A 72,089-nucleotide genomic window follows, 5' to 3' on the forward strand; every position below is an offset into this window, starting at 1 on the left:
ATACACACACAAAAGCATATATAGACACATATATCAAAAGTAGAAGAACACAGCTAGCCGATGCCTGTTCGATCTTGTTAACCAAGCTTTTACAGGCACAAAGATTGAAGTAATAGTTCGTCCGACCAAGAAGTATCTAAATGATCCAGGTCTCCTATATCGCATTAGGTGTCTTGAAATTATATTCTTTATTCTTACTGGTATGTTTATGTCTGATAAGAAGGAAAGTAGTTTTCTAGCTTGTCCTTTAATGTAGATACTGTTATTTACCAAATCTTCAGTTGTAAAAGCTCTTTGATTCCCAATCATCAGAAAAGACAAAATGGTGAGAAGGGGAGCAGATAATCTGAATCCAAGTGGTTTATTCAAAGTCATGTCAGGGTATTGCCTGAGTTGAGAATAGAGTAGTAGCCCAACTGTTATATTTTATTAATTAATACTGTTCAAATTTTAGCCAAAAAGTAATTTGTATTTTGACAGAGAAGTAATTCTTAAATCTAAAGAAAAATGATGGGCCAAAATGTGCAGTTGTTTTTGAGGGGAAAGCTACAATGAAAAGAATTAGGCTTGAGTAAATACTCCTGTGTTTTAGAATTCAGTATTGCAGACTATTGAAGTCTTACAGATTACCTGCCCTGAACTGCAAGCTTTACCTGACTGAAGGTGTTCGATTGGGCTCTTGATATGTTATTTGGTTTTGTGGGTTCTTTTATGGGAATTACAGTTTGACTGTTTTGGTTAAAATGTTTTGAGCATCTGTGGTTCCCAATGGGTTCACTCCTAATGAAATGAGTGGGGCAGTTGCCATTTGTTTGTGTGTCCATCCTAGGGAGATCATGGGGACAGTTCTTGATCTGTCTGTACGTTTCCTCTCATATTATTGTGTCTTCCTCTGTTTCTTCCCTGCTCTTGTCTCCTCTGGTGTTGTGCTCTATTGGGTATCTTCCGCTTTGCTCATAGTTTCCTTGGCTTCCTTTTTCTTTTGGCATCATTCATGTTTTTTCCATCTGTTACCTTCTTTATAACATCTTCAGCTCCACTCCGATGGGTTCAATCATAACTTCTCTGATGGTAATTTCCAAGTATGTGTGTCTGTGCCTGCTTCTCACACATTTTTGTGTTCTCAGATCTTCAACCTTCAGGCATTTTTTCCTGGATGTCCTCGTGTCTCATTAGCACATCCCTGAATGTTTAGTAGTAGTAGTACATTATTTTGCCTCTCAGTAGTCACTCCTTACTGTGCATGTTTTGTGTAATTTCCCACTCCTCATTTTCTTTTCTGTACTTCTCTCCGTGTGGTCAGCACTTGTTTCAGTCCTCCTTTTCTCAGCTCTTTATGCCTTCATAAAAAGTCTTTGGTTTCTTCCCTGTTACATGCTATTTTTTCCTTAAAACCTCTTACTGCCATGGCAATTTCTTTATGAGTAATCTCTTCATCCTGTGTAGCGTTGTCTATGATTTCTTTTTGTTTTTATGACATTAACTATTGTGCTTAGTTGTATTGGTATGTACATAACTTTTACAAATAGTGTATATGTAATAATGAATTTTAAGAGTGCTATGAAGATAATAAACTACTTCAGCTTCCCCTAACAATGAGGACATGCCACAATGAAGCCACGACTTTTACGTAAACTGATTTGCAGCTCTGCTTCGTTGGATTTGAATTGTAGGAAATTGCTTGCAAAATTAGGTCATTACTTTAGCTGTTTTTAACATATACAGGCCTGTGATCTCATTTTAATGTCTCTAGGATGTCAATATGGTAGCATTTAAAGGCTCACTAGAAGTGCAGCTGGCATTTAAGTCAAATGCAGGTAAACTGGCTTTGTGGAACCTCCTCCAAACCCTTCCCTCCTGCACTCTGTATCACTTAACCCTGAGCTATGGCAGGTGGGGTGGTTTTTTTTGAGGAAAAATGAAATACTGCTTGCATATCGAATGTGTGGTGAAATGAGCCTTTGTAAAGTCTGTGTATGTTGGTTTGGTTTGGTTTGGGTTTTTTTTCTGTAGGCATTAACATTATTCTCTATCCTTTATCTAGTTTTCCTGCAGTGCTCTTGCTGTCACTACTATTAACAGTGTTTTATTCATTGAGGGTTAGTCAACGCTCAAATGCCTCTACGTAGGAAAAGATTGAACTCATCTTGTGATTGTTCATGTCAGTTATTCATGGGTACACTGTTCCTTCTTTAAATGTTAATTTTAGACAATTACCACGCCATCCTCAGCTTCTTCCAGCTGCCACTGCCACCTCCTCAGCCTGCTGGCACAGCTGTGCCATCCTCCTTTTCTCAGAAGCTGTGCTTGCTTTTGGTTTTCAAACTAATTTCTTCCCACTTGATGTGGTGGTAGAGATGATCTGTGGAGAGTACCCCATCGCTCCTTGGCTGCAGCCTTCTCTGTCATTACTGTATACTGCTGATGTTTAAGTCTGCAGTTACTGTAGTATATGTCAGAATCTGCCATTTCATTACATTTTCACCATTCGCTGCCCAGTCTCAAGTGTGGCGTGCCCCATCTAAACACTGGGCCAGGCCTCTTCCAATGTGCAACACCATTTGTGTCTTTGAGTCCTCTGACGATCTCCTGTATTCCAAGTATTTCTACAAATAATTGAGTCTATTTCTATCCCTTGAGTGAAAGGAATAGGGCTTAGCTTGGGATGTAGTCAGTGTTACTGCATATGGCTGGAATTCTCCAATACTCTGACATCCTCCTTGCTTCCTTAAAGGGTTTTACTCTGATGGCTTTCTTACAAGGAAGTTGTCTTAGGTGTGGCAGCTCTTTTGGCATCACATTTTGAGAGAGTGCTGAAGTAATTCGGTTCATGTCTATACAGGGCTATCTGTTCACTATGCAGTTAGCGGAGCATAATGCCCGCAACGCCTGGATTGCAAACTGGAATAAGGAGCCTCATCTGACAGAGATGTCTCAGTACTTCTCCCCATTATTTGTGTAGAAAGCACTACCTGGTGTTTCTGAACATTTAGTAAAACCTGTGTGTTAGCTTGGCTATATTTTCTCTGTACTGTTTTTGTAGTAGCTGCACCAACTGGACTTCTGTTAAACTTACTTGTGTGAATCCATTAGAAAAGGGCATCAGTGCCATTGGTTGTAATTAATGCCTAAAATGTCAACATATGTTTCTCAGTATGTAGGATTTTGTTTTGCCTGCCAGTGATAATTCCTTGTAATTACTCCTCAGTGTAAATAGTACTGTAGTCGAGTAATGTGGTTTTGCTGTTTAGTTACAGCTTGAACTGCCTTCAGTGCAATAAACTGCAAAGGCAACTATATCTTTTCATGGTGATTTTTTTATTAGATAAGATCACCACAGGAGCCTTATCAGAGAACTTACTTAGATGTCTGACTCAAAACCAAGAAGTTTAATTGAAATGGGACCCATATTAATAGTAACATCTGTAACTGGTGGGCGGGATTTGTGCTGATGACCTTACAGAGATCCAGCGCTCATAGCCCGTTACAAAATCTATGTCCTTGATTATTTGTCCTTAATGTAGTTATTATGAAAAGCCATTAAAAGTTTGTTTCTGACTTTGTTGAGATGTATCATCCACACATTTTTTTCTCCTTCAGAATTCTTTTGTTTTGTTCTAAACTCATGCTTGAGAACAACATCATGCACTTACAGTGTTTGCACTGTTTATGCCTCTGAACCTTTCTAATTAAAGAAAAATATGTGGGCTGGAATCTCAAGCTGATGTAAATCAGCAAAGCTCCATTAACTTTTGTAGAGCTACGCTTCTTAATTTCAGTATTAGCCTTTCAGCAGAAATATGGTTAAGAAATTAGAGTTAAGAGAACAGAAATTGAACTGAAATGAGTTTTACTCAAATTTGTTGTCTGCCAAGTGCAAATATGTTAAAATCCCCATGTTGACAAAAAAAAAAATCCATACGATTATTTTGCTCACTGAACCATTTAAGCTGTTGATTCATCTGAAGACACGTTTCAAAATCTCCCAACTGTTAAATTTAGGAAAAAAACCTGAACTGTAAAAACCAAGCTGTTACTTGATCAACTGCCCAGTCTTGTATTGTACCACAATATATGCTTTCACAGTCAGAATGGGAAGAGGTTTGTCTAGTGGATGAAACAACTGCTGGAAATCAAACTGGTATGGATCATTCCCAACTGTGACATTAACTACACCATGCAGTTGGGAAAATTATGTTCTCTTGTTCAGCCTGTGTCTTCCCTGCAAAATTAACATGAGCGATATATCTCGGATTAGCTTAACATAGAAGAGAGCAACTGCACTGGAAAACAACTTGAGAGCTCCATACAGTGATTGAATGGCTGCAGAGTGCTTATGTTAGTGGCTGAAGAGATGTGCCCATGTAAGCTGTAACTAGTGCTTTCTGACAGGCCAGCCAACTCGAATCGAAGCTCTGCCATGCTCAAGTTAATGATTTTAAAAGGTGTAATCCACTGTTAAGCAAGAAAGGTTTACAAGGCCTTACTGTTTCACAAACCAGGTACAACATTTTATGCCCAGTATTTGATGGATGCAAGGTAACAGAAGCAGCGTTTTCACAGAATAAATGATACTCATCTGGTAATGTCCCTTGGTACTTGTAGCAAATTCTTGGATTCAAGTAAATGGAAATACACAGGTCATTCAGCTTGCTGCATTCGTCAGCTACATTCAGCCAGGCTGCTGAAGGGAGGTACAAACAGTATGAGGCATTTTCATGCATTTAGTCTTCCCTCTGACTGTGAAAGAGATTGGTATTACATGTCACAGTGACACTAGAAGTTAATAGATTTAGTAATCCAAAAGGGTCATATAAATAACTTTTGAAATCTTGGGTCTGGCTCTCTGGGCAGGTAAGATATGATGGATCAGAGCAGCAGCTTAAAGCCATGACTCCTGCTCTGCTCTCCTTTTATCACCTGAAAGTAGATGAAGTTTGTGGTGAGGCTCTACTGTCTTTGAGTACTCACTGTCCTAGTCCACATTTCTTGTTTTTGTGACCACGCTGGTCCTTGGGCACCCCTCTGGTCCTGCAGCCATATTCTGTCAGATTTCTTACTGTGATGCTGGCTCTGTTTTCTGGTGTACAGCAGGAACACAAGCAACCAACTTATTCCTGCATGGCAGGTTTTTTTTAGCTAACAGTTTGAGGCAAACCTAAATAAATATATGTAGAGAGAATATAAAGAGAAAATATATATATATATATACTGTGTATTTCTAATATAAATTAGGAAGGTAGGTTCTCCGCTGCAATAATTGTTTATATGAATTAAAATGTTTTTCTTTTTACTTTCCCGCAGTGGACTCTCCAGCTGTAGGTCTCTTTTCCTGGATTAAGATCACTTTTATTCTGGAATAATTACTATGCATTTAGGGGAAAAAAAATCACTTTCTCTCCCTCAAATCTTAACTGCCACTTAAGATGCTGCTAAATATGTGAAAATCTCTAAACCTTTTAAGAAGCTGGTTTTTACTTATCAGATTTTATATCAACCGTGAAGCTGCTGAAGTACATAGTAGAGACCAGGACTGAGAAGAGGCCATGCCTGAAGTACTCCAGTAGCATTTACAGCTTCTTAATGAATTTCTAGGGTAAGAAGGAAGTGCCCCAAGGGATATTGTCTGGGGAAAACTGTGCAAAACTACCATTTGAAAAATTACTTATCTAGTAAATGAATCATGACATAGGAGCTGGAGAGCTGAACCTTGGTTGCCTTAGATGGGATTATTTGTATGGAAAAGATGAAGTAGGCTTTAGCCTATTGTATAAGAAACATATTGGCATCATTTTAGATCATTGGGTAGAAACCAGATGCTGGAATGTGCCTGTATTTGTGACTTTGAGCTAAAGCACATGAACTTGGGAGTAATTCTAGTAATCTTGTGTGCTCGGAAAGTGTAAACCTGGCCCTGCAAAATGGTGATGTTTGTTTAAAAGATAAACAACAAGTCTGGGTCTCATTTTATTTGTCTTCTAGGTTTCATAAGTCTCTTAGATTTTTGGGCTTGGGCCCTTTTCAAGAAATGCAAAGGCTAGAAGCAGAATTTTTGTTTTAAGTGAAAGCTAATGTTCTTACTTAATTGCATGATTCCAGGACCTTGGCTTCAAGAAAAGGAGAAAACAATTATCAAAGGGTTTACAATGAAGTAATGAGAATTGGCTACACCATATGAGCATGGCTCTCAGGGAGAAGCTGTTCTGCTTCTGCTCATATGAAAATGAGTTTTTCACTGCACCAAGGGATACGTGGAACAAGAAATTATCCTAAATGCTCGACTCCAAACCCTGACTTCATTATAAATCCAGTGTTTTTTAACACTAGGGGGTTTTTGAGAGCTTAATATGTGCAATTTGATACAATTTTTCAAAATTCAGCTTCCTTCCAAAATAAAAGGAAAATTCAAAGGATTAATCTCAGCTTGCGGCATCAACAGCCTTTTTATAAGGGCTGGACATGGTGTCCATGGTGAACTGTGTTCCTTGAAAATCTTGGCTTGCCTGTGCTGAACCCTCTTGGGAATTCAGGCCCCAGAAAGGTCACCTAATGAACAGCCTTGAGGGGCTTCCTCTGCCTTATTATTGTGTCTTTGTATTTCACCTGTTCCCTCTTGATTGATGGAGCTTTTTGGGCAAAGCACAAGAAAACTTAGTGTTGGAAACAATCCTGCATTGGCAGCGGATGGAATAAATGTTTGAGTAGGTCTTTTTACTGCTGCCTTCCAGCATTTTCCTTCTACATCCAGAAAGAAAAACTTCTAAGGAAAGTTCAAAAAATACCCATGCTTGACTTTATTTTATGCCTTTTTCTGTTTGGTTTCTGTAGGCAGTCTTAAAGTCTGCTCTTGCTCTCCTACCTCATGCCCCATTTTCTAGAAAACCAGTATATTTAACTTAATTTTAGCCTAGTAGAGGATATAATCTATAGTTTTTGTGCTGTTTCAGCTTGGAGAGTAACACTATTTTCCTGGGTGGTTAAAATCCCTGCTTGGATTGGCTATCAGAAAAACAGTAAAAATATATCTATTTTAAATACTGAATTTTATTTCCTTTTCCATGCATTTGGAGAAAAAGAATGATGTGTGCCAATTCAGCTGCTTTTAAATGAGCCATACTGCTGCTTTTGCTGAAGTAGAAGGGATTCAACAGCCTATTATTATGCATTAACTATGCTGAAGGCACAGCAGCACAATTTCATTTACAGTGCACTTCTAGTCTGAAAGATAGATGCTCTGGCAACTCCAGTGGCTGCTTGTTTCTTCCTTCTCTGTATTTTCTATGTGTAATCTATTCAGTTTTCAAGTAACGTGGTAGCTTTTCTAGCTCCCAGCAGTTCAGACTTAATCTGTGGTCTGACTTTGATCAAGTCTAATTTTGCCAGTCATTTTGCAGTGTGAATGTGGTTGTCACTTCCACTGAGGATGTACCAGGCAGGAAATAGCCTTGTATTCTGTGTTATTTGAGGTATGAGGTGGTACTAATACCCTATTTTATCCCCTGAAGAAGGCTAAGGAGAAAGAATTTGGCTGTATAGAAAGATACTTTTGTAGTTGGTTTGCAAGCAGAGATGTTCATTAAACAGTGTCAGTGATATGTTCTAAGAAAAAATGTTATTTCCTGCCACTCCATCTATATCCATTCATAAATGTGATTGTCTTTCATATTAGCTCTGTCACTGGTAGCAAGCTTTTACTTTTGTCTATGAAGGGCAGTTTTGATGTCATTGTTACCTGGCATCAATGGAATAATAGCGCATCCCAGTTTTCAAATGAGTGACATATGCCAAATGGGTCCTCAGGTGTTCAGAGAGGAAGGAGGCTTCAACCTTGGGCCAGCATCACTGAACTGATCCATCTTGCTTGCATATTCCAGCACTACAGAAAAGATACTCTTCCAGCTATGAAATGCCGTAGTGTAGCGACATCTGTCAAGGACAGCTTCATGGTGGTTGTTCCTTTTACACCTACTAAAAGAAGTGTAATAATTTCTTTTCTGAAACTTTTTCCCTATCAGCTAGTGATCTTGCCAGGGACATTGCTTCCTACCTGTATTTAAAAAGGATACAGCCAAGTTGAGTCCAAAACCCTGCATAGCCAGAGGGCTCCCTCCCTCAAATGAAACAAGAGGCTGTTGACCATAGAAACTTTCAGGAAGCAAAAAATGAGAGAAGGGAAGAGGGGAGGTCAAATGTATGAAGCTCAAAGTGAGAAACCAGAGAGATATTTCATGTAGAAGAGACCAGTTTTTACTGGTGACTGATGTTAATTCACAGACCAGTCACAAGGTAGTACAATTCAAACCTGTTCACATTATTCCACAGTGATATTCAGTTCTGAGTGGAAGATCACAGAATCACAAAATATTTTGGGTTGGAAGGGACCTTAAAGCTCATCCAGCCCAACCCCTGCCATGGGCAGGGACACCTCCACCAGCCCAGGTTGCCCAAAGCCCCGTCCAACCTGGCCTTGAACACTGCCAGGGAGGGGGCATCCACAGCTTCCCTGGGCAACCTGGGCCAGGGTCTCACCACCCTCACAGCAAAGAATTTCTTTCTAATATCTAGTCTAAATCTTCCAGTTTAAAACCATGGATGAACCATATTATTCCCCCAAGCTGGGAAATGACATGTCCGAATTAGACACACCAGTGCTAGACCCTGCTAGTGTCTGAACTGGTTTGGCAGCCTTGGCTCAGAGTAGTGGAAACACAGCTGGGCCAGAATGAGACTGCAAGTGAAAAAGGAGAGAAGGTGAAAAACATTTTAGTATGCTGGTTTAGGAATCTGAGGTGTAAAATAAAAGGGTTGGTGTCCTTGAGTGGGGTTTTGAAGAATACACATGCACTTTGTGGAGAACCTGTACTGTAATCGTGGAAAATACCAGCAGAGTTCAGAAATTCTGAGACTTGTCACTGAGACCAGGTGCCCAGGTGGCCAAGAAGGCCAATGGCATCCTGGCTTGTATCAGAAACAGTGTGACCAGCAGGAGTAGGGAAGTGATTGTGCCCTTGCACTCAGCACTGGTGAGGCCATACCTCGAATACTGCGTTCAGTTTTGGACCCCTCGCTACAAGAAGGACATTGAGGCACTGGAGCGTGTCCAGAGAGGGGCAATGAAGCTGGTGAGGGGCCTACGTAGCACAAGAATTATGAGGAGCAGCTGAGGGAGCTGGGATTGTTTAGTTTGGAGAAAAGGAGGCTGAGGGGAGACGTTATTGCTCTCTACAACTACCTGGAAGATGGTTGTAGAGAAGTGGGTGTTGGTCTCTTCTCTCATGTGACAGGACGAGAGGAAATGGCCTCAAGTTGCATCAGGGGAGGTTTAGATTGGATATTTGGAAAAATTTCTTTACTGAAAGAGTGGTCAAGCACTGGAAGGGGCTGCCCCAAGAAGTGGTAGAGTCCCCATCCCTGGAGGTGTTCAAGAAGCATGTGGATGTGGCACTTCAGGACATGGTTTAGTGGGCATGGTGGTGTGGGGTTGACGGCTGGACTTGATGATCTTAGAGATCTCTTCCAACCTTAATGATTCTGGGATTTTATGATTCTGTGTTTCTGTGAACTGCCACGTTGCGGCAATAAGTTTGAGATAGAGCATCAGTCAAAATCTATCCATATGAGTAAATAATGTGAAATAAATAACTGTTGCCAGAAAGAAAAGAAAACTCATCATGAGGTTCTTGATCTGTAGCTCTTTAAAGGCAGTTTCTAGAGAATGTATCAGCTGGAGGCCAGGGAAAAGAAAAAAATTAATTATCCCAAACCTTGGGGTCCTTTTAGAGTTGTCTTGAGGACATTTAAAACAATTCACACAAGGCCCAGTACACATGAAGTGCTGCCCTTCAACTTGTGTATCCATGTGTCATCAGTGTCTCCCTAGATCAGGAGATGAGATTTCATCATGCCTTTCATTTTTGTTTTCATTGGCAGATAATTGTTAATGTATTTTTATTTGATTGATTGACATTGCCTTAATAAATACAAGTAATTTTCTTTTTTATAAAAGAGAAAAGAAACTAAATGTAAGTCCAGGGTTTAATAAGGTATTCATGTTACTTTTTATTGTAGCTAATCCAGTCTTGTATAGATATTTTCATAAATTCATACCGATGGAATGAGAGTTTTGAGGGCTATGTCATTAGTGTACCATTCTTTACATATAGTAAATGGATTTAATACTTGAATCAGTTATTTGCTTTGTAGGCTGCCCCTCACCATTTCACAGCTAATCGCATTTGGCAGTCCTCTTTTGGTTGAGCAATGCAAATTGAGTTAATATACCACAGAGATAAAATTTGCTCCTAATTCTCCTGTTTTTGAGGTGAGGGCTATTGAGGAGGATGCTTACTGTGCCTCCCGCTATATGGTACTTCGCCTGGAAATAGAACACTTGATCTTTGGCATCTCATGGCGGAACACTGTTGCACAAATGTCTCTCAAAGAAGTTGGGTGGTATTTCAGATCATTTCATTGCTCTGTTGCTGTCCAGGTGGTGTAATCCATGAAACCAGTTTACTAAAGATTTGTCTCTAAAGGAATTTCCTTGCAGAATTTTTCAAGTAAAAGTATGTGTTTCTTTGAATTGCCCATTCCTGATTTGCTTTAACACTGATGCCTAGATTACTGCCCAGCAGAGGCTGAAGTGAGTATTTGAGGGAAAATCCATATGTCATCCTGCTACAGAGATCTGGAAACAGCTGTCTAATGGGAATGCTAATTCTTGGTAATTCTTATTTTTTCCGGATCTTTGGATTGACTTTGTTTCCACTGTTAACAATGGAATATAGAACTATATTTTATTACTGTCATTTCCCAAGACCACCTACACGCGTGTTTGGCTGTACTGAGCTACCACAGTCATTTCTGAGACTGTTACCACTTCAGCATCTGAGCTACTATTAGTAACATGACAGGGGACTGACCTGCTTGACATGAGCGGTAAAGAGAAGATGGGAGAAATTTTTGCCATTACCATAATGATGCTTTCAAATTGGCTAACCTTTCTGTAAAAATCTTACAACTGATTTTGGAGTACAATATGGGCCAAAGCCACACATGTTTTGAAAGTCAGGGTGATTTTAAGACGTACTTATCCCATTCCTTGCAACTCAGCTCATATTGGACCCCTGCATTCAGGGAGAGAGATGTGGTTGGTGGAAGTGATGATTTTCCGGCTTTGACTCAATTCTTCTTACAGATTATATTCGTACAGATTTATAAATTAGTGCAGATTGCAGTACTGTGAAGGCTGTTGCAAGTTCAGCTCTTGGTGTGCAAACTTGACATTTTACTGCTGACACCAGCTAACGATGCATACATTTGCTTGACAGGTATAAAGAAGCTCATTTCTGCACACAGTGAGGAGTTTGTTCACTGAGGCACAAATACATGTGCATGAATGCAACTCCAGGCCTTAGGAAGAGGAGGCTCTGCAATGTGAAAAGGGAATTGCACATGGGGAGAAATACATTATATGCAGAGGTGCCTAAAGCTGCTCGCAGTGCTTAAACAAATGACACAAATTTGAAATGTTCAAGCTGGCTTGTGAATGATTATAGAGGGTGTAAAAGTGGAAGTATGTAATTCTGTCTTCCATCTGTCCTTCTTCTCCTTATACCTTTGCCTTGGATGAGTCTGATGGTCAACAACCCCTGAATGCCGTGGTAAAGGTGTAGATATCGCAGTCTGTAGATGTAACACGTCCTGAAGAGAGGAACAACATGCAAGTGTTAAAAGGAAAAATGGGCTTCTGTGTACATTGTTTGTCTACCCCCTTCCTGCAACAGCAGAGTGGAGCCAATTGCATATGTCCTTTCCAACAGCTACAGCTCCCTCCTCCCTCTGAGGAGAAATTGAAGAGTTGTAACAGGCTTGAGCTCTTAACAGGTATTAAGACTTGGCATGTTTGTTGCCTCTGTGAGTAAATCACAGACCGCTGATAGGGTGAAGAAATCACATGTCGAGGCAGGTTATAAAACCACAGATCCACGTGGCTGTTGAGATGTTCAGTCAGGCTTAGGAGATTTTGAAATTTAACTTCATTGGCAGACTGCCTGTCATAGTATGGATAGGGCATGTGGGAACAATGCTCTGATGGTACCCAGAAGTAATCCAGTAACAGCCTAAATCCGGGAAGGTGTCACTGGCATGCCTGGGTTACCCCAGCTCCTACGCACCAGGTCTTCACTCCAGGGCCACGCAGATAGCTTAAGCTGCGCAGCTGCTACGATACTCTGCCCTTAGGCGTGCTGTTTGCATGCCTTGTGTACCTCTTCAGTCACACACAGCTCAGCCAGAGCTTTTTATCAAAGGTGAATCATCCTTTCTGTCATGGCATAATCAAGGATTTTTTGTTTCTGTCACTCACAGAAAAAGCTGGTGATGTCCCCTCCAAGTCGTGGCTGGATAAGCTGCTTTTGTTTCCCCACTCATTTCATGACTGGGGAGAGGGAATGAGCTGCAGAATGATGACAGTTTTAATATAGACTTGGCTTTCTTGGTGCCCTCCCTTTCCCCTCAGTAAATCCGTGCTTGATAAGATGAGCTGCAGGAGCCATGGGTTTGCAGCAGTACCAGCAGGATAAATATTTCTGTATTTCTAGCTGATTTTAAGATGATTGGTGTATGTTCCCCTCCTTTTTTAGCAAAGGTTAGCCACATTAGATGTAGTGCTCTTCATTTCATCTAATTTTCCCATCTGCTCTGTCTTTCTTTGGTAGAAACCAAGGAGATGTAGCTCCCACTCAGGCTGCCAGATAGCTCTGTCTCCCATACACGAGAAAAGATCTCTGCATGAAGTGGAGTGGTGCCCTGCTGCGCACACACATCAAGTTGTACCAGGAGGGCAAACCATACTCTCTCAAACTCCATGATAATGTCATATCCCCTCTGTCAGCTCATACAGATGAGGGCGTATCTCACTGTTCGCCTCAGTTAAGGGTTGTTGAGTCCCAGGCCTAAGCTAGAAGTCCAGCGAATCAAACAGCCTTTACCTCAGCATCCGGGTTATTACAGCAGTAGGTAAGAAAAACAAATCTTTGTTTAAAATATTAAAACTGTGATACAGTGAGTAAAGAAAGATGTAGATAAAGTAGACAGAATTTATAGATTATAATTAAATAAAACCTGATTATCTTGATAATAAAGCCATAAAGAGAGCAAATGCTCATAATTAAAAACTCCAGACTTCACCTTGGAACTCACTGGCAGTTGGCCATTTCATTAAGGAAGAAATCTTACTTGCCAACCTCCAGCACCTTGCTTCATTTCCCTGACTTTTAAAGAAGATTTTGTAGTGTCTGTATGTAAGAACAATTGCATGCCATGAATTCTGTGTAGAGAGGTGCGATATTTTTGAGAAAAGCTGTTTTCATGTTAATTCATTTAAAGTTACCTCTGCAAGGCAAGCAGGTATTTATTACAAGTAGTTTAGTTATTACAAAATACTACATCACCAGACTATATATGAAGCAAGATGGTTTGAAGTGAAGCTGGTTTGCTTTTGCTTGGTTATCAGATGCCTGGGCTCATTTCTATCTTCTGACTTTTACTTTTGACATCTTTTGGTCTTTCAATTTCCTATTTAGTGTTAGCTTTGAATGAATAAAGTCACATTAGAAAGATTAGAGAGTGACTTTTATTCAGGTTTCTTGAAACTTCAGTTTGTACTGGTTTAACCATTTTTAATGTTATACTGTGAAATATTTTACAATGAACTGGATGAGAATACCAGGTAGGTAATAGCTTCCCAGAAGAAACATCCATTTTACCACGTTATGGGACAGGGGCATGTTCACTTTGCTGTATGGTGCAGTAAGGGGGATGGTGCCCCTGTGATGGGAGCTGCAAACCTTTGCCTCAGGTTATGTGAAAGGATGTGCCCCATGTGCAGGGTCATGTTGTCATTGCTAGAGACTCAGGCCAGGGCTCTGGTCTCTGCTGTCCTACTGCACTGGTGGAATTCTCACAGCCACAGCTTGAATGGAGAAGTCGGAGGACAAATGGGGGATGCGATAAGAAAAATAATATTCATGTCCTGAATACATCCATGTGGGCATGGTATTGTAGCCAGTGATGCTAGAACACATGTATTGTGTAAGACGCCGGCATCTGTAGCTCTGGATATTTTCTCCCAAAGAAGTCTCCTTAATGCTCTTTTAGTTATTAGTCATATCAGTTAATCAGGCAGTGTTTATTTAAAACCACATGCTAGCGTAGCTGACAAGAAGTTCTTAATTTTGATGGTATTCCAACATTATTCCAGAAGGGTATTCCTCCCTGATTGCATGCAGGAAGAACTATGTTACTAGATTTTACTACATTGCATATTACTGTATTACTATATATAGCAGTATATTAGTACAGGGAACCTGCTTGGCTGTTTCATGCAGATAAGGTACTGTTGGCATCATAAAAGGTTTATAGATAAAAATATTGTAGATTGCTGTATCTTGCCCTGGATTATCCTGCACTGTCACAGAATATTAGGAGTTGGACCTCGAAAGATCATCCAGTCCAAACCCCCTGCCAGAGCAGATTCCTAGGCTGGGTCACACACTCTTTTACTGTCTTGCAGTAAAAGAGTAAGAATGTCAACTCTAAATACACAGTGCTTCAAAGCTACAATACAACCAGTTTTCTCTCAGTTTTTTTCTGTTTCTGCCATCCTTTACCTTGTTTGAGGGTAACAGTGATGAAAACCAAACAGAAAGATGTTTTATTCACATATTTTAATTTTAGAAGTACTTGAATTTATTTGGCTCAATAGGCTAATGTCTATTATGCACTGTGTGGTTTGCATTTGTATAGCAATGCTACTTCCTCAGACTGTTCCGTAAGATCATGATTTACAGCGCAAATAAGTCATGGCCCTTGAAGAATGTGGAGTTCTGTTGCAACCTGGACCCACTTTCTTGAAGCTTGTCCTGCTAAATACTGCTGTGCTGATGGCCTTTAGGCACTGAAGTGCTCTGCAAACCCTGAATTGTATTCCATAATGCCATAAGTGATTGGATATTATTGTGCCAATGCATTGTGTTTTTATATCCACCATTGCTTTCATTTTTCCTGGTGAAAGAGGACCAGGAATAGAACATTCACCCTGGAGTAGGAAATAACATTCAGGAGTTCCTAAGTAAAATTTAGTGCAGATTTATACAGTTTTTGTTGTCTGAGATTTAAAAGAAAAGATGTGCCTGTATCTTGGGAAAGCTCTATTCAACATATCAGGTGTGGATTATCAGTTCCAGTCGGAATACAACAGTAGGAACAGGTCTTATTGAAAAGGCTAATGAAAGTCAGTAAAGGAATTGCAGTCTGTCGTTGTTGATGAACTTTTATTTTATGTGAAATATTTTATAGACCTATAGTAGTTTTAAACAAAACTGTAGTGGCTTTCAAGTATTAGACTGGAGGATTTAAAGACATTTAATAAACCGGTAACTTTGACTTTTGGAAGGAAGGTATGATTTATGTATATGAAGTTTTGAACACTGCCTGCTGCCAGTGTATTGATTCAAAATGTAATACACTTATGGTAGTGGGCACTAAGGGAAAAACAGCTATGAGATCTTCAACTTTACATGGAGACACTGTTCAAGTCTTTGTCAGGCTAGACATATACAATGTATGTAGGTGTGTGTAGTACAGATGAGAAGAGACAATTTTTGTATTTATATAAAACTCAAAGACTAAGGGGATGAGAAGTCATTCAAGTCTTTGAAACTAGATTATCCTCTCACTGCAGCTAAGATTTTCAAGTGTGTTTGGTGATTACAGGTAACTCAAATTTAAGAAACTCTAAAAAGTGTAATCTTCACGGAGTTCCACGCAACATTTCCAAAAAGAATGCTGGTTAAGAGTGTTTGGAGTTTAGTAGCTAAAAACATCAACCACACCTCAAATTCTTGGTTTCCTTGTTCATGGTTATTGTTTGCAGAATTATATTGTGAAACTGAAAAAATATGCCATTGAAATTGAAAATGGAACAGCATAAGTATCATATATTGTACTCTTAAGCATTTCTTTAAGCTGGCAGACTTGAATACGGGGAAGATGATCATATATTTCCTCTGTTCCCTTCCCCAGGTTTCAGTATATTATGGTAAATTCATAAGAACCTTCTGGAGCTTATCTTGTTGTCAACCTACATTACAACTCCTTGCGGAAGGGAACATCTCTTCCTGAATAATAATGTAATGACTTCAGTGCATTTGGAATGCAGTGGCTGAAATAATTTTCACCCTTACACTTCCCAGACTCCTGTCTGTGGCACTGTAGATCTCCATCGCTCCCTGTCTTGTCGATCTGTTTTTTATATCATATATTTCTTCAGGCCTTTGATTTAGTTGCTGTCTTTCTCTCCACTATCGGGAATCTTTTTTTTCAGTCTGTTGCCTTTGTGAGGAACACAGATCCTTTAACTGAGCTTCACACAACTTCACTGGCATCCAAAAATAATCCCCAAACTCATGTCTTTGCACATTCCTATCGTCCACCTACCATTTCTGTTTCATTCCTTCCTTTGCCAGATTTCGATAGCAGACTTTCTGGAGAAAGTACTTGGAGTCACTTTAATCTTTGTGAAATTATTTGCAAGACTGTGGAGCCCAATAAAAGTTTGTAGTGAAGAACCTGATGGGTTACAACCATTGCATAATTTTTCCAGGCAGGGCACACTTAAAGCCAGGAATAGTATTTCAGCATTAATTTTGTGCCTGTGCCTATCACTTTGGAAGTGTATCTGGAGGAGACACAGAGGAGAAAATAATAAAAGTAAGGCATTAAGGATGTGTAACTCTTAGTATAGTGGAGGTTGCTTTAAGTCACTGAAATGGTGATAATTAATAACACCTAAGTATTAGTTCTCTGGTTTTTTTACAAAGCAGAAAAGAGGTTCTGAGGTGGCAAGGTATAATGTAGTAAGTTTGAAGATACACTCACTTTGGTCATATATTTCTACAGATGCATCCTTATTTTTCAATCTTCCATATATAGATGCTGTAAAATTTTTTAAAAAATATAATTCTCTTTCAGCCATTAATGAATTTCCTGAAGATATATTTACAAACAAAGAACGGCAGCAAGGAGGAGTTCTGCTTCATATCATTGCCGTAAGTCTTCCTCTGATGTGCTTCGTTTTTGTTTTCCTTTCATTTATCTTGTAAGAAGATTACTTGGTCCAATAATTAATTGAAAATATAGATGTTGACTACATAAGCCATCAAGGCTTTGTAAGGCTTGAACATTACTTTATATGAAGTCCGTTGTGGCACCCTTTTATATTATTGACATATATTTATATGTCAAACCTTTCATATTCTAGGGTCTGGCAAGGATTCTTGTTCTAAACTTAATCTTACATTCAAGAATCTGTTTTTATGCCATAAATTGATCAGCAGAGATATTTTTATTTGGAATTAAATAAAAAAAATAAGCTATATATTTCTGCTAGTTTGAATAAATATAGCATTGCCTTCTTCCCTCTTTTCATGTATAGGAAATATCTAAAGTATTTCCTGAATTTATTTTCTTTACAGGCTCTTTATATGTTCTATGCTTTGGCTATAGTATGTGATGACTTCTTTGTTCCGTCCTTAGAGAAAATTTGTGAGGTATGTTAAAGATTTTTATTCCTCTTTTGCAGATTTACTTAGAGAATATTATAGAATTAAACATTTTTGCCATTGTTGTTATGGAGTTCATTCCTTTCAATTTGTTGGTCTTGGTTCTTTTCAAATTATTTGAGCTTTCCATCAAGAGATGAACCTGTGGTCCAGGCACATTGGTCCCCATGGACACACGCAAGGAGAAAAAATGAAAGATTTAATGAGATAAGATGGCTAAACCCATTCTTAAATACCTGAAGCGTGTAGCTAGGATGGATATGACATATGCATGAGTTGGGTTTATTATCATACTTCTAGTTCTAAAAGTTGCTTGTGAAAAGAAATCATACCCAGACAAATTAATGTGTTGGCTATGCAGATTTTATTGCACATTTGCCACTGTTATCAGCAAGGAGAAAGCAAGCAGATGTGGTCCTAGCATGAAGTGGAGAAAAGGGAGAATGCATGAGAAAAGTATGTGCCTTGATTTGATACAGAGTGAGAATATGTATTTTATATGCAAAAATTCAGTAAATACATGTAATTGCTTTACATAATTGTTGAGAAGACTTTGAAAAATTGCATGTAGGATTCTATTTAAGTGAATTGACCAGAGTGGGGTAGAATTTATACTTTGCATGTAAGCATTGTGTTAGCTAAGGCTTTGGTGAACTATTACAAAATGAACACAAAATACAAAACCAGATTTAAAATCCTATTTGAGGGCAAAATGAAAAACTCATCTCCTTTGCTTTTTAACAAAAATATGCCTGACCATGTTCTGAAAAACTCCTGTAGTTAGTTAAAAAACCTATATTTCTATGGATATATGTATTAAATTCCTATTAGTGTTACTCAGAGCTATGTACTTACACTTTCCAATAGAAGAACAAATAGAAGTGTAAGGGAGGTGGCCAATAATAGTAAAATACTCAATAGGGATCTCTTCTTTCCCTTTTCACATGTTCTGTCTTCAGCATGCACCTTATACACCATGTTGAGTTGTACCAGTTGAGTTGTACCAATTAAGTTGTCACTAATCCTTCATAAAATCTTTGATTTTTGTCTCATGTTCTACTGTACATTAAAACAGCTAAGAATTCAGATAACACACCTGTGTTTGAGCTCCTGTAACAGTATGATTGGTTACATGGTTAAATGATACAGTAAGGGCTTGTGTTGATGTTTTGTCAGGTTCTGTAGGATGCCATTTTCATCAGCTCAAAATGTTGCATACTGCCTGAAAAATACAGGATTCCTGTACTGGTCAGTTTGTCGCTAATCACTTTTCTATCCTTGAAAGAAAAATAACGTATTAAAGCTGAGTCTAGAGACTCTCAAAAAGGAAAGAGCTCCTCCATAAAAGCCATCCTTTTAGTTCAAGTGAAAGATCTTCAGACCATATTAAATTGATGCAGCCCACTTGTGGAGCTGCTCGTTTCTGTGGGTCTGAGAACTCAAAGTTTATATCCTATTAGAGCTTAAGAGACACTGCCGTAAAAATAGATCTTTCTACAGTACACAGGTCTCTGTGTCTAATGGGACTATTTTTTTGTGTGCCAGTGGACTCACTTTTGATTAACACAGTTGTAAAGTGAAGCCAGAATCAGGCCTGCTGTTTGTAAGATTTATTCACAGAGGTTATAATTTTCACTTATGGATTTTTATTTTCAAATTTAAATGCTCCAAGAATTGCCCTTAATTCTTGAATGATTGTGTTTAGAGTTGCTAATGTAAATTGGTGAAAACAAATTGAGATGTTTATACTATCTTTGAATCTGCAGAGATACTTTAATCAGCTACATGTAAGCCACAACTGGCTATTCAGTTATATATAAGTAGGTAATTTTAATTGCCCAATGTATATTTGCCTTCTCAAAAGGCAGTGTCTAGTTTTGTATCATAGTGACAAGTCCATTCTTTAACAGCACCGTGGCCAGAAAATGAAGGACTTCTATCTTTGTAGCAGTAGAACTGTGTAATATAAATAAAGTAGCAGTGCTGAAATTACCAATGCTTTTCTTCCAGAAACTACATTTGAGTGAAGATGTTGCTGGAGCCACATTCATGGCAGCAGGGAGCTCCACTCCAGAACTGTTCGCATCTGTTATAGGTATGGAGCCCACACACATGCTTTTGTGAGATCTGCTGTTAAAAAATCAGCAGCAGATCAAGCAGAGGTATCCAAAAGTGCTACCATTCTTCTGCCAATTTATAATCAGCGGTTGCAGCTGTCAGCTAGTCTGTGGTTCATGGTATAATTAACTACTCAAAATATCTCATGAAACTGTGAATCTCCTCTCAAAACACAGAGAGAAATGGCTGGTTCTGAACATAGGAAGTTAAAGAAGAGATTTATTGCAGTCCCCTGTGAGAGGATTTGAGATATTTGATGCCTCTTTGGCTTCTTTCTTCACAAATAAAGAGAATTAATTTTAGCAAGGAAGTAGGAGAACAAGGAACATGGGAAAAGAACAAATTAATGTAAAGATAAGTCAGATCTGTTAAAGGTAGAAGGACATGGTGTGCATTACTTACAGAATTATTTGAAGTAATCTCTGAAATATTAAAGATTATTGGTGTAGAGAGGAAGTCTAAATGGCAAAAGCAGTACCTATTAAGAGAAGGAAGAACACAGGTTTACACTGATAGAGAAAGGGGAAAGCAGCAAATTTCATAGAATCATAGAATAGTTTGGGTTGGAAGGGACCTTCCAATTGTCATTTAGTCCAACCCCCAGCAGGGTTGCTCAGAGCTCTGTCCAACCTGACCTTGAATGTTTTCAGGGATGGGGCACCTACCACCTCTCTGGGTGACCTGTGCCAGTGTTTCACCATCCTCATATGGTAAAAAAATTGCTTCCTTATATCTAGTCTAAATCTACGCTCTTTGAATTTTAATTCATTATCCCTTGTCCTGCTGCAACAGTCCCTACGTCTTGCCTTCCTTTCTTGATTTCTTACATCTAGGGATTGAGAGCTCTTGCACTCTATGGAAAGCGTCCTTAAAGATCTGCCAGCTCTGTTGTGCTCCCTTGTCCCTGAGGGCAGTTCCCCAGGGAGTCCTATCACCTAACTGCTTGAAGAGCTGGAAGTTTGCTTTCCTCAAATTCAGGGTCCTGACTTTACTCTTTACCTGACCCATAGCCCTCAGGACTGTGAACTTCATCAATGTATGGTAGCTGCAGCCCAAGCTGCCTCCGGTCTTGAGATCACCCATTAACTCTCTTGTGTTGGTGACCAGCAGGTCCAGTATTCCACCCTCTCTGATAGAGCTGTCCATTTCCTGGCTTAAGAAGTTACCCTCAATGCGTTCCAGGAGTCTCCTGGATTGCCTGCAGCTCACTGTGCTATTTCTCCAGTAGATGTTGGAGTGGTTGAAGTCCTCCAGCAGGACAAGAGCCTGTGAGCACAATGCCTGCTGTAGCTTGAGTAAGAAGGCTTCATTGATAGGCTCCCCTTGATTAGGCAGCCTGCAGTAGACAACAACCACAAGGTTCCCTTTGTTGTCCCAGTCTCTAATTCTTACGCATAAGCTTTCCACCTGCTTGTGGGTATTCTTCAGAGGCAGCTCTTTACAATCTATCAATTTCTTGATGTAGAAGGCAATCCCTCTGCACCTCTTTCCACACCAGTCCCTTCTGAATAGCCTGTAGCTATCAGTAGTTGCACTCCAGTCATGGGATTTGTCCCACCAAATTTCAGTAATGGCAGCTAGGTTGTAGCTTTCTAGCAGCATGGTGGCTTAAATGTGATAGATCTGTCTTTAATAAAGCCTTTAGTACGCTTCATGGTACTATCCTGTTTTTACGAACTTTAGGGGAATACATTCTAAAGGCATGCACTATAACCTCATGTCCAACTTATTAAAAAGCAGCAAACGTAAGCCTTTAAAGCTTCCTTTCGTGAAAGATTTAAAGTACAAGTAAGTACAGGTCTGTAGTGCATTCATCTTATCTGTGGTTCTGTCTCAGCACTGAAGATTACATTAGATAATCCTTGAAGGTCCACTCCAGCCATAAATTTTTGTAATTCTGATGCAATTATGTTACAGATAGATATCTGAGGCACAGTACTAAGGGAAATCGTAAAGTTGGTACTAGAACAGGTTAAGTCAGAATCCTAGTTGTTTTCAAGTTGGAAAGCACACATTACTGCACTCGAAGTGGCTACCAGTTTTTTAAGGGAAGAATCTTTTACTACCATAAGACATTGCAAGGAAGAACTCACTAAATAATAAATACCTTGGAGAAAGGTTTTTATGCTTTATGTTTTACTGTTTGAAATAAACTCCATGCTCCTGATGTGACTGGAGATGTTTTATACTCATTTGAATGGATTACTGGACCTCTAACAACTAAGCTGTGAAATACAGGACTCACTGGTGGATTAATTAGCTAAGAAATAATTTACTTTTTATCAAAATGCATATGTAAAGATGTTAAGCTAAAAATGGGGAGCTGCTAGTTAGACTAAAAGCACAAAATATTCCACAGATAAGTTAACATTTATTATGAAACATGTTTTGGTTAAACATTTATTATGAAACATGTTTTGGTTAAACTTTCAAACAATCTCTTGTTTTCAGGTAAAGCATGTTCTATGTAATTGCCTGTGACCTAAAATGAAACGACAGAGGTAATAATGCACGTTTTGCTCCCTCTGCAGGTGTATTTATCACTCATGGAGATGTAGGAGTAGGGACCATTGTCGGCTCAGCAGTTTTCAACATCCTCTGCATTGTTGGTGTCTGTGGAATTTTTGCAGGACAGGTTAGTAAGATATTTACAGAGTTCAATTGCTTACAATTTAGAGGTTTCCATGAGCAAATATTAAAGAAAAAAAAGAGTATTAGTCAGAACCAAAAATGAGCTGGCATTGTGAAAAATGTCAAATGTTGCAACAAATGCTTTACAAATAGCAAATGTTTCCACAAAGTTCAGCTGTAGTTTCAGCACTCCGAACATGTGGCATATAGAGGAAACTGGTTCCTATTCATGCAATACTGTGTTCACAGTCAACTGTTCACTGGCATCTGCCAATCCTTTGTGGTACTGATGGTGATCAAAGAGTCTAGGACACAAGCATGAGATTGTCTCCATCTACTCAGTAGATGGTTAGACTGTGTATTGTGTTTTTTCAGGTTTTAAGTCCGATATATCCACAAATATAATGAAGTGGAAACGATTGATTTGCTGCAGTACAATGAATTGTGCTTTACAACTGAAATTATGAGCAATTAAAATATCATTAGTAAGAAGTCTATTTTAGTAATGGAAGTTTCTATATGATTTTTATTACTGGGGGTTATTACAGATCCATTGTCTAACAGACTGATATGTCTTCCTGTTAGCATAAAACTGTGATTTGTTCCAGAATCATTGCTAATAATAATTCTGCCCACATGCCTAAATTATTGCAAGGTAGAGGCCTTTGTTTTGTCTTTAAAATCACGTATTTTTGTTGGTGTGATATTTTTCAGGTGGTTTGTCTCACCCAGTGGGCTGTGTTCCGGGACTCTGTGTACTACACAATATCTGTGGTAGTACTTATTGTTGTAAGTAATTCTCTTACCAATTAATGTGTTTCATTGCTTGAATTTTTGGAGGACCAGTCTGCTAACCATTGATACACACTGGTAAACAATTACTTTCCTAGCTAGTTCTAGTGACATCTGGAAGTGAGGGCTCAGCTCCACAATATTGTCCAAATATGAAAACTCCATACAGTCCCACATAGTGTGTCCATCATGTCCATCAGTGTCCATTCATTTTGTAGCTACGGTCTGTTACACAGGACAGTTACCCCTCTTTTCTGACCTAGGGGACTACTTGTTGTGGAGATTAAAAACTTTGAGCTGCACCTCTATTTTAAATAGGGGAAGGTGGCTGTTCCTTTCATCTGCATAGTAATTTAATTTCAAAGATTCTGGGTTATTTTTCTAAGTATTGCACAGGTGAGGTATCACTTTGTTCATCTAAAGCAGTGTAGTAGTTCCTGAATGTACGCTTTTACTGTGTCTGGTGGCAAGGAGGGGAAGAATCCACTTTGTCTTGTAATAAATATGGACCACTACCTGCCCATTCAGTTACAGGAGTTACATAGGGTGCAGTAAAATGTGTATAACCACTTGGCCTAAGAGCAGAAATAAAATGTCTGCCTTCTCTGCTCAAACTAGCCTAGCTGTTAAAAGGACTCGGAGTTAGGTCTATTCAGAATAGATGGCTTTGCTGTCATTTACACAGTGCACCATGTGGGTGCATGTGTACAAATCTGTCTCTCTTTCAAATGCTTACACTGAATACACTAAATAGTATTTATAACAATCACTGAGAGGGATCCAAGCCTTGTGCACAAGGTTTGTGCTTTATGAGAGGCATGATCGTACAGTGAAAGGTTAGAAAGGGTCAAAACTTGAGTAGCTTTGGGCTAGATATGACTGATATTTATTAAATGAATTCTACTGGTTTTCAAGATAGGTCAGAGAAATGGTCGATTTATGTGTTTCCTTTTTTTTCCCCTTCTTCTAGTTCATATATGATGAGAAAATAGAATGGTAAGTTTTGTATATTATTCTCTACAGCCCTGTATTTGCCATGAGACTGATAATTACACTGCAATAGGGTTGCAGTGTAATTAGCTTTTATTCGTGCTTGCTGGGAATATGAGCTGGATCTGACACCTAAGAAATCCTATGTATTCTCTTTGGTTATATTTTTTATGTTGACCAGGGAAAACTAAAAGAAAATTTAAGAACCTGAAAACATTAACAAAGTAAGTAAAGTATATGTAAGGCTTGAAGGTTCATATGTGCAGAGAGGGTAACCAAAGTTCTGCTGCTCTGATTCTAGCTAACAGAATCTGGTTAACATTTATGGAGGTGCTAGGTGTTCCAAAGAACAATCCAAAGTGGGATCCTGTGGAAGATCATAAGCATCTTCTAAAAAGGTCCTGTCAGAGTGCCTGATCTGTGTTTCAGCACTGAAATAACAAAAGGCCTTGGCTTTATGATCCTCAGAGGGTAGCTATGGTTTCAGGCTGCATAGCACATTTCCAAAATATATGCATTATGTTTTATTTGCATATTTATTGGAACCTGAGAGTCTGCTTCCCCCCATTCTGCTGAGGCACCATCTAATCGCTATGATGTGAATCCTGTGTACACAAATGTGACTTGTACTAGTTGTTTAATGTGTGCTCCTGAATAGAACTTGTAAACTTAGAGCTGTTTGAATGGCCTCTTAACACTGTTTTTTTGGTCTCTTTGAGGTGGGAAAGCCTTATACTCATCATTATGTATTCATTCTACATACTTATCATGAAGTAAGTGCTGTTCTCCTCTGTATGCCCTTTAGGTGTTAATTTGCCATCATTTTTGGGTGTGATTTTGTCCTTGGCCTTCCTGCTGGGACAATACAGCCAGTCATGTTTCTGTGTAAGATCCCTTGCTTTTTCATGCTTATTCAGTTATGCCCTAGATTTGTACTCAGTCAATGGCAAGTATTTTCATGCATCCTTTCCAAGTAGCTTTCAGAGATAGTTGAGAGAAAATGTCATTTGTACAAAGGTGCATTAAAAAGCCCACCGAGTGCTCTGGATTGTAAGCATACAGCGTGTCAGCTATTACACGTATTTTGTAACCTCTGGAGAACAAGGTCAAGGAAGACTAGACAGATTGCTAAGTATGTATCGGTCTTCAGACTGTTGGTCTGATACCAGATAGTATACTGACATCCCTCTTCTGTGGCGTGACTGCCTCTGGCAAGAGAGTCAGAGGTATGACTGTTGGTGCAAGGGGCTCTAAGTCCACCTTTCTACTGCAAGTTCCTTAGACTTATCCCTTGGTGCCCTCCCCTCACAAATCACCCTTTTTGGAACTTCAGCCTACCGTTTCTCCTACATCCTAGTTCATTGGCAGCCCTCTCAGATCCCACCCTAGTGCTAAAATAGAGGGATTCTTTCTTCTAGAAGGGAAGAAGGGTATGGTCTCAGAAATGCTCAAGTACCTGCCATGGGGAACACAGTACCGAGAGAAACAGTGAGGTGAATTGCGAGCTGATGTAGGAGGAAAGAAGCTGTTGTATAGTGAATGTCTTGGCTCCAAAATCCACAGCTCCAGTGTTTTGCCTTCACTAAATCTGCTTATATATCTTTTTTGCAGTTTGCTGCATCTCATGATAGATAGGTGCAGCCCTTGCTGTCCTCTCAGTTTTCCATTGAATCGGATAGTCCTTTCTCTTAACTTCATATTAGTTGTTAAAGAACATGCATCTGTTTAACTATGTAAGTTGTTCACAGACACTTAGAAGTTTGACAAGGAAATGCAACAATCTCACCTTTTCAAACTTTTTCTTTTAACTTTCAGGTACAATGTGAGGATGCAAAATTTCTTCACCCTTAAAAGCAAGAATGTTGGAAATGGTGAGACAGTCAACAATGAGCTGGAAGATGGTAATAAATGTTATGCTTCTAGTTGTGATGACCCATCCATTCCATTACTATGGAAAGGTAAGGCTGAGCAGACAGGACTTGGAAAAAGATATAGGATATACTTTTTATTTCTTTTATTAAATCATAGGATATACTTTTTATTTCTTTAATGCAGATCAAAACTGTGTTATTTTTCAATCATAAGCAGGAATCTTTATTGCGTTAACTTGACAATCCACCAGTCAGACTGCCAGATAAAAATAATCCAATCAATTTTTAAAATATATATTCTGAAAACAAGCTGCTTTGCACATTGGCAATTTTGCTCCCTTTTTATCTCCTGTTTGGTGTTGAGCTACAATACTGTAAAAGAATTTCATTGGTTTGGGGGTTTTTTGCCAGGAAGGTAGTTTTCACTTCAAAAATTAGTTTGAAACTAGAAGCTCAAGACTTGGGTGTTGAAGGAAAGCACATGGGCAGATCAGTGGGAAGAGGGATCATGTGTTGAGTTCAGATCCTCAGAAGAATGGCTTTCTCATGCCTAAATAGCTCTGCATGGATAGCCAAGGACATATGTAAAATTGAGAAATGCAGATTCTTTGCTGTCTGTGTCTTTGTCATAAAGGGGAAGGAGATGATCCCCAGCTTCTGGTACTGAAGGTAAGCAAACGTATCTGGGTATTTTTGGCTGCTTTATAAACCTGTTTTATCATTGTCTTATCCCTCTTCTCTTCCATTCCCTCTTCTCTCTGTAGAGCAAAATCATTTCTACCTTCAAAGTACAAACCATATAATTTAGTGAGCTTTTGGACTACTCTTAATGTGTGAGGTCTCCTTGCTTTGTTCTCACATTCTAGGAGACTGAGCTCAGCAGCAGTGTAGGTAGCATTTGGAAACCTAGGGTGTTTATTACTTATATATTCAAGTGAAGACACAGGAAAAGAGTCATCCAGTGAAAGAACACAGATATTAATGGTTTTTATTTCTGAGCCATTTGTTGGGTTCTGATGTCATCTCCTTGCATGCTCTCCTCTCTAGCCACTGTGTGGTACAGGGATGATAGCACAGAGTGCTTGCCTGTTTGCCGCTTTTCAGGAAATGTGAAGAATTTAACGCTTGTGAAGAACATGCAGAACTTTTAGGAAAAAGGAGCAAGAAAGCAAATAAAAACTTGAACTCATAAGAATGGTGTCTCTGCTGGCAACTGTCCATAACAGATTTCTTTTCTGATTTCCCTCAAAGATGCACTGAGACTGCAGTTTCAGTCAGATTCTCTTTACCTTCTCCAGCACCCATTACACAAATGCATTGTGCATTTGTGCACATTGGAGGAACCATTGTTCAAAGTGTGAAAGTGTAGGTGTTACCAACAGGCAAACCTACCTGGAACGAGAGAAGGTGCAAAGAAGACATTAAGGAGGTGACAGAGTTTGGTATGAGCAGTGAGTGAGGAGTATGGCACTGTTAGCCTAGCTGCTTTGTAGAAGGGTGCTTCATGTGTCAAGAAGCTGTCCCAGAAAACCACCACATGCCTGCCTATTGCATCTCCCTTCTGTTGAGTCAGAATATGCCATAACCTATCAGTGACTTGCTGTTAGTTGATGCTTGGCTGGCTTCATAATCTGAACAGCACCTTGCTAAGCATCAGCTTTCAGAAGCAAGAGTAGGGAGCGAACTAGAGCTGCCCTCTGCCTTACTTCAACCAGTGGTTACCAAGTTTCAGGATCCACCAAAAAACCTTCCTTGGCTTCACCAAGGTGTAGGTCTAACCTTAATCTGTGTTTTCTCAGGAGCAGAGTCTGATTACTTCCCAAAAAAGATCTGTTGCTTTGGGTGATAAACTTTTTTCCTACTACTGGTGGTTAGTCTGTTGCTCAAAGTGCAGATAAGAGTGAGGTTCATGTCCTGCACAGCTCTCTTTTATGCTTCTAAGTTTTATTACTTTCAAGAGCTTCCAATGGTACAATATAAAAGCTTCCATTACTGAAGTTTCAGAAAGAGATTTTCACCATAAGATAAATTCAATTTCAAGGGTGAGTTCCACACACACAGGTAAAGGCAAAATATTTGTACTTTGTGAATAGTGTTTGTATTTTAAAAGTACAAACACATGGCTCACTGACCTTGGCTTTTATTATGTTGACCCACATTTCCATCAGGTGGCATGGTTCGATTCTTGCCTAAAACCAGAAACTCTTGAAAAAATTTGGTTTCTGAGGTCCTGATCAGGAGTCAATTAAAGTCAGCATGAAGCTTCCCATTGATTTTGACAGGGTTATTGGTGACTGCCCTTCATGGTAAGCAGGAAGTTTGGGTAGTTTGTTAAAAGCCATTCTCAGAAGATATTTTTCTAAGGAATATCACAAAGGAGAAACAAAAAAGGCTTTTCTCTGTTTCATGCCTGTGAAAGACACTTGGAATTTTTAGGTGGCGCCTGTTTGTGCCATATGGGGGCCAAGGTATGTATGTTTATGGGCATAGAGACTGAGACTGAAGAGCTGTTATGGAAATATAGGAGCGATGTGCTGCAGTAAGTCAAAGCAACTGCAGTTATTTATAATCATAGTAATTATAGTAATAGTAATAGTAATTATTCTACATCAGTGCTGAGTTTTTTATCATGGTATCTCATCAAAGCTGAGTATATTTGTTCACTGTCTCCTTAGTGCTCTGAGAAACAGTTCCAGAGTAACTACAGTGCTTCCTTGTTTTTCATGATGCTGTAAGATAAAGAAGCACTTCAGAGACTTCATTGGAGAAACTCACTTGAGAGCAGTTAATCTGATGAGACTGTTAAAAAGATATCTGGCCTTTCTGCCTTAGCAGGATTGCTGTCAAACATTTACTTTTCTTTGTCTTAGCAAATGTTAAGCTAATCTGTTTGAGACCACTTCTGTGAGGACTGGTTCCTAGGTAGTGTCTTGTGGGAGGAGTGGTTTCTCAGAAGCTTGTCTGGATATATATTCCTTCACAGAAAAGCTGCTACTCTCTAACTGTAAGAGTCTTTGGGATGGATGTGGTCCTTATTTGCATCATCAACCACAGTAATCTACAAGGGTAATTTTTTTAGATGGCAGGGCGGGGGGACGATAATTGCTCCTTTATGTTTGTCAAATGCAAAATCACTACAAGTTCTATTCTCCGTTAAAGATACTAAGCTGCAAAATGGGATTATAGAGTGGATTCTTTGAGTAGGGCGTATTTCTCTGTGAAACCAAAGATCTGTCTACTACCCCAGTGTGCTCATTGAGAACTCATTTTGGTGAAACGAAGCAAGACACTCAGATGCTACGGGGTAAAAGCTACAGTTGTTTATTGGTGATTTACAGGCTTGCTAGCTTTTTCTTGTTGAATGATAATGGAAAGCTATATTTCTTCAAATATGTTACAAGATTGTTAAGAGAGCAAAGCCTTTATTGCGTGATGTGATTTACATGCATGTATGGATCCAGTCTTCTTCCTGAAAAACAAAAACATTTCAACACTGTAACAATACAAAAACATAACAATGTAGATTTCTGTCTGTTTAGAACAGGTCTATTTTAATTCCTTTGTTTGAGTTGAATGTTTTCTTAGATTTCTTTTGCTTCCTGACTGGAACCATGCACTAACAATTTATCTTTCACTTCTACCTCCTAAACTCTCTTCCTCTTCTTAATGTAAGTAACTTAAAGCAAAAGGGCATTGGGAGGGTGAAGCCAAGCTAAGCAAAGCAGAAAACAAGCAGCAAAGAATTTTGTTGGGTTTTTTTTCCTGTGCATATCATTACATGTAATAATTAATATTTATTACAGTCATATGTATATTTCCTGCCCTGCTTTCTAATACCACATGGGTATGTCTCCTGTCTGCTGAGCCTTACTCTGCTTGCCATGTGTAGTCTTTAGCGTTTGTGAGAATATTGGTTTGTTGTTGAGCTCTGAAAGCTTTGCCGGTGCTTGTGTTGATTCCAGTATAATTTTGTCTCTCTGTGTTCTCAACACAGTAGAACAAAATTGTTAACCTTGGTACAAGTTCCTTTGTATTAACAAAAGCTTACTTACAGCATGCATTTGTTCTTGACAATTGTTGTTTTTCATGTTTTCAAATTTGTCGTGTTAGAGCTATTGATAATATTCTGCGAGGGTAAAGTGAAGATTTCCAAAAGGAGTGAGCACAGCATTAGGGATTTATGGGTATGCAGCACCTTGATCCAATGGGATAGCTTTAGAGGTTTCAGGAGCTCTGTCTCTGCTGTCACAGTTCAAATACTTTTAGAGGAGGTTTACAAAGCTGTAGTGGGATATAAGCAAAGAAAAATGGTACTACAGCATGAATGGCTGGGTAAAACCTGAGAGTGGGTTGTTGGCTACCTTAGCAGAGTGAAATCCCTTTTCAGCATGCAATCTAAACAAAGTGCACAACTGATGAGCAGATTCACCAGGCTGCAGCAATATTACAGGAAAGTCACTTACTTGTAAGTTCAAGCACTCAGATGAATACTACCCCCAGCTGAGCCTGAAAAGAATGACTTTAGGTGATGGGAAGCATGGTGAGATCAACTCCACAACTAACTCTGTCCACTGTGATCATTAGTGAAGGGGATGCAGCAGTATGGCAAAAACAATGTTGTGATGGTGGATGAGATCATCTGCTCCAGTCCGCCCAAATACCGGTTCCCTGAAGCTGGATTACGGATTATGATTACAAATAAGTTTGGACCACGCACCAGAATGCGGATGGCAAGCCGACTTATCATTAATGAGGTAGGTTCATTAAGAAAACAATAAATGGCTGTGAGGCAGAGGGGTTGCCAAAGAGCCATACTCAGTGATTCTGGAATTCAGATTCTCCCATGTCCCTAGGGATGGGCTTAGAGCTGTGTCTTTCTTTAGCAGCTGTGTCATAGCAGATTTGAAGATGGATTCCCAACTGGTGGTGCTGCCTGTCTTAATGGGAGGGCAGTCACCAGAATATTTTCATGAGGGGAATTTGCCCTGGACAGTTTTGGTTAACTCTTACTTGATATATTGTCACCATCATGTATTCCTTGTTTCATACACTGCAGTTGAAATGACAGGACTGGCCAAGTGATGCCGTTCTGAGCTTGTATGAAGTACTTGGGGTGAAATCTTTGTCTTGCCAACCTTGGCTTCTATGAAGGCAGGATTTTATCCTTTGCTTCCTACAATGTCACATATGAGAGGTTTCAGATTTTTTGTGTGCTGTGCAGTTACAATATTTTTGAAGGCATTTCAGAGCACCTCTTAGGAAGTTGCAACAATTTGTCATGAAAAAGAGAACACTTATCAACCCTGCATTATCTAACAAACTAAAAATACTTCTTTTCTTTATAAAAGTAGGAAATTATTGTTACATCTCACATTCTTCAGTCTATTAATGGGTATATGTAGACTGGCATTTAAAATCTATCCCTGTAATAGTTGTACTGTGTACTGGAGCTGTAGTAGTCTTATACGTGTCTACAGGAGCAATTATGAGCTTCATGAAAGTATATACTCTGACGAGGGCAATGGATTAGTCTTGCTTTTGAAATTATAAGTAGAACCTTTACATTTACCTCAAGGAATGGGGATGAGAAGGAGGGAGAAGAGTTGGACCTGAGTAGGAGAGATCTTGGGTAATGAGTCATTCATAAACCAACTCTAATAGTGCGGAAATGTTTTGAGTGTTACCGCTACATTATGGTGCTATTACTGGTTTGAGTGGGAACTGTTGAGTGAGAAGTGCTTCAGAATAACAATGCTCATTAAAACATGGTGCAGAAGAACAGATATGACATCTTTCTCCATCATGGGTTGAAAGGCTCCTGGCAGTAATTTTGAGGTGGATGGTCAGCACTGGCCTGATGGTAAGACAGGTAAGCCACAGACAGATATCTTTGTTGCTGACTGGAAGGAGAGCTTTGTGGAGAAACGTAACAGCTCACCTGGCTGAGGCTGGACAGACAGCAAAAGCCAGATTTAACAAAGTCAATATTTTCCAAACTATGGCAGTTTTGTCTTTGACACTGTGCAGCGTCAGCGGTTAATCCAGTCTGCCAATGGCTCAGGCAAACCACTTCAGAATGGGAGACATGCGAATCTTGAAAATGGGAACATTCCTGTGGTGAACCAAGAGGAGGAAAACGAACAGGACAATCTATCTCCGTTTTCGTTGCCAGGTAAGGCTTACTTTCCAGGTGTTTATAGTAAGGAAACAGAAGATAGTTAAAATACCAAACAGTGGGTTGTAAGAAAAGACAACATACTTGGGGAGAGCGGAGGAAGAAGGGGATTGATTTTGCTGTCTGAAGGCTGGATTTGATGACAGTAAAACCAGGCTGGAGGCTACATGGCTAAAAGCAGATCTTAGGAAAGTGTTTTCCTGCTGTCATGCACAATAACAGTAGAAGTACTGGTTTGCCAGAGGCACAGGGAAAGCAGGTAAGGGAGGTTTATATTAAACATGTCAGGCCAACGCGATGAGCACTGCACTGCTAGTAATTTTGATGCCAACAGTTAATAATGACCTGCTGGAGATTGCTAGGCCAGAGGCAGCTAGGTTTATAAATATATAATAACTTGATTTAGTGACTGTACAGGACGCTTCTTGGATGAAGAGGAAAAAAGGTTTAGAGGGAGAAGTGTGTAATATCTTTGACAGTATCTAATAATATTCAGCTTTTGAAGTTTTGAAGTTTTTTGGAAACTCTTTGGAATGAAGGGCTGTATATAACAACCTTATTATATTGGTGCCCATAGCACATTGCAGACTGACTCTCTCCCAGATACTTTGGAGATGAGACAGCGGAGATAAGATCACCCTTCACAGACACGTAGTCACTAGTCATCTGTCACACAGTTACCGTTTAACACAACTGTTACTTGCCATAAGTGAGTATTACATGCACTGAAAAAGAAGGAAGACCTTTCCATGTTGTATATAATTATATGTATAGAGATCCCATTGCTTCAGTTGCTGTCATTTTAGCAGCTCATTAGATGGGCTCCTGATAGTCAATGAGAAAATGAAAAAACTTTTTATTGTATGGTGAAATAAGCAGATCTAAGTCAACAATATGCTTGTGCATATGAATGTGTCGTTAATAATAACAACAACAACAATAATAACAGTAATGAACAACTTTTAAAGAACAAAGCTATTTCCCCAGACTATCCTAAAAATGCAGGATGCAATGCACATGATGGCAAAGTAGATTTTTAACAAGATTTTGGATTCAAGCTTTTATTAGGACAGTGCAATCATGCATTCCTTCTTACGTTCCAAGACAATGCAGAAATTGTAACATGTGGCAGACAGTACCTGGAGGCCATATTTGAGTTTATTCAAGACTCGGACAACTTCTTTATGAATAAAAAGTAGATTTTGGAGTAAAGCTTCCTAAATGTGTGACATTCACAATAGACAAAATGCTTTGCACTAAGGAGTTAGTTATGCCACTGGCCTTTTCTAAATGCAGTTTTTCTGCATTTTTGAGAAAGTCTTTAAAGATAATTGAGGTGTAACAGGCCAAAGTTGAACCACTGATAATACAGTTCATAGTGGAATGGAGCAAAAGTTCAACATGAACTCAAAGAGTTGCATAAAAGTGGTAAAATGATTGTTTAAAATAATCGTAATTATATTCAGGTTTTGTTAGTCCTGTTTTCTGGAGATGATTGTCTATTATTTGGATTCTCATTGCTTAACTCATTTATTCTGAGTGGGAATTCTTTTAGTTTTGCTTTCAGAGGTAGCACTTCAATAACTTCGGAGAAAATGTAAAGAACCAGCGTCACGCTTTGTTGTTGTTTAAGTACTGCGGCACAATCAGTAGCCTAAAAAACTCCTGACATTTAAAACTGGCTTTAGGGAAAAGGTAGTTTGCACGCAGTTTCCCAGAATCCCCTCTGCTTTTCTTTTGATATATTTTCAGGACAGGAATAAGGCACATACATTTGCTGAAGATCAGAAGTTCATGTATTCTTTCAGTACTATAAAGAGGTCTATGAAGAATAGGCTTTCACTTTCCAATATGACTTTCCAGATCAACTGCTTGCAGTGTGCTGAGTAGAAAATTCACTCTAGTATTTTAAAAGTTGCAACAGAAATGGCTATGAATTGGCCTAAACCCTTTTTTTGTCCTGTCCTGTAGTCACCTTTTTTAGCCTAGTTTGGGGTTTGACTTTCTTCCTTCAAATTGCGTCTTATAGATTCTTTTGCAAGAACATGTTTTTTCCAAAACAAAAATAAATGTATGTAAGCATAAGTGTGAAGTTTAAAGCACTCCATAATCTCTGAGTGATTCCCAGTAATCATTTGCCATTTCTAAGTGTTGCTTATTGTTCGTTCTCCTTTATCCTCTCTCAATGGCAGTACTCAGCAATAAACGTAGGGCATTAGCACACAGAAACAGAGAATAAAATGGTCGCATGAAAACAGTCTCAAGCTACAGGATTCAGCCTAAATCCCATATGTCAGACACCCAGAGCGATTCAACCCCAGTGTGTGGTTCAGGCCCATCTTGAAACAGGAGACAACACATAGTTTTTATGGAAACTACATATAATATCGTACAAACCAGCCTTTCCCTTCGGTTTCTGTGTGGGACGAAACATTCTCTGTGAAAGGGAATTTATTCCTCGATATTACCTTTAGGCCATGATGATTATCTTCCAAGAGAAAGGCTCATTTGATACTTTGCAATTCAATTACAGTTGTTTGGAAACAGGTCTTAAACTTTAAAAAATAACCCCACAGATCAGAATAAAGCAGGATGAAACTGAGCAGGCATATGTTGACAACAAAATGATGTGTAAAAGCCCTTGCATAGCTCAGTAGTCTTTTAGAGCCCAGACTCAGAAAAGCACTTTTGTGCTGCTCCTAATGGATGCTTAAATCCCATTCAACTGTCAGATGTTCAGGATCCTTTAAAATACTCGGTGTTCTCAGCTCCTGCTGGTTTCACAGAATGGATGCTTTACATAAGTCATGATGGTGTTTTAGCTAAAATAGGAATAATAATTCCCAGAGCTGGTAATAAAGGAGATTAGCAATCCTGCCCAGTTTTGTATGGATCCAAAATACGAAGACAACATAGAAGCAAAAGGGAATTAACAGTATCTACTGGTAACATAAAAACTGTTTGTACTTAGTCAAACCAAATGTTTGTCTCATTCAATATTTTGACTCCAACCTTTACTGTATGAAGAAGCCTGGGGAAGAATGAGACAGGACAAGTTGGCCTTCAGCTATTTTCAGCCCAAGGAACTTCCTGGACTGGATGTAATGTCCGAGTATTTTAAAATCCTTAATGTATTTCTTCTTCATTAGCCTGTGTAATTCTTGTTGAATTTTTGCAAATATTTAACTCCCACAACATCCTTTGGAAAAGAGTTTTATTGTTGTGTGAAGAACCGTCTCCTTTTACTTGCTTTGAACCTGGCTCTTACTAGGTTCGTTTGATGTCTTCTTTTATTGGAAAACACAGTGAACCAAGCAAACCCCATGACCTCTCTTGAACACTCAGGATGCTGTAGCTCTCTGTTTTATCCCCTATGGAGCTGTGTGTCTTCAAGGTTGAGCTAGAGACAGAAAAGTGATCCATGTAGGAACCTCTGTAGTTTCTGTCTCTGCGAACGCCAATGCAGAGAGTTCTTTTAGCTTCTCTGCAGTGCCCCTCACTTCTCTCCATGCTTCTTTATACTCTGGTCACTACTGGACCCAGCAGACTTCCTGCTCCTAATGTATTTGAAGTAAGATTTACTGTGAATTTTGATTCTTCTTTGTGGTGGTTCCTCAGGCTCTTTTTCTGACCTGCTTCACGGTGCTTTTGCCCAAGCTTTGGAAATGTGACTTATGTGCCTGTGTTAGGAGGCAGAGCTGGTTTCATAGCTTCTTTGATACTGCAAGAGATAAGATCTTCCAAGAAGATAGTTCAAAGCAGGATCTAACTGTAGTATTCTGAAAGGCCTTTTTGGAAGAGCTTCCTGGCAATGTCTACCTAATGGCACATCTACCTTACAATGTTATTATCCTTATCACAAGTGTGCTTCTGAGGCACAAGTCACTGTTGTCCTCATGTACTGCGCCTTGATTTGCATCGTATTGTCGGAGTTCGTGAACCAGACTCCTGTTGTAGAAAACTAAACTGGAAAGTGTGCTCCAGAAGAGCAGTGAGTGTGCTCTACCTTGGAGGGGGATACACAGGATAAATTGGAAAAAAAGTGGGCAAAGGTTCAATTTAGTAACTCATCACTTCATTTTGAAAGGGCAAAGAGGGACTTGAGAAAGTAAGTCTATAAATCCCAGTTCTCCCTTAAAAAAAAAAAATTAAAGTAGACAGCAAGGTTAAAACATACAAAATAAACCATACCGAAATCCAACCAAGTCAAACAAGATATGAGGAGTACCTTTGCTCAATTACATTTTATTTTTGTTGAATATTGTCCTGTGTGAACCTATAGTAACTCTAAGAGTAAAGCTTGTTTCTGCATACTGGAGCAATTTTTTTTTCAGGACCAGTTCCCACTGTACCAAAAATGTGTCTTTAAGAGAGAATTATTGGCATAAATCCAAATATGCAAAGTGTAGTAAAGGCACAGGCTGAAAATAGAAATCGAAGTTGTTTTGGAGAGATCCATGAGGTCTGGAATTTGGAACTTGTTTTCTGGAAAATGGCACTTCCGAGAAAAGTGTCAATAGTTTGGAAAATAGGCTGGTTTGGATGAGGATAAGAAGTAAAGCCTTGGTATTTTCCGCAGGAAAGAAAGAATTGTTTCCACAGCTCTGTTGCAGGAGAATTGCAATAAAAATGTTTTAATATGTCAACTGCCCACTTGGAAGGCTAACAAAGGTTGGGCCTTCTTGGATACCCTTTTACACACTATTTATCCTGTCTCTGACACAGAGAGTCTCTTGCCTCTACAATTCCTAGGGAAAGTTGCAGGGCTGAAATCAATAAGGATTTTCCAAGAAGGAGGAGAGGAAGCTGCTGTGGTAATTTTCCTAACAGCAAATTGAAAACCATTTTCTCAGGATTTTTTTATTTTGCAACAAAGGCATTTTTCAGTGGAAAATAATTCTGATGGAAAATTCACAATGGCTCTAGTTTATTACTAGTTGTTTCTATGTTGACTTTCTTTCTTTGGACAAAAATTAATATTCCATATTAGGCTTTCATAGTTGCTAATTTACATATAATAAAGTTTGCCCATCAGTTTTAACTCTGATGAACAACAGCACTTTCTAGCAGAAATTTACTTGCTCTCTGAGTTATTACAAAGCTCCCAGTGTGGAGGTGTGTGTTAGACACATTTTCAGTTGAAATTTGAATTAATATTGGTAATGATATGTGGGTGTAAATATATCTTTGTAAATATAAAGCCTAATTAGGACCAAGGGGACAGGTGATTTAAAAATCAATTTTAATTGGGGAAAAAACAGTTGGAGTTTTTATTCAAAGGAAAAATGGTAAAGAGATTTAAAAAGATAGAAAAGAAATTTAAAAATTATAAAATTGAGCACCACAAAAAATCTGCAGCAAGCATCTTCCCAGGCCAACCTGGATGTGCATTATATTTCTTCTATATTTACCATTGTCAAAAGCAAAAAAAACCCAGAAAAAGTCTTTCTCATTTTGCAGATAGACTTAAGTTAGAGAAAACCTTTCCCATTTTTCAAGTTAATTTAAATTAGATATTTATATATATTTGTAACAACACAATTATGAAAATCCTGTGTGCCAATTAGATTAATGCTTTTCAGGGTTGTTACAATTTTTTTAGATAACTCAGCTTTGTGTAAGGAGATGCTTGTTTCACATGTGGAGATTTAGGTGTGTTCTGAAGTAGCTGATGTGTGGAGCAGTGGTCTGTGCTTGACTGCCACACTTCTAAAGGGAATACTAAGTGGAAATGCTATCAAATTTAACTAACTGCAGTAACTTAGGTCTGACTTCTGACGGTGCAATTGCAGACTGCAGTCTGTCTAAACTTTAAAAAAAATGTTTTCTGTGCAGCTTCTTGACTAGGACATGTAGGCTGTCTGCACTACATGCATTTGGAAGTTCTGTTTCAGTAGCTTTAGCTTGGTCCCATGGACTAATTGCCTATTATTATTTGGAGCACTTGTAAGTTTGTGCCTCTAGTTCAGCTTTATACCAAGAGAATCTCACTGGTGTGATGCAAGGCTGCTCCATGTTGCAATCTAAAATACAGTAAATTGCAAACCAAAATACAGTAAATGGGGACAATCAGGGGATTTACTTCAAGGGTGCATTCCACGTCTGAATGAAAACACAAAAGTAGTTTCACACTTTTGTACTGAGCTCCTTTCAACTCTGTGTGAATGTTGCAAGTAGGACAGCAGCATTTTTCCTATAAAAGGCACTTTCTTTAGTGCCTTAAGGAAATATTAATTTCCTCTCAGTGCTGTGATGTCTGTTGTTGACTTCATTCACCAGGACACTCTCTGTCTGTTAAAGTAATTATTGTGAGCATAATATCTGGAAAGATGACAAGCCCAGAAATGTATTTAAAATTAGCGAAGGGCTCTTTTTTTGTAGAGCTGCCACTTCATTGTCAGAAGGTCAGGCTCTTCTGTAATGGTACCTCTCTGAATTACTTTCATTACTGTTGGAGGGGGGAGCAACAAACAAAATGCACCTTTCCTCAGCTCTGTGGGTTGCTGTAAGAGCCTTCAGACCCAGGGCTCACGGGAGAGGCCAATACTGCTATTAGAACAACTGAGCTAAGGTCTTCTAATGGAACTGTTCATCTCTTTTTTGCAGAACAGCTATGTATGGAATAATAGCCTTCATGAGGATTATGATTTTCTTCATTGCAGATGTACTAGGGAACTAAGGAACCATCATAAAACTATTTGTCATGAACTAAAAGCATATCCCAATCTATAAAATTTATCACTAAATCACGTTAATTATTATTTTAGAGTGGGAGGTCAAAACCAAGACAACAGAGCAGCACGAGAAGTAATTCCAAAAGTACAAAAAATAATAAAATAAAAAATTTCAAGCTCTAAATTTTTTGTGCATTCATCTAAGACAGCTGAAATGAATGAAGTAATCAGTTTCCTGAGTAAATAGTCTCTCTTTATTGCTGTTAAACTTACTTACTAAATCGTTACAAACTACCAAGTTACAGCATAAGAATAGACTTCTTTAGCACTGCGTACCACACAGGTTCCGTGAGCCAAGACAGAAACAAGGCCAGATACACTTAAGGCTTTATATAAAGTTTATAAAATATGGCAGACCCTTACAGAAGGAGAAGCCAATGTAAATTGTGTCAAGTAGGCTGCTTTGGTCGTGGTGGTTGAGAACTATTCCAGGTTATAACTGCAAATGGCCAGCCAGTTTTTCTGTTAGCCAGCAAAAAACAGAATTGCATGCAGCTGTTGGTCACTGAAGTCTCAAGCCTGGTTGCTGTGTAATGAATGTGAATGTCACTTCCTCAAACAATATGGCTGTAAAACCCAAAAGCATGGCCACTAATAGAACCGGGAATTTTAATCTGACACACCCATTCAAACTGGGGAAACATGAGGGAAAGGCAAGTCTTCTTCCACTGGTATTTCCATTTTCCTGGAGCTGAGCAAGCATAGCAATACCATTGGTAAACACTGTGAATTCTCACAATTAAGCATTTGTTTAAGTAATTCAGGGCACTACACAAGATCCCTGACAAGATACATATTCCCCAGCAGAGGCTGAGTGCATCTATGTATTCTGTATTTGTTCTCCAGGCAATTTTGTTTCTTTTATTCATCTTATTGAAAAGAGAAGTGAGACTGAATCTCCTGTGTGTAGCAGCACTGCAGTCAGTCAGATTACACCCACAGCAGATCAGAGTTGGATCCATAATTTTTTCCTGTCAAACAATCGCCCACTCACCCTGCATTTGGAATTACGCACTGAGGAAATTACTAGGCTAGGCCGTGCTGACTTATTTGACTATGAACCAAGCTTAGCAACTTGGGTAGACGAAGTACAAATCAACTAGCAGGAGACTTTTAATGATCTGCACTGTAACAAATTAAACAGGAGGAGGTATAAATTGCCATAGGATATTTACAGCCTTGTTACTGGAATTAAAGTGAGATGTGAGCTAAGAAGTGTCATTTTCTGGACAGAACAGATAAAAGGTAACTTTTAAAAAACTGTATAGCAGTGTATATAACCAGAAGGAAAAAGGACTTTCCTGTAAAGTCTGTAATAGATCCTCGGTGACATGTAAAATTCTAGGATTAGAACTGACCCTAGAAAACATCAGTAGTTTTAAGTGTTAGAAGTTCCACAGCCACAAGCTAAATGGGAATAAAGAGCCAAGCTTAGTCAAAGGTTTCCTGGTGGGCTGATCATGTCTCAGGATTCACAAGGAAATCTCAAGTTAAGGATCTGATTCATAACTTAAGCAAGACAATTTAGTACTAGAATACGTACTGGAGTAAATGAATAAAGACTTGCAATTGGACTCACCAAGTTAAATTAGGCTTGTAAGTAGGCTCATAAATTACAAAAAGTGTTACTAAGTTTTAAATGTCTAATATTAAATTTCATTGCATGTGCTGCCCATCGGTCCAGAGGACAGATTTCAATCTAATTAAGTTCACTGACAACAACTCCCATTAAACAAATCTGAAATCCCAATGTGTCTGCTGAGAGAAAATTCCTGGTGAAATTGATAGGAGCTCTCACTGATTGCTAGCTGCCCTTCATAATTTAGCTAAATAACTTCACTGGAACATGCATCTGATAATTTTCTTCAGCACAATCAACCATTTTATTCAAAATGGCATATTTTATTAGATCTCATGTGTATCATTATCGGTTAATGGTGGGTATCCTTACTAGCATAGTTCTAAAACAATATAAAGAAAACCCAAACAAAACCATGATGCTGCTGGCTGTGAAACTCTGCTTTAGCCTGATAAACAAATTTGTTACACTATTTGTAAGATTTGTTATGAAACATATAAATGTAAGTGCCCCGTTTATGGCCCAATTAGAAGATAATTCTCTTTTATGTATTGAGATTTATGTGCACATTTACAATGCTTCACATTTTTAAATAATGAGAAGGTGTGTACTTGTCTACGGTAATGAAAGTTCTCTGGTATTTCTCACCAGCTGATTTTGGAAAGCTCTATGAGGGCAGTCAGTATCTTCGGTTTCCATTTATAGAGGATAAGCAGACCATCTCAAGGTGGTGCTCTGTGCAGCTGGATAGAGTAAACACATCTAGATCTCCTCAGAACCAGTTTAAAGTTCTGCCCAAGCCACCACAGTGAAGTATGGGAAACAAGATTGTCATGTTCATAGTCTGGGTCTGTGCTTCTCTTTTCTGTGAAAGTATTTTCTGTTGTTGCACAGAATGTACAGGTTATTTTGACTGCAAGGATTTCCATCTTCCTTTTTAGAAGGTGAAGAGGGTGGGGTTTTTCAAATGTTTGGTTTTGTTTTGCTTTGTTTTTAAATTTTTGATTAATAGTAATACAGGTATTTGAAAGAGCAACAAACCAGACTCTTAATTTTTATCTTAAAATGAGCCATGCTTTTAGATCATTACAGTACTTTCATGGATTTATATAGACCTTGGCAGGGTTAACTGTATAAGATTCTGGATGTGCATGTAGAGCTTTGCTGAGAGTGATGGGACCAAGCATAGATGAAAGGTACAGTGGAAAATGAGCTGACGTGCACAGTTGTAAACATCCTTCTGGGATCTTCTGCTGTATTCAAAAAGTTGTAACTGGACCTGGGACAGTGATGGGAAAGCTAAACTGGTTCTTTCCTTTCTTTGTCCTGCAGATGGAAAAATGAACAAAATTAAATGGATTTTGACATGGCCGTTGATTTTCCTGCTCTTTTGCACCATTCCAAACTGCAGCAAACCACGCTGGGAGAGGTGTTTTATGCTGACATTTGTCTTATCCACTCTCTGGATTGCCTTGTTCTCCTACTTCATGGTGTGGATGGTAAGTGCAGGACTTCACATGCTGAGTGAAACGTGCATCTCAAAAGATAAAAAAGCTCTTGTGTATTTGTTAAAGAAAGGCATGTCATTGTAGTGCAGTCTCTTCAGCTCATATTCTTAATTATTATAATTCTAGCTTTCTGTTGCTCTTTTCTGCTCAAATAATTGGGCCTAGTACAGTACAGGAATGTGCCAGCTTGATTTTCAAAAGAATGTGGACTTCCACATCCTGCTCATAAAAGGGAGTTTAAATGAAAACGTTTAACTCTCAGCAGCTGAGACACTTTTAGAAATTTGGCCACAGGGTCTGATACTGAAATGTGTGTAAAAGACGGATGGCAAAATTTGAAGACTCAGAAGGGGTATAAAACACCTCGAGCAGGCTGGAATAATGCAAGAAAATCCTTCTTAGTGAAGAGTATGATGATTTCTGGTGTGTCTCCACTTGTCCTAGATCTGTGAGCAAGAGTGTATCAGGTGTAGACCTGTAAATTGTTGTCAATTCAGGAGCATGCTTACTTGAAGATTTGAACAAGTTTCTATTTTTTCTTTCTTACCTTCTTTCTCAAGTTTACATTTTCAGTCAGAGAAGAGGCGTGAAAAGGAGAGCTCCTCAAATTAGTTTCTGTGATGGAAAAATTAGCCATACTTTTGAAGTACAGAAAGTTACCTTTTCCTACACTAAAAGAGCAAAACCAAAAAGTTGTATATATCTGTAACTGGAAGATTGGTAAAATGTGCTGCTCAAGAATTTTTATGCCTGTTTTTTCTTCTGAAGGAAAATATAGGGAAGAAACTTTCATCTGGTTTCATACTGGAATTTATGTAGTCTCACATATATACACTCATATATTTATATATACTCATCTAGTCTTGCATATGGAAAAAATTTTGTTCATGAGCTTCTTAACTGCGAACTCCTTTTTGGGTGGAGAACATCTCTGCAGTCCTCAAATGTGTCAGACTTTTGCAGAGTGCTTTATGTTTCCTCTCATGGAAGATTGTGTTTTGTGTATGCTTTTTCCAACTTTCTGTATAAGTTTTGCATTGTAAAGTAATCCTCTTCTTTCTTAACCTAGACTGTATTGGAGAAATTCATATGCCAGCCACTGACTCTGCCTGGCATAATGGTGTCAAAGCCACACTGATTACATATCATATGTCCTTTGCAAGACCACGCTCTGTACCTTGGTTCCATTTGTAGATGTTCCCTTCACAAACCAGGGATGTGCTCACAAAGGCTGCAACACGACTTATTTTAAGCGGCAGCCAGACCTTAATACTCCGTTAGCACTTGCAGCAGGAGAATCCTGCCCACTTCTATTTCTGAGTCACAGCTTGCCCCTGAGAATAAGGTTTGTGAGCGTGTTCCTAAAATACACCTTTTCTTTGGCGAAGGGTCCAGTTTTCCTTTTGTAAGAGACTGGCAAACTATTTCAAGAAAACAACACAGAGCCTTAAAAACTTTGACTCTTAGATTCTCAGCAGGGAAACAACTCCCTGTTCCTGACTCAGTCTTTTTACTCTCTCAAGGCTATTTCCTATTCAGCCTTTTTTCTTGATGCTTTCTCAGTTGTCTTTGGCTGTTGCAGCTAAATACAGTTCCCTGTCCTTTCCAACAGTTCTGCTACAAGCTTCAGCCATTTCCTAAGCTCTTTTAAAGCTGCATTTGGATGTTCAGGGGACAATACAGCCAGACTTGCTCTCTTTGGGACTGTATCAGGAGTCATGCCAGGAACTGGTTCCTTCCTCACGTGTTGGGATAAATTAAGTTCTTTGTATCTCTGCTCCTATATCATAATACAAATTGGTTGCAGTCCTTCTGAGAATAGAACGAGTGAGAATCTTGGCATTCTTGGGAATAAAAAAAACAACACCAAAAAAACACAGGTTGGATTATATCTGTGCTCCTCCTTAAAACATCAGTAAGTCCTGTTAGAAAAATGAAGCTTTTTTTTTGCTCATAAAATGTTGAATAATGTGACCCAAAGTGCTTTTCCTTTTCACAGTGTTTAGGCTGTTACTTAATTTGCAGAAGTGGATAATTATCCCAAGTCTAATCTTGTTAGGATTCATATCAGAAATCAAAGTTAAGAGTATGCCACGACTGTATTGGAATGAGGAGACAGGTTAATCTGTTTTCCTCACTATTCAGGTGACAGTGATTGGATACACCCTTGGGATACCAGATGTGATCATGGGCATTACCTTCCTAGCCGCTGGAACAAGCGTCCCAGACTGCATGGCCAGCTTAATAGTAGCAAGACAAGGTACTGTGTCTGCTGAAGTATAACTGTAATCTTACATACATGCTCTGTGATTTTCTTCCTCCATACACACAAATTCTCAATGCCATTTTATTCTTTTTTTCTTTTATTTTTACTGTTTCAGGGCCTTGTTAAAAACCAAAACAGTTTGCTAATTATTGTGAGCCAAAAAAATTATTCCTGCCCTATTATCTTTTGCTTACTGGGACTGGGCACAACCTAGCACTCTAGAAGGTCATTCAACACTCAGATATCCCATGTGTGGTATGTATCAGTCAGGGTAAAAAGATAAAAGTAGTAGACAAAATTGGAATATCAGCTATTAAAAACTACATCAAAGAATATGTGCTGACCAGCAGTTGTCCATGTAAAACTTGAAGTACTGATTTCTAGAAGACCTCTCAAACCCAGAAAGTGAAGTGGTTTAAGAGGATCTGACAGAAGAGATGCTCCAGGCATACTTCTAATCCAAATGCAGGCCTCCTTCCTGTTGGGACATATGAATAGCCGCACTGGAAACGGTTTTAGGTAAATGTGAACTATGTCCTCATCAACTTTCAGGTTGAAGTTGTCAAGGAATTTCTCATGTATGTTTAAGTTTTGTTTAAGGTTCTTCACATTTCCTTTTTCATTTGAGAAATACTTGTAGCTATATCCCTTTGTGTTGCTGAAAAACATTAAACCTGACAGTGTGATCTCCTGTACTGCAGTAGAATAAGAAAAGTTCCCAATTGTATTCATTTTCCAGGTTGTGTGGTGGAAAATCTCTCCAGAAACAGTACAAAAAAAGTATTTGAGATTCTTATGGAACCACATTTGTACTAAATTAGTTTTCCAGATTTTTGCAAGAACAGAAGGAAAATGTGTAACATTTTTAAATGAACAGACTGCTTCTTTAGATTTGTTCTTTAGTATTAGGCAAAACTACTGCAGAGATTGTTTCTTCTGAGAGTGGAGGTAAGCACTAGCTTCTCAAAAAGCAGCTCCATTCTCTCAGAGACAATATAGGCACTTTGCACAACTTGATTCAAGGAGTTTACTGACAGATTGCAGACAAATATCTAAAAAGTAGAGAGGGACACTACTATGATACAGATCCAAACCATAACCTTTCTTTCAGCAGCTTCCTGCAGATACTGTACTTATGGTATGGTAGTGTCTGTTTCCACTCTGTATACTCTCAAAGTATTTGTGGGACATGTGTCATATCAGAGTTCCTTTCAAGTATTCACTTTGTGGAAGTGATTCATTAGTTAGGCCAGTGCCTAAGGGAAATTAGCAGCGGCAGAGAAGAATTCTGCCTTCCTGACATCTATTGACACTGGTGCAGAATGAGATGCCAGCCAGTGATGAGCATCAGGAGTAGATTTTGAGTAATGCCTAGGGACTTCACCACCAATCACTGTTCTTTTCCTTTCCTGTAGCATTTTATTGTTCCTAAAGTGAAATCATTGCCCTACAGAAGTGCTTAATACTTTTGTCTACCATCTGGTTGGGTTCTTTTCAGGGTTACTTTTCATCATTCACATGAAATAAAGGCCACGTGCACAAACCAAATCCAGTACATAATCTCCAGGTTCCCTGTGGCTGCAGACTACATAGAACAAGACTTCTTTTTTTTAATTGGCATTGAACTTGGGTGCTGAATGGATACCACACACTCAGTAAAGGCTTTCCAAGACACAAGGAAGATGCTGGTGTGAGCAGTTCTTGCACACTTTTCTCAGATGTCATGCAAAGATTATGGATATTGTCTCCCTATCTCAGATACTCTGTCCAGTCCAGAGGGGCTTGAATCAATGCAGATGATTCCCCTTTAGTTTCATCTTATACACAGAGTAATGGTCCTATGCTTTGTTTCTACCCAAACATGTTTTGTATTTATTTTTTTCTCTGCAGGCCTTGGTGACATGGCAGTATCCAACACAGTAGGGAGCAATGTCTTTGACATTCTGGTGGGCCTTGGTGTTCCATGGGGTTTGCAGACCATGGCAATTGATTATGGATCAACTGTATGTATACTTGGCAAATCTTTAATTTGTTCTTTTTTCTTTAAAAAAAAACAACAAAAAACCAAAAACTAAAAAGAAAGCATGCAGATAACATTTAGAAAAAAAACGAAAACAGAAAAAAAGCCCAAAAACCTCAACAACCTGCTGACCATTTTATTGGTTGCTAAATAAAGTGTTATTTCTTTGTCAAGGAACCAAGAGCTAAGGAAGCAATTCTCCTTCCACAAGCTGCAATTAATTCCCAGTTTGTCAACTGGAGTACATTATACTGTATAGCAGAAAAATAGTGCCGCGGGTGTCTGTTCATGCTCTGTCATTTTGTCACTACACAGCTTCAAGCACACCTGTCTGTCTCCCTCTACCTTAGTATTTTTATCTGTAAAATGAGACTAACAGCATATCTCTCTCTCCTGAGGATCTTTTAACATAAAATCCATTATAAATACTTATTTTTTAATGGAGGTAGGATTAATTATACATTTGTTTTGATACCTTAATCTTCCCATTCTCCACTACGATAAATCTGTCATGGATTTGCATAATTTAAAATGTGTAAGTCTATTGAAAACAAAAGGTGGACCACAAATGAGTAAATTCATTTTCAGTCTCCAAAGCACTGTTTTTATATGCTGGTCATTTCAAAGGTCTCTTCTCTGTCTGATTCCCACAGGTTAAAATAAACAGCAAAGGACTGGTCTACTCAGTTGCACTTTTGCTAGGATCAGTGGCACTAACTGTAAGTATCTGAGTGTCTCCAAGTATTCCAGTTGCAAAATTCTTACTAGGTATTTACAAATTATAGAAGAATAAAATTGAAGTATTTCTTATCCCCAAAGCACTGTTTCTTGTAAAGTATCATTCTTCGAGCAATACCATGAGTTGAAGACCTACCATTGTCCTCAGTGAGGACTGAAATCTGACATTTAGTGCAAGAGATGCTGGATACATGTAGGTCCAATTGATTTCAGTGGCAGTGCTGAAACTGTGGGATCCAATAATACTTCTGTGCTTCTATGTCCAGCTGCATACGTCAGGCCTGTCTCTACTTAATGTTGGGACAAGAGCCCAGGTATGCTTCATCACCCTTTGCCCTTGCCTCTGATTTACAAACCAAACTGGACTAGTCAAATGCTGTTGCCAAAACCCTTAATGAAGACTAGTCTGTGAGGACTGTGAACCTCAGGACTTCAAATAAGCATAAGATGCTTACCTTTGTAACACATAACTTGTTAAGGTGAAACAATACTTATGTTTCAAAAGTCAATTTTGCTGGTACTTAAGGTCTGATCCTGCTGACTCCCAGCGAACCCTCTGTGGGAAGAATCAAATCCCAAAGGTATAAAAATATCCACTTATACTAACACTTTCACTGATTGCCTGTCGAGGCTCTGTAGAGGCGGGGATCACCCCTGGAGATTTCACTCTGTTGCATGACTAGGTCTCACAAAGCACCACATCACCTGTGCATGACTTCAGTGATAGAATGACCAGGGCTGTTCACTCTGCCACTAACTTCCTAATGCATCTGATATATAAGCTGTGGGAGCCTTTTCTTTTCTTATTCCCGGTTCTGCCACGCTGCACAGTGCCTGTAAAACAACAAAGGTGTTCTGTAGCCATTTATATCTGATGTTGCTGCATGCATATTGGTAATCAGCACTTTGGGAGGAAATGGGAAGATTATGCAGATGTGTTACTGTGCTAGCTGTTCGTGCTTTTCTGAAAAGAACCTTTTCATAGCAGAAGCCATATCACCTGAGTTCAAAGCATTGGTTACTGTCTCATTTGTTCTGCCAAATACCTTGATTCGCACAGACCCTCCCAGCAAAACTCAGTGGAGAGTTTTGAGCAAAGCATGTAACACTTCAGAGGCATTGAAAATACATGCCTTCGTGAGGACTTTATTTGCTACCTCTAACTATCCTTAGTTCTCAGGCTGAGCAAAACATCAAAAGACAGCACCTCTTCTGAAGCTGTTCAAAGAATGAGCATTAGGTGCTGGTGTACTTCTGGGACATAAAGGGTCTGTAGGGGAACACTGGAGGAAGAGGCATACAGTGCATCCCTTCAGTTCGAACGGAGTCAATGAATGGGTGCTGCCTGACTGGAACGTGCCCTATGTACTGAAAATGCACCACAGACTGAAACTGAGCACCTAGGGGCCTGTTTCTCAGTTACACAAAGAACTTGTAAAGAGGCCTTAAAGTGGTTTAATTTAATATTTTGTAAAATGATCTCACAACAACTGAGAGTCGAGCCAGAGTTTGAGTTCTTAGTTTGAGCTTTTACATTCCTTTTCTTGATCAGAAAAACTTATGTTGTCTTTTTGATCTATAAAATACTGAGAATATCTTTTTATCTTCATTCAGGATCTCTATTTCACAAGACTGATTCTTAGTTTATAATGGTTGTTTACAAAAGATCATTTGGAGTTTAATTAACTAACACTTTGTTTGCTTGCAGGTGTTTGGAATCCATGTAAATAAGTGGAAACTTGACAGGAAATTAGGCATCTACGTGTTGTTTCTTTATGCTATTTTCCTGTGTTGCTCTATATTGATAGAGTTTAATGTCTTCACCTTTGTCAACTTTCCTATGTGCCGAGAAGAACTTTAAACCACAACAAGGAGAGAGACTGAAATTCTTCTGATTTACATATGCTGTAAATGACAGGAGGCATTTCACATTTCTACCTTCTTTCCATCAGTAATTTGAGTGTCGTTCCTGCTTCATCAGCTAACAAGCACTTTTACCTGTGTGGAAGGAAAGCATACCTTTCTTTAACATGCTAGCTCGAGGCAACCAAAGCGTTTTCCTCCTCTTTGGATATTGCTGCTCAGTCCTGAAGCCGTATGGATCTTATGCAGAACTCTAAAATGACTGATTTCGGAGACATTCTGTTGTGGTTTTCGTGCTCCTTTTGCAGACAATCAGCCACCACCCCCAAGGGTGGCAAGAGGACGGGAGAAAGATCTTTATAGTTCTTCTGGTTTTGACATTTCATTTCCATAAGAGAAAAGTTCAGAACTTTTCTTGGCTCAGTCAAAGTATCGCAACTACAGGACCAGAAAGTCCAAGGCACATATCATGGCATGCACTGTTGAGGACATCATTTCCCCTTCAAGTGCTCTGCTTATAGAGGAGCTGCACTAACAGTTTTTGATGGCAGTGTTGAATATTTATCACTCTTTTTCAATGAACATGAACAACGTGGCAGAGAAAGAAGAGGAAATGGTTGTATGTTGTATCACTTGTGATGATGCACACTAAGAGTATCTGCATATTGAAGAAGAGAATTACATGCAGAAATTCATACTTGAAAAGTATGTTTTACCATTAAGGAGGAATGCTGTATACATAAATATAAACTAACATTTGTGGAATATTACACCACAAGAAAAACTTTGCTTTAGCCCTTGTAAGCCCATTGTGTAAATTTAGAAGAAACTAAACAAATAAAATACAACTGGGTGCTCAGTAACTATCAGTTATTGTTATCAGCTGAGAGTAGTATCTGAACATAGTCCAGACTTTCTGACAACAAAACCCACCCTGATTATGATTTGGTTTGATGGTGGGGGGGAGGGAGGAGGGGAAGAAGTTTATTTCATCAGTCAGGAAGCTGGTGTATTTTTCTCCGTTTTTTTATTTATTCCCAGAAGCTTCATGAAGATGTGTCTGACCTGAGCAGTGCAAATAAGAGACACCTAGAGAAAAGCAAGTTTGTCAAGAGAATATGATCCTTGATTTGATTGCATGCAAGTTTTGAAGTATGATGTACTTCTTTTTAACCCCCAGTAGAAACCAAGTTTTTATATCCTTTCCACCAGCATAAAACCTGATATAAGGAATTACTCTGGATGTAATTGACAGCAATATATAGCCCAGAGTATTAAAATTAATGGGTAACATTCCACATTGTAGCATATGATTAAAATCACTGAGACAGCGTATTTTGAATTGCTACTAAACTTTAAAAATATTTTAAAACTGTATGTGAGTGATCACATAAAGTTTCTAAAGAAGCACAGTTAACTTTATATATAGATTTTTTAATTTTTTAATGTTTATAAACCAAATCTATCAACTAACAGTTGATGCATTTTTAAATATATTGATATTTTGCACTTAAGACTATATATGAAAAATCCCATTATTGTGTCAATGAGAACAGACTATAAAACCTTAGCAAATATGCACTAAATCAGAAAGTTTATTATTTTGACATATAGGACAATTATGTTTAGCCAGCTCACATGCAGAACACTGTTTACACCAGGCAATGTGTTTACAATTAAGGCTATTTTAAAAAGTATTTTGATACAAATTATGGAGTGTATTCTACTGTTGATTTTTATTAAGAAATTGGGTCCTTTCAATGTAATCCTAAGGAAATAAGAGCTACAAATTTGTTATTTGCTTTACACTTCATTTCAAATGTCAGTATCCATTTCAGATTTTTCACCTTAATTAAGTAGGTAGGTAATTAAACTAGCCAGTTCTAAAGTTGGCAAAATATACAGCATTCTAAAATGCTTTATTGAATAGGCAAGCATGACAGTAAACACATTTGATCTCAAGTGTGCTGGTGACCCCATTTCCAGGCATTCAAGACGTTTTTGCTGCAGTGTAAAGCTGAGGAGATGGAATTCATCATTATGAGTCTTCTGTTGCAGAAAGGTTGTGAAGATGCAGCATGCTGCTGCTTCACTGTAGGAGCATCCCTCTCTAGTTTTACTCTCTCCTCTGCTGTCTTTCAGGTGGACAGCTTGCTGCTGAAATTGCTGTGATGACTTAGGTAGGAAAGGAGCAGAGAGAGAGGCTGAGTAAATGTTTTTTTTTCCTATGTTCTGCTGTTGGGTGGTCTTGGAGAACTATCTGTCTTCAAGCAAACACTTGCTCTTCTGTGCACTGTTCAAGCAGCTCAAATGTCTTTACACTATAGAAGAGTAGTTCCAAAATCTAGTTGTGATCAGCTGAGTTGACAGTGATGAGGGCATCCGTGTTTACAGTGCCAGACCTAGCAAATTGTACTGTACCTTCTTATTTCTGAGCCAGGCAACTTTAGAAGACTAAGGCACCAATTTATTCTGTACCTGCTGACCCCTTGCCCAAATATGCATGAAATTGTGTTTGCTAATGTGATGAAACCTTCAGACATCATTTAGAATTATACTACCTAAATTGAGTAGCACTTGCTCCAGAAAATCAGTGCTCTGTGGTAGCAAGAGACAGTCTCAGAAAGTAATATTGACCTTAAATTGCATGGCCCATCCTGTCATCTATATCCCTTCCTAAAACATAGACCCACTTCAGTAGAATTTTTGTTGAATTCTAATGCTGCGTTTCACGAAGTGGTCTCATATGCATCTTCTGCTATGAGACAGGTATCATGCCATGCTTATAAATAACGTTAGTAGGATTCTCCTCTGACACCACCAGAGATGTATTGTTTGCCAAAGAATTTTTACATGTTGTATCAGGGCCTTGATGACACATAATCATATGAAGTAGTTTAAAGAGTCCCTATATAGTCATTATCCATATGCTAAAATAAAGAAAGATGGCAGTTACAGACCAAGCCATGCAGATAAACTGAATGCCCCAAGAAAGATTTGATTGACAAATTATTGTATGTCAGATAAACCCGCATCAGAATGTATCAGTAATTCAGGAGGCTATTGCCGAGTAATAGTGGACTAGTGCCTTTCATGTGTACACACAAAAAAATGCTCATGGGGTCAGGAAACCACTACAGATTTTGCCATTTTTCAGTCAAGAAGAGGAGTGATTTGTGCTTGGCTCTCTGCAGTTAGTACAGTTCTATATTGCATCTGTTCAGATTTTGTCTGTAAAATTTTGTAGCCATTTTGTTGTACTAACCATTGCAAGAGTTAGCTGGCTGAGTTTGGAATGTGTGTCGCAATGTTGTGTAAGTTAATTTTCAGCTCAAGAGTGAAAAGAAATCTGGTGGATGTGAGAGGGAAAGCTGTTACTGTGATCTGGAAATTGCCAGCACTAGCACTGAAAAGTAATACAACATAGAAAAAGATATCCCATATCCAGCAAAGCTTAACTTCAGTAGGATTGATTCCATGCTTAAAGCAAAGCATATATCCAAGTGCCTTGCTGGATTGTGTCCTAAGATGATGGCAGAGCATGGTTTCTGGGTTTCCTGTAATATTCAGATCTTTCAATATTTTATCAGTTTTGTATTCTAAAGGTTTTATTTCTTCCTCAAATTAAAAGGTTTGGCTAGATCCACGGACTGCTGCTCTGCTGATACCACTTTGGATTTCCACTCTTGCAAATAAGAGAACTTCTTGTCTTGCACTTCAAAACTGTGCATCCGCCTTGGTGTACAAGCAGGATCAAAACTGAGTTACCGCTGGCCAAGGAGAGCTTTTAGCAGCTCTTAGACACACAGGGTGCAATCCTGTGTGTAGTGAGCAAGTAGGAGTGTTTCCATTGAGTTCAGCAGTGTCTGATTCCATTTAAGTACCCTAACAATTGTCCTGCATTATATATGTGATGGGAGTCCAGCTCATGGTACTCTGAATTCTACTGATTCATGCCTGAGTAAAGATTTCAGGCTCAGGGTCTACATATCTAAATCTACAAAGCTACAGTTATGGTTATCTTAATGACTATTCGGTGGTCTAAGGGCTGCTCTCCGGGCTGAAGTCTGGCCTAGGAGAACACCTTTAAGTCTTCCCAGCAGGTACAGCATAGTCAACTGTCTTTCTCCTGGCTCAGTCATTGGCGTGCCAATTTTATTTTATTTTTATATGCTTGCTGCAGCTGTGACAAACATATAATTAATTTCTGGGTTTAGATTATATTTGTAAACATTCTGTCAACACGTAAACAAATGGAAAAAGGTCTTTACTAGTCTAATACTTAGCAATTATAGAGAAGAGTCTATTCTGTCTTTTATTTCCTTTGTGTCTGTGCTTTAATTACACACACTTGTTTCTATTATGTGTTTGCTTTAGTTGCACAAATCCCTCATGAGTTTTGCTGTCTTCCTTTCTGGGTTGTTTCTAATTGTAATGCCATTTATTTGTGTCCTACAGTTAGATGGTTTTGGTAGAGTGCTTTAAGCTGTGTAAATACTGCCTGATATTCATGCCAAGGAAAAATCAAGCCTAATGTAATATGAAACAGACAGTAACATAACACTGATAGCCAGGTGAAACCAAAGAATCTTCCCAATTGAAATGCATCACCTTTGGGCATAATGTTCTGTCATTGCAAGCCTCAGATCCTTCAGTTATTTGTGTTTAAGCACTCAGAAAAAAATCTCTGCAGCTCATGCATTTACTACACATTTTCCCTTCTATTTCTTCAAGTCTGAACTCCAGATCTTTCATTCGGTTGGGTGGTGAGATTTATATGATGGTCACATAGATAAATTACAGCATTTAGTTCCAGCAATTCTGTAGCGAGCCCTTTATTATTCCCTTGAACTATTTTGAAAATTCTGGATGCGTGTGATCTGCATGTTCTGCTGGAGAAGAATGTTGTTCAACTGACGTGTGCATTCCCGTTTGACCTGCTCTGTAACCTCCTTTTGAATAACTTGAGCATACACTTTTCTCACATGTCCCCCTGTGTGGGGTTCTGATATTTTCTCCCTAGAGAAAGTTGTGAAATCTTATACATCCCTGTCTTGAAATGTGAGATACGTGTAGCTCCTTTCCAACGGGTTAAGATGTGTAGTGGTTGTGGCAATTCATACATCGCGTTGTTCTGCTTGCTGCCGTACTTCCAAAATACAGTGCACTGCCTGAATGAAATGAATGATTATAGGAAACTAATGCCATTTAGATCTTTTCTTACAAGACTTACCAGTTTGAATTTAATTCCACTTATTTTGCTTTTTTACTTGCACTAAGAATGTAAGTGATTATTGCCATCTTATCACTAAGATGATCTTGGTAAACTTGAAAGACAAATATAAATGTTAATTCACAGCAATAGGGAATCGTGACAAAATCTAAAGGTATCAGAATATATTAAACCAGACAGGTATAATCTCTGGAAAGGCTAATTGCAACTGAGATGCTTCCTTTCAGAGGATTTTTACAGCAAGATTATGGCCTTCATTCATGTACCAGTTGTGTATGCAAATAACACTTGTAAATCTGCTTCCCCAGCAGCATCTGCGTTTCAGATGGGTGAAACTCTGCAGAAAAGTTATGACCAAATTCTTGCCTTCATGTTCTTGGGAGTGGTGCCAGTGCTCATTATTGCCCTGGTTGTTGGCACAAATTTATATCAGTGGAACTGAGTGTAGAGTTTGGCTCCCACTATTGACTCTGTTGCAAGAAAGTATTTGAAATAACTTCTGAACCTTTTAAAATTTCCTGTGTTTCATACTTGCAGGCATTTGCGGTGCACCCTTAGGAGGTGCAATACCTCTTTAAATATTATTAAGACTTTCTAAAACTGGTTACATTGAAAACAGAAAGGGATGGGTTTGTAAACTGTAAATAACAGAAATCTATTTATCATGTTATTTATTTTTTCAATGACTGTGACCTTATGCACTGTGAATGCTCTGTGATATGGGGTCCTTTGTACAGATAAATATGTCATGAAATCCAAATGGATTTAATGTGATAATTTGTTACAAAATGTTGGCATGACATTTGATTATTTTTGTTGTGAAAATTTTAAAAAATAGTTAATTCAGCATTTATAAAAGATCATAGCAGTCAGTATTGTAATGCACTATATAAAAATATGTACACTATCAATAAATTATATAAACAACTAGACTTTTTACTGTTTTTTTTCTCAGATGATAATATGTGAAACATCCTTATATTTATTGTTAAAAATCTAAAATTTCAGGACCCATCTAGGATATATGCCTGCATTTTCTTGGTGAAATCTGGACCCCATTGAACTGAATGACAGAAGGCCCACATTTTCACCTATTTCAGGGAGTATCACCTGGATCAAGCCATTATTTGGGGTGAGTTAAGTGTATCAGTTTGATTCACAGAAGTTCTGCAACACACAATGTGCTCTTTTGGGACCAAAAACATGTGGTTTGCTGAGAGCACAGCTTGCTGTATTGAGGCACCTATCCAGAAGGAATTATGTCTCAGAAACACTCTTATCAACAGCATTTTGGCTGCTTTGTCCCATGATGTAGTGGTATTCAGGAGGTTCACACTGAGTCCTGGATGGTGACCAGAGGGGGTGGAAACAAGGTCCAAAAGCTGCACAGTGCTGCTTTCCTTTCCCACTTACCTAGGCTCTGGAGAGACTGTGAAGAGAAGGAATAAGCCCTCTTACGCTTGATTGCTCATTTCTAACATTCCTGTAGTCCACCTCAGGGTCTATGATGATTTCTGGTATAGTCTCTTGTACCATCTGTTCTAGGCTGACAAAACTTTTAAATACAGTTCTTGGAAAAAGAGGAGCCAAGACTTAACTTTGTTTCATGCTAGTGTGTTAAATTAGACAAGAGTCTTCTCATGAATACTCCTAGGCAGTTTACTACCAGGAGATGCAAGTTAAAACAAAGCTTCACCTTATTTTTCTTAACCATAGTGCATGCCTTTGGAATCCCTATTGCTGTGTAAACTTCTTATTAGCCACTGTGGTTTTTGTGCATCTACAGAAGAGTCCTAGTGAAGCGGAGAAAAGGGATATCCTGCATTCTTTGGCTTTTGCGTAAGGGTTCATTCTTTGGTATACGCTAGGCTAAATTTTCCTAAGAGAAGGAAAGGAAAAGATCCCTTCTTACACACAGAATTACCTTTTAAAATTCAAAATCTGAATGTGGAAAGTACCGCTTCTTTTAATCCCCATAGGTTTCACAGGATGACCCATCCTGATCTGTTATGTAATAGGCTCTATAAAAGGCACATAATCCATGGATTAGTGACACAATAGGCATGACAGTTCCTATGGGCTCTTCTCATAGGCCATGTTATTGATGCAGCTGCTTCCTACAGTATGGAAAGCAGAACTGTCATATAATCTGTACATATGTTGAAAGCACTTTGTTGTAGCTAAAGTGCTCATTGTACTTAAGGGCTTCCCCTGTAAGCCATTTTTAAACCTTTCCAACTTTGCTCTATGCAAAAAAGGGCTGCAGCATGCTGTGGCTTAAGATGGAAAAAAAATGAGTCCTGGAAAAGGCAAGAATTCCCCTATTCAGCTTGGATCTATCACAGAGAAGCGGCATTTTGCAGCAACTGGATATTATTTTGTCATAACTGTTTACTTCCAAAGCCTGATAGTAGAACATGGTGTCACATTCCAAACCTGTCAAATCTCTGGCTTAAAAAAACACCCAGCAAAGCTCAGACAGAATTTCTTATGTTAATGTGAAACTGAAGTAGCTCCCCAATACTGGATTTTTGTATTCTGTAATTTTACCATTTTTTTCATGGATCTCTTTAGTAGTTCTGGTCCTTTTGTTTCTTCTTCCCTAATAACATCTTTTGAAATGCCCAACACTCCCTGAATACTGAGGTTCTGCATTTGCAAAATCTCAGGTGCTGCATACTTGTGTGAACGCAGATCTGGACAGGTCCATGCAGAGCAGCACACTAGAACAGTTTTTTGTCTCAGTAAAGCTATTTTCCAGCAAAGCAAGGGTAAACTCATCTAAGAGATTGTTCTTATACCAGTATCCAAGGTGCACTTCAAAGGTGCCCAGCTGGTGAACAAATCTAGAGCATATTTTTGTTCTTGGACCAATGCGTCCAGAATCACAGAATATGAGGAATTGGAAGGGACCTTGAAAGCTCATCCAGTCCAACCCCCCTCCCAGAGCACAATCACCCAGACCAGGTCACACAGGAAGGCGTCCAGGCGGGTTTTGAATGTCTGCAGAGAAGGAGACTCCACAACCTCTCTGGGCAGCCTGGTCCAGTGCTCTGTCACCCTCACAGTGAAAAAGTTTGTCCTCGTGTTCGGGTTGAACCTCCTATGTTCCAGCTTGCTCCCATTGCCCCTTGTCCTGTCATTGGCTGGCCCTGAGAAAAGCCTGGCTCCTTCCTCCTGACACTCGCCCTTTACAAGTTTATAAACATGAATGAGGTCTCCCCTCAGTCTCCTCTTCTCCAAGCTAAAGAGACCCAGCTCCCTCAGCCGCTCCTCAGAAGGGAGATGCTCCACTCCCTCCATCATCTTTGTGGCTCTGCGCTGGACTCTTTCAAGCAATTCCCTGTCCTTCTTGAACTGAGGGGCCCAACAGAACCAGCAGAAGGATTCAGAGCTGAGATCTGACAAGCTTGCAGTGAGGAATGAGTGAATCGCAGCCAACCAGTTTGTCTAAGAGGGCTAAATTCTTCATTGAGTAAGTTCATCATCATCTGAAAATGACTACATGAGTTGGAGCAAAGAGCTTAATTTAGTGGAAAAGAGCATTATGAGATACAGTAGCTGAAAATTTTAAAATTGACAAGTCAAGGCAAAAAAATGAGGTGTGAATTTAAATAATACCAACTAAGACACCTTACGTAGAAGAGTGGTGAATTTTCTATCATGCAGCCTTTCAGTAAGTCTCTTTGACTTTCTGACAAATCCTTCTAAAAGCCGAAAGATACATTTTCTAATGTCAACAGAATTTACAGGCTTGATTAAAAAACTCTGAGAAAAGTTTGTCATGTGTTACACAGAAGGTGTGTTTTGATGATCATAAAGGTCCCTCTGACTCTCTCTAGCTTAGTGCCAGCACAACTGACTGTGTTCTACACTGAGCTCTCATTTCCCTTGTGCCAATACACTGGCAGCTGCCTGGCATTTACATTTCTGCTGTGGGCTGCATGGCACAGTCTACTTACACTTAGAAAGCTGGAAAATTCCTTTTAAAGATAAAAGGGGCAAAAAGTTGCCTTTGTCACTCTCTCCATCCCATGCAATTGCTTTTCTCTGCCTCTGCTTCATACTCCTACCTTATTTTTTCCATTATGTATTCTCCTAACATCAAATATTTCCGGAATGATAGGACTGCCAAATAGGAGTGCCACCAGCCCTGCTGAAATCCCCAGCCTCCACAGCTGGGCTGTATTCAGTCAGGTTTCCAGTACAGCAAACACTGCTCAACCACTTCAGATCCAGTGTGCTCTGCAACTGCTTGGAGCTTCACAGCATGGATAGCTGTTCATTTACTAGCAGTCTTACAGCCTTATCATTAGCTTTTGCTTTAACTGGGATTTTTTTGCAAAGCTGTTCTCTGCCAGTGTTAGACATTCCATTTTCTCAGGTCCTGTGTAAATATAAAGTCTTCCAAGTTCCATCTGGTTCCAGTTACTCAAGCAATAGAAATACACATGCTTCAGGAATTTGCAGAGGGAGACTTACTGCCTTGCTGCCTTATAAAATCCTTTACAAAGTTCACCACGCTCTGTTGCCTCCTGATATACCTGTGGTCTGTAGAACAATTTCCCCCGAAACTTACTGAAGTTAGAGAAACAAATAAGCTGACAGTCACGGGCCTTTCTTTCTAATGAGGTTAACCTGCCTTCACTGCTAAATATGGCTTTATAACACACACACACGCACGCACACACACACACCCTTGACCACCAAAGACTGCCTCTTCCTGAAATCCCCCGTTCATATAAATACAGGAAGTAGAAAAAAGAGAGGCTAAAATCAGACCTTCTTGGTAGTTTGCTTTCAGTTCAGTGCTTGTTTAGTCTTCTGTCCTCTGATACTACTGAGCCTGAAGCCGGTTTTAAACATCCTCCCCCTGCCGCCCCTTGAAATACCATCTTCAGCACGAAACCTAAGGATGTGGAGGTTCTGCTCAGTGATGGAAAGGAATTGCTTTCTTTACCAAGGAACTCTAAAGCCACTGTGAAACAAAGTGTCTTAAAGTTTGCTGTAATGATGAAAACATCAGCAGGAGTCAGGGGAGCCAGGGATGACTCAGGGTAAGTCCTGAATCTTTAGTGACTGCTCATTTTTAATAACTGTCGCTTTCCTTTTCCTACTTAACAAAGAGCTCTCAGCTGCATTTGTGAGCTGGCTGCCGAGTTATCAGCTGCACAGCCACAATGGTATGGCATGATAGTACTGTAATTTACAGTATTTCCTTTAGCTAACGTGTTCCAGCTGAAAACAAACTGCAGTACTTTTATTAAGGTTGAATCTTAGCTATTTAGGGAAGTAAAAGGATGACTTCCAAGCTGCAATTTAGGGCAAAAGACAGAATAAGGGAGTTCTGTGCTTTTAGAAATGTGACAGATCTTTTCTGGGAGGCTTGCTTTGTTTCTGCTGAAATGCTGAGAAGTGGATAAGGGCTCATCCCTATGAGCTGATGATCGTTCCAGCACACTAAGGTACGCACAAACCCTGTGCACAGACTCGGGAGATTTTCTGTTAGGAAAAGACTCCAGGCTTTCCTTGCTCCTGGCCAGCAGACACTGCACCTTGCAAAATCGAGCCCCAGAAAAACACAGTGGGAGAGAAAATGGGTTTTGACTGAGAGGACAATCAGCCCCTGGGATTCCAGGATCCGGCTGGAATCCGCCCAAGGCTTGGTTGTATCATAAAGCCCATGCTGAAGCTGAGCGCTTGTGTTTCCTGTTGAAGACAATCACGGGAAGATGACATAGCTGCTGAAACCTTTGGTCACCCACCTTGGAAAAACATGTAATACCAGATATTGAGTGTGTTTCTTATCTGTCTGACACACTTAGCCCGTGTCCCACAAATAAAAGCTCCCAGATGTGTCTGTGACAGGTGCAGCAGAAGAAGCTGTATAGGTGCACAGATGTGGGATACTCACAGTTGCAGTCACTGAGTGATCAGTGCCCTCAGTCTAAAGGGGATAAAATTGGTGCTGTCAGGCACAACAGCTGTAGTTTCACCGTAGCCTTGGTCCCAGATATGTGCATGAAACACGGGGGCTGGTGGAGAACCTTACATTAAAACTGTGGCTGCTTTTGCCTGGTTCAGTTGTTTACTTTAATGGAACAATGACGCTTCTGTTCCAAGGTACAGTTCCTCAGTTCCACTTCATGTTAAACGCCAAGGGACAAAGATCACACAGCCCTAAGGAAAAACTGAAAGAATCCAGTCCCTGCAGACTGCCAAGAGGAACTCAGTAGATGGCCATCCAAAGAACTTGTGCTTTGCAGATATTCCTTGAATTTGTAATAATTAAGATCCTGGGTACTGAGAAATGGAAAGATTGATGCTGTTGATCTCCTTCTCAGCTTGTCTGGAAGGAGCTGCATGCTTGCAAGCATTTGCTTTCATAGTTTCAAGACAAAGTAAACAAGCCATAGATCCCAGATTTGGACTATGTGTGGTGGTTGCAGGAGTACTGAAGCATGAATAGGCACAATGTATGTGTTGTTCTCAAGTTTATGAGCTTCTGAACAATTTAACAGAACAGCCTTTTATTTCATTAAGATTGTCTTTATTTTCAATCTATCTCTCAGTCGTATAAAAGAACTTAGGTATTAAAAAAATATGGTTTAACTCTCTGTTTACATGCCACAATATCACTGAAGATCTCCAAAATTACACTTCAGCATACATACCCCATAGCTTCCAACACATTACAGAATTAGAAATGTGTCTAAGAGATGTTTAGCTAATTTCTTGTTATGGTCACATTGAATTGGGTACCAATTTCAGAAAGTATGTGTAGATAAAATTGGTGGCTTTCGAAAGAGATGGTAACATAAGGCAAGATGCCAGTGGAGAATTTGGACCTGACTTTAAAATTTTGTGTACAAAAATTGCATGAGCAATTGCTGAGATTGCACCTTCATTCACTGTAGTCTTCAGGTTATTAATTAAACAGGAAAGCTTACTCACATGCAGGGAAACTATGACAATGTAAATTATCATAGAAGTACCCTAGCGACTTGGAAAGTATCCGTGTATCCATTCCCAGTCATGACTGAAGGGTCTATTCTGCAGGTAGCAAATCAATAAGGAGGTTTTGCTGACTTACACTTCTGAAATGGCAGAAAGACAGTGGGGAGAAATCTGTCTCCAGAATTTGTAGCTCCTCAGAGAGAAATGTGGAGAGAAGTGTGGCTAGGGGCTGGATAGAAATCAATCTAATAAAATTATTCCAAAATGAGTTGGGAGATAAACAAGGAAATTTAAGCAGTGATTCTGACCTAGAGTCAGGCTAACTCCTAGGAACGTTAATAAGCAGTGAGATCACAGAACATCTGGAGAAATGTGAGCTGATGGAGCCTGGTGACCATGGTTTCATGAAAAGGTATATGCCTTCATTCCAACATCTGGCAAATATGTGGAGTAGTTGATGAGAAGAGCAGACAAGAGCTGAGACAGAGACATAATATGCAAGTGTTAAATAGTCCTTTGGGATAATGGCTGGTTGAGGTTGCTGGGATGAGTTACAGTGGTTCTCATTTCTGGGGCACCAGGTTGCCTAATGAAGTAATGATGATGCATCTTTTTGGTGACCTGTCTTTTTGGTACAAAAACCACCATCACTGTTGACAGATTTCATGCAATGAACGTAGATGTAAAGAGGTCAAGAACTGGAGGAATCTGGGAACTGAACAACTCTCATAGGTCTGCAGATTTTAGCTTCAGAAGGGGCTGTTTTGATTGTCTATCCTGATCTCCTGTGTACAGCAGACCAGAGAACTGCTTTGTTAAGCACCCAATGACTTCTGCTGGAATGGGAGCTTTTAGATTCTTGTTGGCCACAAAAGTTTTCTTATCAAATTACTCTTCTGTCCAGGCTATGTATCTGTCTCTGCAGTGGGGTAAACAAATCTAATACCAACATTTACAGGTTTGAACCGAGAAAACAATTTTTAAAAACTCCTCAAGAGCCATCCTTTGTAAAGGACTTTACCTAAGCTTATTTGAGTCAGTGGAACAAGTCCTGCTGGCCTCAGGAGGTCTTAGACCCAATGCAAAGTACTGCTCAAAGAAAACCTCAACCTAGAACATGTGTGATGCAGTGTTTGAGTGGAGAAGGGACAGTTCAGGAAACTGGAAATAAATCAGTGTCATCCAATCTCTCTGCTGTCTGTGCAGCTCTAATAAGGGGTGCATTTTCCAGTCCTAGGGGGTGGTGCTTATTGGGAAGGAAATGTCTGTGCTTAAGTTGCATTGCAACAAGATCAGGGTGTTACTGTAAAGCTACAAAGAGGGAGGTGCTTTCCAAAGATATGTAAATTTGGTACATCCAGAGAGGAGATGGAAAATTTCCTGAAATTCATTTAACAGAAAAGAATGTTTGCAACCTCATTGACTTGCATGTGGTCTTTCTAGTGCTTCTCAGTGAGTACTCACCAAACTTAGTAGATGCTTTGAGCACATTGTGCAGTGATACTGGTGGTAGCACAGAAGGCAACTGTCCCTTTGCTAGAGGGTATATTACAGGTATATACGCTGGGAATATTGCCCTCGAGTAGAGAGCCCCTCATCATTGCCAACAGTCTCATACCAGTTCACAGGAATGAGGACACAAACATAAGCAATATTCTGCTCATCTCCTTTCTACTGCACCTTCAGCTAAATATAGTTTTGCACTTCCTGTCCTAAATGGCTACGTGCAGGTTTATATTGTAGACTTTCCAACCTAGACACAATATAAGCCGAAAAACGTACACACATGTATGCGTGCATCTCTCTTGCTCTGTGTGTAGAGGTATGTACGTAAAACAGTGTGTCCTGGAGGGGAGCTGTGAAGGTTGTTTGGCACAAGTTTGGGCTGGCTCCATCCCTTATCAAACCATGCGTACATAGTCCAGATATCTCAGAGTTTAGCTATTTAATAGCATTTTTCCAAATCATAGTAGGACTATTTTTTATCTCATCCATCAGTAAATACAGGCAGCTTCTCTGAGATCAACAATATAGGCTTGTGAGACTCAGGATCTCTAAAATGAAAATTAGACATAAAAGCCAATACCTAAAACCAGTCTATTAGAAAAAGAACCTGCAGCAAGATTCACTTCCCAGTGTTTCAAATGCTATGTAGCTTTACAGTAACACCCTGATTTAGCTTTGATTGCTAAAGAGCACAAAAACTGAGTGTCTTAGTGAAACTAGGGCAGTATATTGTCCATCACAGACTTTTAGCCATTATAATTTTGGAAGGGAAGAGAGGTTTTGCATGAGAATAGAAAGAAATAGTTCTTTGGAAGGGTAATTAGAAGGAAAAGGCAGCTGTCTGGAATGAGTGACCAAATTCCAGTGAAGTTGGATCTGTGAGTAGAGGGGAGGTGTGGTCATCAAAAGCTGTGATATCCCTGAAGACCATCATGCTTTCCCAACTGTATCACAAAATTCCCCTGCACAGGGAAGGGGCTGTGTGTGTGTGTGTGCTCATGGTTGTTTAGGTTGCCCTTTGTAAGGAATTACAAATGAATGACAATGAATGTAGACATTTAAAAAGTCATTATGAAATTGAGAATGAGAAAGAACCAGGGGAAAGCACATTTAGCAAGTTTGCTAAAAGGCCCTGGAGAGTTTATAGTCCTTCTAGTCATATTGTCATCAGTACAGAGTGGTCCTACAATCAAAGGGGATGGGATGTGCTGGGATGGACCTGGTATTGGCAGCTCTGATGTTCAGAGCAGCAACCAGATCATAGATCACTGTGCTGATCCAAGGCCTTACATGGAAGGGATTTCTGTGGAATTAAATCAGGAATAGTTACAAACCTGAGATGTTTGGTGATTAAAAAAAAATAAATCATAATATCTGTAGGTTTGAAGCACTTACCAAAGAGGACTTCAGATTTCTCTTTCTGAATAGTTATGGATTAGAACTGAGAAAACAAGAATGAAAGACTGTGTTTCACTGCAGAAGAGTAGCTTTAAGAAGGCCTTCAAGAACCAGTGGAAGCAGCTAATGCAAAGTTGCCTAAATTGCCTAAAAAGGCAATTAAGTGGCAATTCTTGGATCTCTGAAAAGGCACTGGTCTAAGCATTGGTCTACACTTCAGCCTGTGTCCTAGATTACTTTCTAATCCTAATTTTGAGATTAGTTTTTCCTGTGGTGTTGGGCAGCTATTTCACCATATTTAACTAAAGTGAAATCTCCAGAGTAAATCCTCGCCTAGAGCCAGGCAGGAGCTAGACTACATAATTCAGTTGTCTTTAATCCAACTTCTGTCCACCCACACACACATGCACTCTCCAAGTGGCTCTTGTGACCCCTCACAGCTGGCTCTGGTCCCTACAGAGTCACTTTTCTGGTAACCAAGTACAAAATCCACCTGTCTCCTCCTCCAACTTCTTCATCCATGGGGTTTTGACTGGTTGGCAGTTCACACCAGAGTTGGCTTATTTAATAGTGCTTATTTTCAAAAGTCATCCAAAAAGTCAAGAACTCATGCTTGCTGATCTTACCCTCCCTGTACCACAGCGGTCACAGATATGAATAATAACTGAGTAGCAGCACTACAGTCACCAGAACAACATAAGAATTGATTAACTGAAGGCAAAGGCCAGTGGCAAAGGCAAGATTAAACTGCTGTTTAGAGGAGAAGGGGTTGAAAACCACTGTTCTGTTCAGAGGATGTCCTTACATCAGTTTCTCACGATTGCAAAATCTATAGCAGAAATTCTGCCGATCAAGTAATTATGTCTATTTTAGGAGAAATAATTTGCTTCTATGGGAAGTTTAATTTGAGGATGGAGAGATCAAAATTCTGCCAATCTTTTGTTTCCCCAGTTACATTTCTGCAAAATTTTTAGGGGGGTTGCATGTAGGAAGATAAGTGGGGTTTTTGCCACTGTGAATTTTTGTTAATCATTGTTTCTGAGCTGGAAGGTCTAGAGTGCTTCTCAGGTATTTCATAATGCTTAAAACCTCCAAACAGTAATACTCTAATACCATTCCAGCCTACCTGCCTGTATGAGAAAATCTCTTTCTTAAAATTTGGGCACAGGTGGTATGTAAGAGATTTAATGAAGGTGCTTTCTTCTCCAGAATTTGCTGAATGAGAGGAGGCGATGCCCTTACAGGACTGGTGGGCATGGCCTGGGTTCCTGACTGTGTTATCGTTGCTGTAGGACTTGCGCAAAGCTAGGTCAGTTTACTAAAATTACTGGCCATGGCTTCAGGGCACATAGATGGCACTTGTAGGGTGAAATCAATAGGGGCTGCCTATTTGAAGAGGAAATACGTATTACTGAGTCCTGTCCTGCATGCACACCACTTGAATGAGGGTGCACAGCTCTTCTAGGAGAGCCAAGAGCCAGCTGGTAGGGGACTACTCTGAAATGCTTGGCTACAGGGCATCCATGATCTGCTCTTGCAATGTAGGAACACAGGTGCCAATCCTGTCCTTCCCTTGATGGAGGGAATCCCTAAAACACAGATGTGCACATGCCTGAGTTGGTGCTGGTGTCAGTCCACAGCAACTCTCTGGAGTTGGAGAGGGGCTGAGTTCAGGATCCATCGCATGTTGTCAGGTATTTGCCTCTCAGAGGGGCAATGGAAGCTTTCGGCTGCTGTTTAACCGAATTTTTGGGTGTATGCATATGTGAAAGCACACCATAAGGCAGCATTGCAAGGCAGCTGTGGTCAAGCAAACAGCACTATTTAAGCTGTGCAAATACAATAAAGCTACAAGCATCACACAATGTGGTAAATATTGTAGCCGCAAGGCTTTCCTCTGTCCATTTTGTGCCTCTCTGAGCTATCTAAAGTAATTCTACCCTCCTCCAGGAAAGAGAACCCTGCTTCATTATACTATACTGGAGCAGGATAAGGCAAAGCTTTCCTCGAGATTTCAGCTGCACGAGGTTTGGAGCACTTAGCTCCTCTTTGCCTGCACCCAAAATAGTATAAATCTTGTTGCAAGTGAAGACGATTACTTGAGCAGCAAAGGATTAGCAGATGTGAGCACTGCATAGCTGGTTATGCTAGTCACATTTTCCTAAATAGTTATTCTATTAGATGCACGCGAGCCAGGGAGTGCTATGGAATGCAGCTTTTTTTTGAATAGATGAATATATACTGCGTATCTGTGTGCCTTTCCCAGACTTTCCATCACCTCTCTGCTAATTGGGGAATGTATTTCTGTCTCAGTAAAGGATTTCTGCTTTCTGCATTACTGGTACTTTTAAAAGGGACAAAGTATTTTCAATAATCGTAATGACATTGTATGATTACTAAGAAGCCCTTGTATGTAAAGAGGATCTCTGGGTGTTTCAGGAATGTTAAGCCTCCTGACAACTAGTTGAAGGCAGGTATCTACTTACTATTGCAGCTCTAGGAAGGGAAACTGAGGCACAAGCTCATGGACCTCATTTGATTATAGTCACTAACTTTGTAGCCCAATCCCCTGCATCCTTGTTAAGCAACTAAGTCCTGGCCTTGCCCCAGACCATCCTTTAGGTTTGGGGTGATGCCAGGAGCAGAATGCAGTTCTCAGGAAGCCTTTTTGTTTTGGTGGATGAGTTCCCTGCTGGATTATGGAGCTGAAGCAGCTTCCTCAGTGTTTACACAGCCTCTACAGCCAAAGCAGAAGTGAAGTGTTGGGAGTGTGCATGAGTGGGGCAAGGGGACTGCCCTCTCAGCGGTCTCCTGCATTGCCCTGGATTAGGAGAAGCATGAAACCACACCCTGAGAGCTGGTCTCTGAGGCAGGGCTGCAATTCTGGCTCAGATAAGGGTCTTGCAAGGGCCAGAGCTGCTGGTATTCACTGGTTGGGGTCTGTGGATCAACACTGCTCCTGGGATGGTTGAAGGGTCTGGCCATGATAATTAGTACTTTCTATTTGCTTTTGCAAGGCTAATGAATTGTTGGGGGAATTTCAAGTGCTTTGTTGAAATGAACTGAGCACACACAACCTTTTTGATGCTGGGGAAACCTTGCCAAATATAGGGAATCCATGCAGCTTCAGTACACTGCTCCTGTGGCCCTCTGGAGAAAGCCAGGCTTTTGAAGCCTCTCTGCTGTCAAAGCAGCTGTTGGGCAGAACTGAAAGCAGCTGCAGCCGCTTGTGAACTGGATTAAATTTTGTGCTGCTTGGAAAAATTCACCAAGGAAACAGAGTGAGACCAAAAACCAGCGGTGTCTGGAGACTGACAGCTCTGCTGGCTACCTGCAGCACTGTTCAAATTGCTAGCAGACTTCTAGGCAAAAGAAGGTTGTCCCAAATACTTGGCTAAATGACAGCCTGGGACTTGGCCCAACCTTTCATCTTGGCTGCCAAGAATTTTTCTCTCTCTTCTCCTTCTCCTCCCCTCCCCCCACCCACCTTGAGTTCTCTCCAAGGAATTTGTCAACTCCTGATACCCCACGCAAAAACAGAAGCCAGGCAAAGCTCAGGACTTCGCCTGCTGAATCATCCCCTGCTGAATCAGCAGACAGGAAAGAGCTTGACTTTGGATGGCTTTCCTTTCTGTCCACAGGACAAATATGTAACACAGGACTTTTTGGTGTAATTCTGTACTGAACTCCCATTCTAAGCCTTTCTAAGGATTAGCAGTTAGTTAGTTTTAGACTGGATCACATTGGTAACCTTTCCAACCAAAAGGGAAAATGACTGTGTCTCCCTCCCAGCAGGGATGGGTCCTCTGGTAGATATTGCCTGAGGGTCACTGTGAGGAGCAGCCCGTGATTGGGATGGACAGTAGGGGTTAGTCCTTGTCCTGGCATTCTGATATCTCCATTTACTGTTAGACTGAGCTATCCAGGGCTGGCCTGGATTCACCCTGCCTAACTTTAGCTGTTTGATTGTTGTGTCCCATTTAGGAACCTGTGCACCCATGAGGATCTCTCGTCTTACTGGAGAAGCAGCAGCTCCAGGGGGTAGTTCAGGGTGGCTGGTGCCAGTGGGCTGAATCCAAGTCAAATATTTGTTCATGCCTCCAGGGCAGGGATCTTCAGCCAGTACAAATTTTCTTCCACCCTCCTGCCCCCTGAGTCAGATTGTCCAAGGGCCAGACAAGTAACGACAGCCTGGAGGTGGGATGGAGGCAGCACTGATGTTTTGGGGAGGACATGACCAAGGCAGCCGTGTTATGGATTGCCTTGAACTGCTGTGACCCCACAGCCTTTGGCTCATGATTTATTGACATCGTAGCCGGTCTGCAGGAGCTGACAGACTTGCCTTGCTGCTCGGCAGGTTTTGCAGCCACGCGCAGAGCTCCCAGCCACCGCAGGGACATTTCAGCAGTTTCTGGCACTGCTCCGCTAGCCACTCCTTTGGCCTCAGGCTGTCCCACCACCACAGGGCAATGAAGTCCGTGCCCACCCACAGGGCAGGTCACTCAGCTTAGCCCAGCAAACCAGAGCACCCCTCTCATCCTTGTGGCAGGGGACCATGCCCTTTCACCACCTTTCCACACCCCTGAAATGCCCCAACAGCTTTTTTCTTCTTCCTCTCCTTCCCCCAGGAATGCAGATCTCTAACCTCGCCTTAGTGTGAATGCAGGCAGGGATCCTAGCAGATCATAAAGCAAGAAGTAAGCACACTTCTCCAATGCCTAATCAAAATTAAATATGAGGAGTATGAAATTGCTAGAGTAAGCATGACTAACAAGGAGTAGGTTCACAGATATAGATACCTATTTTGTTTTACTAAGAGAACCATGTATTGAAATGCATTCACACTGACATTGGAAGGAAATCTTACCGAAAATACACATATTTGTGTGTAAGTCTGCAGATCAGTGACTGAATGACTGGTTTGAAGACCCTTTGTGTGATGCCTTAACAAGACGGGGTACCACAGAAAGCCTCTGCTCTGCTCCTTGAGATACCGCAGGATGAAAGTTCAATGGATTTATTTTCCTAGGCAAAAATGACCAATTCTATTTGCAAATCATGACTGAGATAAGTGTTTGCAGGTATTTCTTAGAAGAGGGGAAGACTGCTTGTCTTTATGCATCTGTGTGGTTAGCACTTTGTATCTTGTGTGTCTCATATGTCTACACTAATTTCTCTCACAGGGTGAGGAAAGCCATTGCTTTTTATAACTAGTCTGACATTTCTCTTAATATTTTGCCCACAGTTTTGGTTATGACACATCATTCGGCTTCAAATAATTTCCAATGTATAGGGTTTGAAACAGAATGGCTTTATTTAAGCAAAACTATAGTATATTCTTATTGAAGTTTGAATTTGGGAATTTCTCCCTCCCCTTTCATTTCCATTTCCCTTTCCTCCTTTTGTTCAGTGAGTACAATAAAGAAAAGCATTCCCTGGATTTTCATTCCTGCCTTCCTTCCTGGCCAGATGATCTGGGGAAGGGCAAAGTGGGGGTGCTCTGCGCTTCCAGCACTTGAGGTGTTTTTCAAAGGCCCAGAACAACCCCGAACCATCTCCTGTCCAGCTGGGGGCTCTGCTGTGCCCTTCTGGGGCCCTGACACCACAGGGTGAGGAAAGTCTGTGGCTTCCTTATGTGCTCACACCTGAAGAAATGGTTTGTCTTCTTCCAAACATTTGCTTCTGGCTCCTGCACCTCAAAGCCCTTTCCAGAGAAGTTAAAGTAGAATTATTAAGCAAATGCTTTCACAGCTTTTTGTTAGGAAGGCGTGCTCACTTTGGCTCCTCTGACCTTGCCAGCAATGGCTCCTGGCTAAGCCCATGTTTCAGAAGCTCTCTCTTTTGCAGTGAAAGGGCCTTGCAGATGTATAAATTATCCTTCATTGCTTGCACACAAAGAAAAACCTTTAAGTTTTGCTGATATGCTGAAATTCCTAAGAGAATTATTTGGGTTTGAAATAGGCAAAGGACAAATGACCTGAAAAGCTCTGATTATGAATATGGGAGAAAAGGGCTTATCTTTAACACAGCAACTGCCTGCTGTTAGTAAGGGAGTAGGTTAATAAAACTTGCAAAGTAATTTTGACTTGCAAAAGTATGTTTTGACCAAGTTAAAAGAGAAAGACAGTTGATAAGATATTTTGAGACAAACTGTTGAATGCAAAATATCTATGTGCAAGGTTACATAAAGATAGCAGTATAGTTTGTGAGGTGAATACAAGCTGGGTCATGTTACGCTAATAGGGTATAGTAGCCCCAGTCCACTCTGGGGCCACAGGCAGCACATACCATCTGCATTAACTTCTGCATTAATGAATGCAGGAAACAGCTACACTGAAGGAAAAAGGGGCTTTGAAAGAAGGCCTCTTCCTTTGGGGAATTTTAGATTATTTTTTTTTCTCTTATCAATGTAATGGCTGTCAGTGTGAGAAGGCTTGTTTTTTAGTAGAGGTGACCTGGGTCCTAGCAGTAATGTGAATTAGCTTGCATTATCTTTGTGGGTTTTTTATGCATATGCAATGCTTTATGATGTACATACCTTTGCATATGTAAATGGAAGGACAGACCTAATGAGATTAGGAAACATCATGAAGCTAGCAACTTAATTAACATTTAATTGCACCTCTCTGCTCCTTGAGAGTTTTCCTGCACTGAAAGGTTGCTGACAGGGTCAAACCAGAGGCTTTGACAGTGATATTGCTGCTGCTTCACTGTAAGCACTAACAACCAAGCTTGACTAATTTAGGAGAATGGGCAGCTCTTCTAGAGGAGCTGAGATCTGGCCCCTCGCACCTGAGATGTGTGTCCCTGCGATGGGAGCAGTCAGTGACCAGAGCAGAAACCCAAGCAGGTAACGTGCCAGGTGTGGTGGGGTGGTTTACAGGAAGCACTGTAAGCACCCTCTCCTTCTCCGCTCCTGAGTGACTTGGCCCAGCTGCTCATACTGTTAGAGAAAGATCTTATCACCAGGTCTGTGCTCTGATGAGTGGCAGTGGTTACGTGTCCCTCCCAGCATCAGTAGTTCCCATCCAGCAGGTCTTCTCCAGAGCTGACCTGACTGCTGACCCCTGAACAGGGGCGAGACTCTGCTGTTCAAAATTCAGATAAGCTGAGGTCATGTCCTTTGACTGCATGACGGCAGTAACAACGAAAAATATAGTTGTAGGCTTTAAACCTGATAACGGCAGCAGCCAGGGCACCAGAGCTTAGCACAGACTTAAGTTCTGCCAGCAAGCTCTGTGTTTTTGCAGGCAGCAGTACAAGTCCACACAGTTGCTTTGGTGGTATGCTGGTCTGTCAGCCTTCAGAATGAGCCTTGTACTGTATAAGACAACAGTCTGGTGTCATATGTGAGCAGAAAACTGTCTGTGGCTACTTATTACTTAATAGATCAACACATAAATTAGTGTTCTTCCATCTGCACAAGTGGCCATATACACCCATGGAGTATAATAACACTTGTTCATTTTTGTGATTTCCTCTGTTGGCTTCTGCGACCTGATTTAAGGGCAGAGGAGCTGTCCCACACCTGATCCCCCTGTGCTCAGTAGTGGAGGTCCCAGGCAGTGTGATGACTTGCTCCAGTTTGGCAAACACGTGTGGTTGTATGCAGGCAGGGTCCATCTGGGGAGAAGGCGTTGCTTGCAGTCTGTGTGTGCAAACTCCTGTTAGCTTCCACAGAGATGTAAGTTCAGAAACCCCTGGCAGGTACGGAAAAGCTCACAGAAGTGAGCCTTCAATTGAAGGGAGCAAAGCTTCACTGCTGAAATTGAGGGTGCCTGTAACAGAAAGTGGAGTGGGTGAGGAACAGGGAGGTTTGCTGAGCTATGAGGTGTCAGGGTATTTAAGAAACCCTTGGTTTGCCTTACCTTTTGGCAAGCTGGAACAGCCTCTGCCTTGACTATTAAGCATGGTGTTCTCCAGGCTGAGCAGCAAGGCCTGGACATGCAGAACATCAACTGTAGATCAAAGACCAAACAGATGAAGGGTGGACATGAAAGCTAGAGTAGAAACAAGGAGAGCAGTGCGCAAGAGGAAGTGCTTTGTCAACCACAGGTTGTCTGCAGACCACAGTTTGAGAAGCACA

The 72,089-nt window shown here is 39.9% G+C and overlaps 1 protein-coding gene across 1 annotated transcript; it reads left to right on the forward strand.

Annotated features, from left to right (window-relative positions):
* Positions 1 to 17,034: 17,034 nt before the first annotated feature.
* SLC24A4 (solute carrier family 24 (sodium/potassium/calcium exchanger), member 4) lies at positions 17,035 to 49,130 on the forward strand (the record flags this gene model as incomplete). Its single annotated transcript, XM_010192828.1, has 15 exons — positions 17,035 to 17,111; positions 17,538 to 17,612; positions 19,635 to 19,719; positions 22,274 to 22,377; positions 23,088 to 23,162; positions 24,136 to 24,161; positions 24,875 to 24,928; positions 25,971 to 26,113; positions 30,611 to 30,780; positions 32,054 to 32,198; positions 41,847 to 42,013; positions 44,168 to 44,282; positions 46,179 to 46,291; positions 46,962 to 47,027; positions 48,755 to 49,130. Coding segments are annotated over 15 exons (1,568 nt in total), but the record flags the coding sequence as incomplete, so codon positions are not given.
* Positions 49,131 to 72,089: the final 22,959 nt, after the last annotated feature.

The sequence above is a fragment of the Mesitornis unicolor genome, unplaced genomic scaffold (genome assembly GCF_000695765.1).
Source record: "Mesitornis unicolor isolate BGI_N332 unplaced genomic scaffold, ASM69576v1 scaffold9149, whole genome shotgun sequence".
In the NCBI taxonomy this organism is placed as follows: Eukaryota; Metazoa; Chordata; class Aves; order Mesitornithiformes; family Mesitornithidae; genus Mesitornis; species Mesitornis unicolor.